At 47.7% G+C, this 67,204-nt stretch overlaps 1 protein-coding gene across 2 annotated transcripts; it reads right to left on the reverse strand.

Moving 5' to 3' along the window:
- Positions 1 to 16,201: 16,201 nt before the first annotated feature.
- On the reverse strand, positions 16,202 to 47,201 carry MEIS3 (Meis homeobox 3; the record flags this gene model as incomplete). 2 transcript variants are annotated; one of them, XM_083369443.1, is made up of 11 exons in its annotated part: positions 16,202 to 16,251; positions 16,510 to 16,599; positions 17,249 to 17,307; positions 18,608 to 18,684; positions 22,188 to 22,333; positions 25,573 to 25,684; positions 31,571 to 31,714; positions 33,947 to 33,997; positions 35,421 to 35,471; positions 39,553 to 39,700; positions 47,143 to 47,201. In XM_083369443.1, 11 exons carry the CDS (start codon positions 47,199 to 47,201, stop codon positions 16,202 to 16,204), a joined length of 987 nt encoding a protein of 328 aa, XP_083225569.1. The 2 variants fall into 2 exon arrangements, with proteins under 2 accessions (XP_083225569.1, XP_083225570.1); XM_083369444.1 differs by lacking the exon at positions 16,510 to 16,599.
- Positions 47,202 to 67,204: the final 20,003 nt, after the last annotated feature.

Below are 67,204 nucleotides of genomic sequence, written 5' to 3' on the forward strand. Positions count from 1 at the left end.
GGGAAATAGGAGGAGGAAAGAATATTAGGTTATGTTCACTGCCTTGAGTTACTTATAAAAGTGGGATAAAATAAAATCTAACCAATAAATAAATAATCCTGAACGAGAAAGGGGAGAATAAAAGGCTGGCAGCTTGCAGGGTTAATGTCCCTCTGGGCCGCTTAATTCAGCCTCTCTAAAAGGTGGCAAGCATATTAAGTGGCCTGCTTTCACTCCGCTGTCTCGAATGCTTGCTTCTTCTTGTTGTTGTTGTTGTTGTTGTTTTACAAAAAAAAAAAAGAGGGAATACCGAGAAAAGCCATGGACACCTCTCTTGTCTGCACTAGACAGAGAAGAGCCAGCCCATTGAATTCCCCAACGATACTTTGCAAAACAGCCACTTGGGAAATGGCTGGGTGAGTTCTTTCTGGTGTGTATTTGCTTGCTCTCTTGACCGTAGGCTGGTGTGGCCAATGTCAGCTTGGCCTCCAACCAACCAACATTTCTCTCCTCTTCCGTGTTCCAAGCGCAGGTTGGCCTGGCATCCAAGCACTTTCCAAGCCAGGACGTACAACGTTTTTGTTTAAGAATCAGGCGGACGTGGTTTTTTTTTCCCCCTTCCCAAAATCCCACCCACTTTTCTTCTCAACACAAATGATGGGAACAATTTTCTATAGCAGTGAGGAAGCTGAAGGCAGAGGGAAGCCGATGGAAAATGTTTCACAGCAAGGGACAAATACCATTGTGTCTGAAAAGGTATAGGGTTTCCTGCCTGAGCAGGGGGTTGGACTAGAAGACCTCCAAGGTCCCTTCCAACTCTTTGTTATTCTGTGCAGGGGTGGGTATCCAGGCAGCATTTTTAATACTGAGTTTTCTTAACACTTCTTCTGTTTTGGCACATGACAGAAAACACCTTATAATTGGTGAAACTTTGTAGAGTTTTCGGCTTAGCATCCCCAGGGGTAAAAAAAAAAGAGAAAAACACCTTTGCAGTTGTCTCTTTCTTTCCTTTTTTTAATTTTCTGGTTCTTTCTAACGTTTTTCATTTTTTTTAAAAAAAAATGGGTTTCCGCGTGCGTTATGTGTATGTGGGTGTACAGATTGCCATAAACCGCTGCATTCTCGCGCCTTTTGTTCTGCAAACAACTAAAAGAGTAAAAAAAAAACAAAAGTATGTTGCTTTTTAAAAGCTTGCATGATCTCCTTCATGGGTGGGGGGGAGGGGGAGAAATGAACGTCTTCATGAATATAATTAATTTTGAAGAAAGAACCGAACAGATGAGGTGTTCAATGAACGCGATGATTTTCAACATAAACTTCTGATTTTCTTTTTCTTTTACAATTAGTGCCTCTATGGGTAAAGTCCTCTGGCGTTCTCCGGTACTCCTTGACTTACGACTTACTTAAAATGGGACCAGAATTTTCATTGCTAGGCAAGGCAGTTGTTAAGTAAATCATGTTTGATTTTGTGATCTTTTTTGCCAGGGTTGTTGAGTCAATTTTGTGATTGTTAAGTGAATCTGGCTTCCTCCACTGACTTGTAGGAAGCCAGCTTGGAAGGCTTCAAGTGTTGATCACATGATTCCAAAGACAGCGAAACTGTCACAAGTACATGCCAGTTTCCAAGTGTCTGAATTTTGATCATGTGACTGTAGGGATGCTGCAATGGTCGTAAAAGCGAGGGTCAGTTGTAAGTCACTTTGAACAGTCACTAAGTGAATGGTTGTAAGTCAAGGACTGCCCATATACACAGATTAGATCGTATGCATTGGATTTTTTTTAAAATGGGAAATTCAGAATATAAAATTATGTGGACTTCAAAATTGTTTAAAATATAATTTGGGACAGAGCACCAGGATGAGGCCTGATCACAACTCTGAAATTTTTCGGATGGAGTCAATGGAACTTAAAAATAAATTTCAGCGCCTTGTTTTGCCTTGATGTTCCTTTGGCCTTTCATTCCCTAGCCCAGGGGTAGGCCACCTTGGCTCTTTTATGACTTCAATTCCCAGAATCCCTGAGCCAGCATGGCTCAGCATGGAAACCTCTCCCTATCCCCTCAGCATGGCTGGCTCAGGAATTCTGGGAGTTGAAGTCCACAAGTCATAAAAGCGGCCTAGGCCTAGGGTAGGCAACCTTGGCTGTTTTATGACTCGTGGACTTCAATTCCCAGAATCCCTGAGCCAGCCTGGCTCAGCATGGAAACCTCTCCCTTTCCTCTCAGCATGGCTGGCTCAGGAATTCTGGGAGTTGAAGTCCACGAGTCATAAAAGAGCCAAGGTTGCCTACCCCTGGCCTAGCCTAGACAGTTGCATCAGAGTGTTTTCAAAGGAATCAAAAACCCAGTGAAATCTCCGTAATAAGAGGGGTCACACAAGTGTTGCCAGTGTTATGAAATCCGGCAACCATGTTCCCTACATTAAGGCAGTTTCTCAAACTTAGGGACTTTAAGATGGGTGCACCTCAGCTCCCAGAATTCCCTAGCCAGCTTGGAGGCTGGGCAATTCTGGGAGTTGAAGTGTTGGAATGTGTTTCTATGCAACAGCTACAGTAGTATTCAGCCAGTAGATGGCAGTATTGCGATGTATATGTCATAAGCACAGCGTTGCCTTTGCTCCTTAGCTTCCAGGCCCCCATTCTAAGGCTTGCTGGGAATGAGAAATGGATGGTCCTTCTTCTCCTGTTCTGTTGTCCACCAGGCTCATCCATCAGCCAGGGTCATCCAGACTTCTGGGGATGGCGTCCAAGAAGAGCTAAAGAGCTCATTGTTGTTGAAGGAAAGTTGGGAACTGATGGCCTTCTGTACTGCTCTTTTGAACGACAAGGTTCTCAGCAGCTTCAGACCAAGGTGGAAACTGTTTCTAAATTGTCAATCACAAGTCAGGGTTGCCATCTGCACCATGTCATTTTGCCCCAGGTGAAGGTTTGGATACTCTCCAGGGGCTGCCCTGAGCAGAACGCTTCTCAGTAATCAATAAATGGCTGGTGAAGGCCAGATTCTTCTTCCCCAAGCAGGGACAGAGATGATGTTCTCTGCCAAGATCAACAATCCTGCTCCTATGTGGCTGCCCATCTCCCATCAGGCACTTGCATCTCCAATCCACCAAAGAGTGCTCCATCCCATCAAGATCCAGTTGATCAAGCAGATGCTCAGGAACAGCACCAGAAGAACATGCATGAAGACCTCGATTGTTGGGTGGATGATGGTGGATCTCCTGAACGTCCGAGAATCTGGGCAAGTGGAGCCCATCCAATAAAAAGGGCGTTGAAAATCCATCTGCCCCAAAGGTATCTGTAAGGTAAAGGTAAAGGTTCCCCCACACATGCGTGCTAGTTGTTTCCGACTCTAGGGGCCGGTGCTCATCTCCGTTTCAAAGCCAAAGAGCCAACGCTTGTCCGAGGACGTCTCCGTGGTCATGTGGCCGGCATGACTAGACGCCAGAGGCGCACGGAACGCTGTTACTTTCCCACCGTAGCGGTCCCTATTTTTCTACTTGCATTTTTACGTGCTTTCGAACTGCTAGGTTGGCAGAAGCTGGGACCAGTAACAGGCGCTCACTCTGTTACGCGGCACTCGGGATTCGACCCGCCAAACTGCCGACCTTCTGATTGACAAGCTCAGCGTCCTAATCCACTGAGCCACCGCGTCCCTTAAGGTATCTGTAAGTGGGGTCAAAAAAAGGCCAGGTTGGGAGTCACAACCATCAATGACTGAAGGGTTGAAGCTTTGATCACTGGTTACGGCCATCTTCCTAATTTTGTTGAGCTCCAGCCTTGTGGAGCCCCCCCCACCCAATCTAACTTCACTTTTGAGTCCTGTCTAGATCAGAGGTGGGGAACTATGATCCCTTTATGACTTGTGGACTTCAACACCCAAAATTCCTGAGCTGAGCATGGCTCTGGTAGGTGAAGTCCACAAGTCTATGAAGCAGGGATGGCTCAGGAATTCTGGGAGTTGAAGTCCACAAGTCATGAAGGGGCCAAGGTTGCCTGCCCCTGGTCTAGGTAGTATTTCACTGTGGAACCTTCACAAATCCTGCGTTTTATCCAACAGGATTCTTTTTCAACCCTTCTTTTATCCATGCTTTTTCCCATCTGCTTAGCTGCTCTCCACACGTTAGAACAGAAGCCTGTTTATCATCTTCTTCAAGAATATCCTTACTTGATTATTTCACTAAGTCCGGTTGAAAAACGTTCCACAATCAGCTTTGGCATTCATGCCCTAACAATTTTATGTCTCTTTCCAGCCCTGCCCCTCCCAAGATTCTTGATAAAAAATGGCTTCCGGATTTGATAGACGGGAGCAGAAAACAGCCACGACTTGCCCAGTGAGAAAATACGACTTTGAGAACACAAGACGTAATTGCACGGGCGATGGGATTTGCTTTGCCAGCCTCAAGGTAGCTGGCATGAGGAGGGCACTAAGAGGAGGCTGGCATCCTTGGAAGGGGGCACGCTTTTAGGGAGCTCCAAGGGTTTTAGTGTGTGTGTGTGTGTGTGTGTGTGTGTGACAGAGAGAGAGAGAGAGAGAGAGAGAGAGAGAGAGAGAGAGAGAGAGAGAGAGAGAGAGAGAGAGAGAGAGAGATGATTTAAGAACAGGAGGTAGCGAGTTCCAGTCCCACTTTAGGCATGAAAAGTCAGCTGGGGGAACTTTGGGCCAATCACTCTCTCTCAGCCAAACCCACCTCACAGGGGTGCTGTTGTTATGGGGGAAAGAGGAGGGGGAAGAAATATTACCTTGAATTATTTATCAAAATAAGAAAGGCAGGATATAAATAAGAGAGAGAGAGAGAGAGAGAGAGAAAGAGAAAGAGAAAGAAAAGAAAGGAAAGGAAAGGAAGGAAAGAAAGAAAGAAAAAGAAAGAAAGAAAGAAAGAAAGAAAGAAAGAAAGAAAGAAAGAAAGAAAGAAAGAAAGAAAGAAAGAAAGGAAAATCAATCAGCAGCCAAATTCAACATATCTTTTAAACGTAGCCAACTCCTTTATGGATCAAAAAAAACCAAGCTGGCACTCCACACATTAAAACAAAAGCCACAGGCTTTTTTTGTGCTTTCCCAACCACCATCTTGACTGTTTTGACCCAGTTCCCTATCCCGCCCAACTGCCATCTTACCAGCCCAGCATTTCAATATCATTTTGAATCTCTTTGATTCCTCTTTTCCTTCAACTGGTGTCCCTCCCCCCCCCCGATGTCTTGAGCTGATAAAGGCATTTGGAGGACACCCAAGCACAGTGAGCGGTAGGCAACTCCCAGAATTCCTGTGCTGGCTCAGGAATGCTGGGAGTTGAAGTCCACAGGTTGTAAAAGTGCCATAGTTGCTCACCCCTGATCCTGAGGAACAGGAGGAAGAGCTGTAAACAAGGCAGCTGTAATCAGATAAAAGAAACACCAGTCCAGGGAAAGAAAGGAAATGTGAGAAAGCCACAACAGTCAAGACCTTCCCTTGTTTTCTCAACGATAAAGGACGGGGAGGGGTGGGAACTCATTCAGACATGCAGGATTCTGCTGCCATCCCTTTATAATAAAGGTAATCTTGGCCTGCATAATTTTGATTCTTAGTCTGGCCTAATCTGGAAAGGCTGACAGCCATCTGCTTTTAGGACCGTTCCTCCTTTCCTGAGTCGTTCTTGAGCAGGCAGGTGAAAAGCCCACTCAGATGGCGACCCTGGTGTGCAAGAGCCGGTTGCCTGGTTCACCCCCCCCTCCCCAAGCTGAATCTCCCCTTCCCCCAGCCACCCTCCAAGCCCTGGGTTTGCCTTCTGCCTGCTCCCGGGGTCATCTCTGCTTTGTGTCCCATTGTCTCCCCTGGATTTGTTCTGCCGAGGGGCCCCTGCCAGCTCAGATGCCCCCAGCCCTTCCTCGGCTCACACCATTGTTCTCCTCCTGACAGGTGTATAATTGGATGATTAATGACACTTCATTAGCCTGCAATTGAACCAAAGAGGGCCACGGATTGCATTTCAGCTTTCCTGGAGACCCACAGAGGGGTTAGCGGGAGGAGGCAAGGGTGCCCTTCACCCATCTGTTCTGGGCTTTTGTGGTCTTCTACAATGCAGACCCTTCCCCAACTCTCCATTGGGGTCCTATGTGCCCAGCACCTTTCGGGACCCGATGTGAAATGGAAACAAGGTGGTTGGGAAGCTTCCTTGTTTTCAGCTGCAGGTAGCTCGCCTGTCACCAACACAGGTGAACATTTATGGTTCAACTAGAGCAGGGGTAGGCCACCTTGGCTCTTTTAGGACTCGTGGACTTCAACTCCCAGAATTCCTGAGCCAGCCACGGTGAGGGGGAAAGGGAGAGGTTTCCAAGCTGAGCCACGCTGGCTCAGGAATTCTGGGAGTTGAAGTCCAGGAGTCCTAAAAGAGCCAAGGTTGCCTACCCCTAGAGGGTTTGACCATTGATTCCATCACAATAAATGAATGAATGAATGAATGAATGAATGAATGAATGAATGAATGAATGAATGGGGTTGCTGACTCCTTGGGAAGAAGGAGCCCAAGTTATTCCTGGAAACTGCTTCGCTGTGCCCCCAGCAGTACTTTTTCCATCGCAGGGAGATCATGCCTTTCACCATTTTGTCTACGTATGGACTGAGCTCCGATAGGTGTGAGAATTGGCAGCCCCCAAAAGGAGTTGGCTGGCCAGTCTGTAAGTTAAAGCATTCCTTCGCCAGCTTTGACGGGCCATTTGCTGTAGGGCCATTTGCTATAGAAACCCACAAGGTTATGGCGGAACGAAGGGAGGGAAGGTGTATTTGCAAAGTCTGCATCACAAAGATAAAGAAAAAGGGGTTGTGGACAGGTGGAGCCCCTTTGAAAACAAGAACAGACCGTCAGGCACACCATACAAGACATATTACTAAGATAAGGAATGGGGCTAAGACGGAGCCAATTGAAGACTTGCTAAAAGTCCTCTAAAGAGCAGTCAGGGTTGATCTCCTCTAGGACTGACCGGTTTGATCGCCTTGCAGTCCAAGGGACTCGCAGGAGTCTTCTCCAGCACCAGAGTTCAAAGGCCTCCATTCTTTGGCGCTCAGCCTTTCTTATAGTCCAGCTTTCACTGCCATACATTGCAACTGGGAAGACCATAGCCTTGACTATACGCACTTTTGTTGACAGGGTGATGTCTCTGCTTTTTAGTGTGCTGTCTAGATTTGCCATGGCTTTCCTCCACAGGAGCAAGTGTCTTTTAATTTCTTGGCTTTCACCCAACCCCTAGGAACGTGCAGCCGCCATCTTGCCTGGCTTCAACACTTGATTTTTCTGCCTGTCAAGTCTTTACTGCAGAGGTCCAGGACCCGAGTTCCTTTAAGAAGAAACAAACAAGGGACAAACAAACATTGCTCAGCTTTTCCACCTGGGAAAATGCAAGTCTTGACGACAGAAGAAGGAAAGGGTTAGACTGAAGTTAGCCAGGGAATCGGCACCCCCACCCACCCTCCCAAAGTGCCCACCTGCGTGCACACACATACACACACACACCTACACACATTCCCCTACTAGATTTGGGAAGGGGGGGGTTTACAGACTTACAAGTTTCCAGGCCTTGTTTTGGGCACAGTCAAGGGAGGGGGCTGTAACCCAAGACCCTGCTTTGCTTACACTTCTTAATGGGGGTTGTAAATATTATCAAAGAGTCCTCTGATTTTTAAGCAAAATAAACAGGGCCAGTCCTGTTTATGCCACTTTAATTATTTATACAACGGCCTTGGAGCAAGGATCTGAAGCCGGCGCATTACGGTCCATGCATGTTAGCCTCCGTTAAAGGGAGACGATCAGCAGAAAGCGGCTGGTTCAGTTAAGCGGGGACAGAAAAGCTCAGGTTTTCTCCAACCCACGGACCTTTCAGATGAGCTGGATTGTGGAAGCGCAGAGGTTCGAACCCAGAACAGCGTTTTTCAACCTCGGGGAAGATGTAAAATGTGTGGACTTCAACGCCCAGAATTCCCCAGCCAGCATGCTAGAGGACAACAAGAACGTGTGGACTTCAACGCCCAGAATTCCCCAGCCAGCATGCTAGTGGACTTTAAGATGTATGGGAATGCTGGCTGGGGAATTCTGGGCGTTGAAGTCCAACACGTCTTAAAGGGGCCAGGATTGAGAAACACGCAGGGGTAGGCAACCTTGGCTCTTTTATGACTCGTGGACTTCAACTCCCAGAATTCCTGAGCCAGCATGGGGAAAAATATGGCCCCTTCGTGACTCGTGGACTTCAACTCCCAGAATTCCTGAGCCAGCATGGCTTAGCTTGGAAACCTCTCCCTTTCCCCTCAGCGTGGCTGGCTCAGGAATTCTGGGAGTTGAAGTCCAGGAGTCCTAAAAGAGCCACGGTTGCCTACCCCTGCCCTAGAGCAATAGGGCAGCCATGCTGCTTCTCCTCCCCCGTTCAGTTTTACCTTGGATAACATTCTTTAATCAGCTCTCTACAACAAAAGAATGATTCTCCCTCCCTCCCTCCCCCCCCCCGCCTGGCAACCCCCACAAGAATATTTCTTAAAAATCAGCAGCTTGGAAAACATGCCTGCAAACCCTCCCCTCTCCCTTCCCTGCTTTCTTCTTGCCTCCGCCGGGATTGCTGGCTTGACTGGTGAGCATAGCCGGGTGATAAATGACTTTATTATGATTCCTCCTTCCCCACCTCCCTACCCCTTCCTCTTTTTTCTTCTGGAAAGCTAGGGTCTTCGACACCTAATTCTACCTCTCTGGCATGGCCCATCCATCATTTCTCCCCCCCTTCCTCCTCCTCCCCCCCCACGCACACAGGCACACAGGCACCGCAACGTGGCCTGCTGGTACGAATCAGGCTGAGGACGAGGGGATCCAGATGCCCTGCAAATTAGGCAGCCTGAATTAGGACCCCCGGAATGGCTGGGCTGCCATTGGCCTCTGGCCCAGGGAGAGCGGAGCACGGGAAGGGATGGGAGACGGGCCAGGGGCCGGTGCAGGGGGGCCCACGGGAGAGGCCATGGGTGCCTGGGATGTTGGCAGGGAAAAGGAAAGGGGAAGAGGGAAGGGGAAGGGAAGGGAAAGAGGGAGGAAAGGATTAAAGAGGGAAAGGGAAAAAGGAAGGAAAAAGAAGGGAAGGAAGGAAGGAAGAAAGGAAAGGAGGGAAAAAAGGGAGGAGAGAATGGGAAAGAAAGGAGAGAACGAAAGGAGGGGAAAAAGGGAAGGGAAGGGAAAGAGGGAGGAAAGGATTAAAGAGAAAAAGGGAAAGGAAAAAAGGAAAGAAAAAGGAGGGAAGGAAGGAAGGAAGAAAGGAAAGGAGGGAAAAGAGGGAGGAGAGAATGGGAAAGGAAAGAACAAAAGGAGGAAAAGGAGGGAAGGAAAGAGGGAGGAAAGAAAACAAGGAAGGAAGGAAGGAAGGAAGGAAGGAAGGAAGGAAGGAAGGAAGGAAAAAAGAAGGAAAGGAAAGGAGGGAAGGAAAGAGAGAGGAAAGAATGAAAGGAATGGAAAACGTTCAAAGAAAGAAAGGCGGAGACCGTTGCAATTCACAGCAATTCGGGCGCTTCCACCGGAAACCATGTAATCTTGGGGGATCCGGTCATAAGAACCCAACAAGAGTCTTCCCAGCAAGATCTTCCTAGCACCTCAAATCCACAGGGACCCCGGGGGCAGCCAGCCCTCCCCTCCCCCCCTTGATGACGCTACAGTTCTCAGCTGGAGGATACCGAGTGGTCCTCGGCTTACGACCGTTTGCTTAGTGATTGTTCGAACTTACTTTTCACCCTTAGGGCTCTTGCGGTGCCCCTGTGGTCACGTGACCAAAATTTGGCAGCTAAGCGAGTCCGTTGTTAAGTGAGCTTTGAGCCCATTTCGCCAGCTTTCTTGCCACACGTGGGTCGATTCAGTCGCCGCGGTTGTTAAGTTAGTCGCGCCGTGGTGAGGTGAGTCTGCCTTCCCCGTGGACTCCGCCCGTCAGAAGGTCGCCAAAGGGGGATCGGCGAATATTCAGCCGGGTGTAAATAGACTTGGTATCCTCCAGCCAAGAACTCGGCCGTCCTTCCACGGCTGTAGGGAATCGTTCTGGTTAACAATAATTTTTAGAAAGCTCGCCCACTAACAGCCTGTCATGGCAACCAGATTTGTGGGCTGCCATTGGTGTTTTGGTTCCTCTTAAGTCACTGCTGCTGAGCGCCAGGCAGGCTTCTCGGGAGACAGCCAAGAAGGAGAAAAGGATACGAGAAGAACAATTTATTGCAGCATCGGTATGCAGTTGTGGCAAATCAGGGCTGGAAGACATTTGGAGCTTGGTTGCGGAGCAAAATTTGGGGTGGGTGGGGCAGCATGTTGTAGGCCCCTGCGCAATATAGGATCTAGAAAGAGCGCAGAGAAGAGCAACAAAGAGGATTAGGGGGCTGGAGGCTAAAACATAACAAGAACAGTTGCAGGAATTGGGCATGTCTAGTTTAATGAAGAGAAGGACCAGGGGTGACAGGGTAGCAGTCTTCCAATATTTGAGGGGCTGCCATAGAATAGAATAGAATAGAATAGAATAGAATAGAATGGAATGGAATGGAATGGAATGGAATGGAATGGAATGGAGCGGAGCGGAGCGGAATGGAACGGAATGGAACAGAACAGAATAGAATAGAATAGAAGCTGGCAGGGCCCTTGAAGATCTTCTAGTCCAGCCCCTTGCTCAAGCAGGAGAACCTATACCATCTCAGACAAGTGACTGTCCAGTCTCTTCTTTAAAACCTCCAGTGATGGAGCGCCCACAATTTCTGGAGGCAAGCTGTTCCACAGGTTGATTGTCCTCACTGTCAGGAAGTTTCTCCTTAATTCCAGGTTGCTTCTCTCCTTGAGTTTCCAACCATTGTTTCTTATCTTGCCCTCTGGTGTTTTGGAGAATAACGTGACCCCCCCCCCTCTTCTTTGTGGCAGCCCCTCATATACTGGAATGCTGCTATTATGTCTGCCCTATTTCTTCTTTTCTTTAGACTAGCCAAACCCAAACCCAAGAAGAGGGGGTCAACCTATTTTTGAAAGCCCCTGAAGGCAGGACAAGAACCAACGGATGGAAATTAATCAAGGAGAGAAGCAACCTGGAATTAAGGAGAAACTTCCTGACAGTGAGAAAACAATTAACCAGTGGAACAACCTGCCTCCAGAAGTTGTGAATGCTCCAACACTGGAAGTTTTTAAGAAGAGACTGGACAACCATTTGTCTGATATGATCTAGGACAGGGGTAGGCAACCTTGGCTCTTTGATGACTTGTAGACTTCAACTCCCAGAATTCCTGAGTCAGCATACCTGGTTCAGGAATTCTGGGTATTGAAGTCCACAAGTCATCAAAGAGCCAAGGTTGCCTACCCCTGGTCTAAGGCTTGCTGCCTGAGCAGGGGGATGGACTGGAAGACCTCCAAGGTCCCTTCCAACTCTGTTATTCTGTTACCGTATATTGCTGGGTTAGTGGGGATGGCCAACCCTTACCCAAAAGTGAACTCCTTTCACAGCAGGCCTCCGAAGACTGGAGTTTCCAGATTTGCCCTTTTAATTAAAAGATTTTTTTAAAGTCACAAGAGGTAGCAGCCCCATGGAGAGAGGTCTGTTTTTCATCCTTTTTTTAAAAAAGGTGGAGTCTTTCCCCCCCCCACTCCCCCAGGGGTTGTTCTGCCTTCTTTTCAGAGGAAAATGGCTACTCTGTTCTTGCCCTGTCAGTCTGCTTTATTTCTTTCCCTCCTTTATTATTTTAATGAATATCTCAAGGTGTTAATCGTACATACCTAACTCTCTTTTCTCTTCCTATTTTCCCCAACAGTAACTCTGTGAGGTGGGTTGGGCCGAGGCTGGCCCAAAATCACACGCCTGGATCTCATGCCTAAGGCAGAACTAGTGCTCCCAGTCGCCTGGTGATTGACAAAAGGCACCCAGCCGGTTTTCATGCCCAAGATAGGGACTGTAATTCAGAGTCTCCTGGTGAATGGCCCAAAGTTATCTAGCTGGTTTTCATGGCTAAAGCAGGACTAGGACTTCCTGTTGCCTGGTGATTGGCCCAAAGTCACCCAGCCAACTTTCGTAGCAAAGGCGGGACTGGAACTCACCGTCTCCTGGTGATTGGCCCCAACTCACCCAGCCGACTTTCATATCAACAAACCCTGTCTTAGTATGTAATGTTTGGTTAACTTAGTTTTAGAGTTTAGAGCTTTGTGTGAACCCAGAGTTGGAATTTCCAAGATATTTGGAATTTTGGAGTCTACCCCGTTATGAGTTAAGGAGATTAGGATGCTGGCGTATTTCTTTTTGATGTTTGCTTGTAGGCATGATGTTGGGAGATACTGTTGTTAAATTAAGTTGCTATTTCACATTTTCCTTCATTTTAAAGATGCGTTTCTCAACCTTGGGAACTTTTTAAGGTGGGTGGGACTCCCAGAATTCCCCAGCCAGCGTAAGGATAACGTAAGGGTCTCCAATGAAGCAAATGTTCTAACATCCCATTGAATAAGAACCAAAACTGTAAGGGGGGAAACGGGCAAGCACATTTCTCTCCAGGCTACTAAGGCCACAAGATCCAAGGTGGGCTTTGAGACCTAGATGAAAGTGTCACGGAGGAGTGGATTTATTCTCCAAAGTTCTCAAGAACCTTGGGCAGAAACTTTAGAGAGTGAGAGAGATCCAAATTTGAAATAAGGAGGACTACGAGATGTATGAAGCAGTCATTTGCGTGGGATAATCTGGGATGGTTTGAAGATACCTGCCCTGGGCAGGTGGTTGAAGTAGGACATCCCAAACCCCTTCCAATCTCATGATTGGTGATATTATGAGTTTGTGACCTTGACTTTTTGACCTCTCTTCCCCTGGTAGACCCTCTGGTGATTGGGTGACCTCCAAGAACTGGGAATGGACATCCTGTGCCTACCGAACGTCGTTGATCGCAGTTTCCAGGATCTCCTTCTAACTGAACCATAGATGATGCTTGTCTTGATCACCCAGGTGCAACTGCGTTCTTGACTTTTTGGAGCCCCATCCAAAGAACCCACTGATTTTTTTTGTGTTCCCATCAGTCCTCCACCATTTTATGGAGAACAATAAGTGAATAAAATGTTCCTAAGAACCTTAACATTAAGAAAGCATTGGAAACCCAAATGAACGCGGGGGGGGGGCAGGGGGGGAACATGCCAGACTAAGAAAGGAAGTAGGAGAGGAAGAGAGGGATAGAAGGAGAGGGAGGGGGGAGAGAGGGAGAAGGAGCTAGAGAGAGAGGGAGAGAGGGAGAGGGAGAGAAGGAGAGGGAGGGGGAGAGAGGGAGAAGGAGCTAGAGAGAGGGAGAGAGGGAGAGGGAGAGAAGGAGAGGGAGGGGGAGAGAGGGAGAAGGAGCTAGAGAGAGGGAGAGAGGGAGAGGGAGGGGGGAGGGAGGGGGAGGGAGGGAGAGGGAGGGGGGAGAGAGGGAGAAGGAGCTAGAGAGAGAGGGAGAGAAGGAGAGGGAGAGAAGGAGAGGGAGGGGGGAGAGAGGGAGAAGGAGCTAGAGAGAGGGAGAGAGGGAGAGGGAGAGAAGGAGAGGGAGGGGGAGAGAGGGAGAAGGAGCTAGAGAGGGAGAGAGGGAGAGGGAGGGGGGAGAGAGGGAGAAGGAGCTAGAGAGAGAGGGAGAGAAGGAGAGGGAGAGGAGAGGGAGGGGGGAGAGAGGGAGAAGGAGCTAGAGAGAGGGAGAGAGGGAGAGGGAGGGGGAGGGAGGGGGGAGAGAGGGAGAAGGAGTTAGAGAGAGGGAGAGAGGGAGAGGGAGGGGGGAGGGAGGGAGAGGGAGGGGGGAGAGAGGGAGAAGGAGCTAGAGAGAGAGGGAGAGAAGGAGAGGGAGAAGGAGAGGGAGGGGGGGAGAGAGAGAAGGAGCTAGAGAGAGGGAGAGAGGGAGAGGGAGAGAGGGAGGGAGAGGGAGGGGGGAGAGAGGGAGAAGGAGAGGGAGGGGGAGAGAGGGAGAAGGAGCTAGAGAGAGGGAGAGAGGGAGAGGGAGAGAGGGAGGGAGAGGGAGGGGGGAGAGAGGGAGAAGGAGAGGGAGGGGGAGAGAGGGAGAAGGAGCTAGAGAGAGGGAGAGAGGGAGAGGGAGGGAGGGAGGGAGGGAGGGGGGGAGAAAGCAAGAAAGCCCTTCCACCTTTCACAATAATACAACAGAAAAGTTTCCCACTTAATTTACTTCCCCTCTCTGATCATCCACATCGATTATTAGAAGAAAGGAAAAAAAGAAATAAAAAAGAATAACAGAAATTAAAAAAAACACAACCCCAAACGCAGCCTCTGGGAATTCTCATCTTGTTTGAAAAGAAGTTCACGATGGAGAGACCACCGTGGATGGACGTGACCAATGTGGCCAACAGCAGGTCTCCCAGGTGGGGGGAAGAGGGGGGGGCGTACAGACTCACGTATACTTTCTGTGTGGGGGGAGAGAAAAAGAGAGAGACCGACAACTTAACAATTAACCCCTTTGCTTCTCCCCCGCCCCGCAGTTCTCTTCCAGAGTTGACCAGTGCTGTCCATCTCTCCATTCTTCTGATGTTGGGACGAGTTGCCATCAAAGGTGGCTGGCTTGTCGCGCTTCACCATCTGGTGCCTCAACCTTGGCAGGCAAAAGGCCATTTTGGAACAAGTCGGAGGGACGTGTAGCCGGGAGGGTCCTCCTTTGGGGAAAAGAGTAAAGGAAAGAGGGGCCATAGAAGGAGAGACATGGGCCACGTTGTCCATGCGTGTTCCCTCCCGGAGGAGAGGGCGGTGTGGCAGTGCAGAGAACGGCCGTGTGCCGTGGGGAGGAAGGACATTCTTGTCAAGTGCAGGGAAGTCCAAAGGAAGGACACGCCAGGTCCTGATGCTCCTGAATCCTGTGCCCATAAGCCAGGAAGTGTCTTCTCCAGGTCACCAAGCCTAGAACTGGAGTCCTGCAAGAACCACAGAAGGAGAAGAAGGAGGCCATGAGGTTCTTCTGGAATGTTTCCAGGTTGAGGTAGAAGAGATTTCCTTGCTTGCTTGGTGGTAAAATGGGCCTGTGGAGTTGTCCTCTGGAGAGCTTTTTGCTACCTTGGTAGACCTCTTGGAGTAGGGCCTCCAGTCTCGAGCAGTGCTTCCCAACCTTGGCAACTTTAAGAAGTGTGGACTTCCACTCCCAGAATTCGTCAGCCAGCATGGGTTGAAGTCCACGCTTCTTCAAAAGTTCTCAAGGTTGAGAAATTGTGGGAGGCTCCAAGTGGGAAGACAATTGTGGAACAAAGCTTCTTTGGTTGACCGAGAAGAACAAGCCATACATTGAAGCTGGTTTCTGACTCAGATTCTTTTCTGGATTTGACAGCACACTAAATGATAAGCTCGTCAAACGTCCCAAATTGCCACAACACAGCCATAGGACGTCTCACCCCCAGCTTAGGACAGGCAACTGCTATGTTTTTAACGGAGATGATCAAATATGTTAAGTAGAGGAGAATTTGCCACTTTGGGTGAGGAATCGCAATCTGGACATGATGAAGGAAGAAAAGTAGGGAAAAGTGGTTGCCACATGCTATGGCATGGACTTCGTCTTCTCTATAAGTGGCTAGTTCTCATGGGTCATGCCCCACCAGGAGGCATGATTTTTCAAACATCTCATGCTCAATCTCAAGAGGAGCCCAGGATCTTCTTCTCCTGTGGGTCTATGACGATTCACCATGGCCAAGTCCCCACAGCCAACTCGCCACGGCCATCTTGCCGTGGGGCAACTTGCCGTGGGTTACAAGAGTTACGCTAATATCAAAGAAATGGTGGAATAGAATCATTAAAGAAAGGCTACAAAAGGAAGGACAGAAGGATAAGTGAAGGACAAAAATTGAAGTATTTTTAAAATTTATTTTAAATAATTAAATTGAATTGTTAAGTTGTCCCACGGTGAGTTGGCTGTGGTGAGTTGGTCGTGGTGAGTTGGCCGTGGTGAGTTGGCCGTGGTGAGTTGGCCGTGGTGAGTTGGCCGTAGTGAGTTGGCCATGGTGAGTTGGCCGTGGTGAGTTGGCCGTAGTGAGTTGGCCATGGTGAGTTGGCCGTGGTGAGTTGGCCGTGGTGAGTTGGCTGTGGTGAGTTGGCCGTGGTGAGTTGGCCGTGGTGAGTTGGCCATGGTGAGTTGGCCGTGGTGAGTTGGCTGTAGTGAGTTGTCCATGGTGAGTTGGCCGTGGTGAGTTGGCCCATTCCACCACCTGCCATTTCTTTAGAAGAGACCCCAAACTCTTGTGTCCATGATACTTACTTCCCCTCTGACGTCAGCAGAGAGTTCAGACTTTCACATATAATGCCACTGACCCTCCATACCCATAGCCATTCCCATTGGTCCTGGAAGAAGAGGAGAAAAGAGATGCTTAAAACCTTCCTGTGAATGATGACCCCCATCACCCTCCTAACATGCTTCAAGGTCAACCAGATTCTTGTGTATAGGCCTAAGCAACCCATCTTCTTAACTGCAACTTAAGTATGGTCCGGGTTCTTCAAGCCTGGTGGGTGGAGCCCCACTGCCCCCTCTTTTCACAAAGCCCCACACTAAGGATCTCCCCTCTCCTACCTCGGCTGCAAAGTCGCACAATTCAGGCTCACCTGGGGGGTGAATTGTCATGCGCTGTTGCCCATCCATAACATAACCTCCCATTTGCTGCCCATCGGGACTGTATGGTGTGCCTTGACCTGCTCGGAAGAGAGGAAAGTCACAGAGAGAAGAGAACAGGCAGACACATCCCCAATTTTCAGGGTATGCAATTTCTGCAGGCATTTAAAACAGAAAGTAGCCCTGGTTGGTTGGGGAATGGGGGACATCCTACTGCATCCTGGTTTAGAATCTGTTCCCCAAATCAGCCAGTTTGGTCTAGTCTAGTGGTTAAGGTGCTAGGCTAGAAACCAGGAGGCAGTGAGTTCTAGACCCACATTAGGCACAAAAGCCAGCTGGGTGAACTTTGGGCCAATCACCAGGAGACTGGGAGTTCTAGTCCTGCCTCAGGCTTGAAAGCCGGCTGGGTGAACTTTGGGCCAATCACCAGGAGACTGTGAGTTCTAGTCCTGCCTCAGGCATGAAAGCCGGCTGGGTGAACTTTGGGCCAATCACCAGGAGACTGGAAGTTCTAGTTCTACTTTAGGCATGAAAGCTGGCTGAGTGACTTTGGGTCAATCACTAGGAGGCAGTGAGTTCTAGACCCGCATTAGGCATGAAAGCCAAGTGTGCGACTTTGGGCCCATCCCTTTCTCTCAGTCCAATCCACTTTGCAGGATTGTTGTTGTGGAGGGAGGAGGGGGAAAGAAGGGAGAGAGAGAGAGACCCTTTGGAGAACGGAATCCCTCCTACCTGTGCGATTTGATTGGTCGATCATAGGTTGAACTATGCGCCTTCGGGCATTAATAAACCTGCGGGAGATATAATGAAAGGGATGACTGTGCGCCCCTGGGATCGCTTGTTGGTGTCATCTCCAGCCACGCCATTTCGTGATTCTGATCGCATTAACCGTAACAGTAACAGAGTGACAGAGTTGGAAGGGGCCTTGTAGGTCATCTAGCCCAATCCCCCGCCCACAGAGGAGATCCTACACCATTTCTGATGGAGGGAAGTCCAGTCCATTCCCATCTCTCCCTAAGCAGTGTCTATTTCTTTGCAGTACTTCTATACCAGGGGTAGGCAACCTCGGCTCTTTTATGACTCATGGACTTCAACTCCCAGAATTCCTGAGTCAGCTATGCTGACTCAGGAATTCTGGGAGTTGAAGTCCATGAGTCATAAAAGAGCCGAGGTTGCCTACCCATGTTCTATACCTACAACCTGTTACGCTCTGGGCATCCATAGTGATCACAAATAGCTCAACACAAGCTAATGAAAATCAACAGTTCCCTAAAATAAAAAGTGGAATCAAGTTCATGAGAACTTCAAGAGCTCCTTAGAATAGGAAGGCTTCCAGGTGCTGAGGGAGTCACGTCTTTGTTGAAGATGACAAGGATGAGGACTATCCAGATCTTGGAGAGAGGAACTTACTCCGTTTCTCAAGCTTGGCGGCTTGAAGACACGTCAGCTTCAACTCCAAGGGGAATTCTGGGAGTTGAAGTCTTCACATTTTCAAGCAACCGAGGTTGAGAGACACTGGCCTAGGATACGAAACCGGGAAGCCAGCTTAGTCTAGTACAGAGGTAGGCAACCTTGGCTCTTTTATGACCCGTGGACTTCAACTCCCAGAATTCCTGAGCCAGCCTGGCTCAGCTTGGAAACCTCTCCCTTTCCCCTCAGCATGGCTGGCTCAGGAATTCTGGGAGTTGAAGTCCACGAGTCATAAAACGGTCTAGGCCTAGGGTAGGCCACCTTGGCTCTTTTAGGACTCGAGGACTTCAACTCCCAGAATTCCTGAGCCAGCCTGGCTCAGCTTGGAAACCTCTCCCTTTCCCCTCAGCGTGGCTGGCTCAGGAATTCTGGGAGTTGAAGTCCCCGAGTCCTAAAACAGCCGAGGTGGCCTACCCCTGGTCTTGCACAGTGTTTCTCAACCTTGGCAATTTGAAGATCCGTGGACTTCAACTCCCAGAATTCCCCAGGATTCCACCGATACCTTTAGCAGGCCTTGTATCCACAAGAGTCGCAAGGGTCTCCTCCCCGTGCCAAAGGGAACTTTACAAGCGAGTAAGGCGGCAGAAGCCGTTTCTTCTCTGCTCACTTTCTGAGTCTTACCAGTTATTGACCTGCAGGATGGTCAGTCCCGTGTCCTGGGCTAACTGCTTCTTCTGCTCTTCTGAGGGATAAGGGTGCTGCACGGAGAAAAAGAGAGGAGAGGGTGGTCCCCAAAGCTTTGAGCCAGCTCTGTTTGCTCCCTGGGTTGTACTTTCAAACACTAATGTTTAAATGACTACGGCTTTTTTTTTAAAGCCACAGCAAAAAATAAAAATAAAAAATCCTTCCTTGGAGTGGGAAGCATCATTCCGCATCGTTGCCTTGTCTTCCAAGGAACTTGGGGTATCATGTATGGGGAAGACACAATAGCCCTGCAGGGTAGGTGTCCTGGAATGATGGCCCCCCAACTCTTCCGCTTCTTAAGAAAAAAGGGGGGAGGGGTGGGGAGGGGAGAGGAGAGGAGATGAGAGGAAGGAAGAGGAGGAGAGGGAGAGGGAGAAAGAGAAAGAGGAGAAGGAAAAGGAGGAAGAGGAAGAGAAGGAGAAAGAGAAGAAGGAGAAAGAGAAGGAGAAAGAGGAAGAAGAAGGGAAGGAGGCGGAGGAGGAGACAGGAAACGGTGCCTTGGACTTCCTTGTTGGCCAGAGATGGAAACCAACCTGGCTTCCTCTTCTTCCCTCCCCACCTGGGCCTTTTAGTTGCCAGTTCAGATGATGGATGAGCCCGTCTTGGCTCAGAGGTCACAGCCAGACCCCCACAAGCCCCCCCCCAATCTGACAACCAGGTGATGGATGAGCAAAAGCCCTCTGGGATGGGAGAGGTCATAAAGAGTGGTGGGGCACCAGCCGGGGGACAAATTCCAAGTCTTGGATCACCACCCACCTCAGGTTTTTGACACCTTGGCCCTCACCGCCCCCCCCCCTTGAGTTTCCCATCCAGCTGGGGCTTCTGTTGGAAATGGGGTGGTTCTCCCCACACTCCAGGAACTGGGGTGGGGGGTGGGGTGGGGAGTGTCTCAGTAAACTGTTGTCCACGTTTGGCCTGCTGCAAACATCTTGACTCCCGATGAAGAAGCGTAACATCAGTTGCTCTTATCCATTTTAGCCATCGGGAATTCTCTCCCCCCCCCCACACGAAAGCAATCGGGTTAATGTAAGAGTTCGGCCTTTGTTCCTCCTGCTCCGTTTGGATGCCAGCCCTCAGGCTCTGCCTGAGTGATTCGAGTCTGCCGGGGTGATGGCCCCGGGGCCCTGCTCTGGCCAGCTCCTTTCACCCTTGGCTGGATGACTTGCTCACCTCCGTTTGGGTCACAACTGTTTGGGGTGAGGGAGGCGGTGGGCTGGGGTCAGCCGGAGAGGAACCCAGACTGGAGAAGGATGAACGTTTTGGAGAGGAAGCCAAATTGGGGAGGATTAGGAGGAGGAAGGGATACTATAGATAGATGGTAGATGTGTGGGTAGTTAGGTAGAAAGATTAGCTAGAAGATAGATGATAGATAGATAGAGATAGATAGATAGAGATAGATAGATAGATAGAGAGAGAGAGAGAGAGAGAGAGAGAGAGAGAGAGAGAGAGAGAGAGATGATAGATAGATAGATAGATAGATAGAGATTAGATAGATAGATAGATAGATAGATAGATAGATAGATAGATAGATAGATAGATAGATAGATAGAAATATACATTAGATAGATAGATGATAGATAGATAGATAGATAGATAGATAGATAGATAGATAGATAGATAGATAGATAGATAGATAGATAGATAGAAATGGATAGATGATAGAATGGATGGAGAGAGAGAGAGAGAGGATAGATCGAATAGACAGACAGACAGACACGCAGGGCACCCATCTTTCCATCTTTTCCCAGCACAATCAGCCCAGCTTCCCAAGGCAATGAAAGATGCTTTTCAATCTCAGCCTGGGGAGATTGCCTGAACTCGTGGCCAAATGGTTAGAGCCACTTTGGAGAAACTGAGCTGCGGGAATACCGAAATACCGGCTTAGTGCCCAAACGAGACACAATTTAAGGAAGCCTCCTTAGTTCCCCCTATGGAAGAAGAGGTTTGAACATAAATAAATTGGGGGGAGGGGGGAATCCAGTCACTCCTGCCATCTAGCCGCTAATGTCTAGACTCTGAGAATAATGACGCAGAATGAGATCTTTCGGTGTATGTACAATATATTCTCCACCCCGCCCCGCCCCCGTTTAAGTGTGTTTGATTCTCAGGGACCGCCTGGACAAAACCCAGTAGGTTTTTTTTGCCAATTTTCTTGAACCATGGCCTCCTTCCAAGGACTGAGAGAAAGTGACCGGCCCAAGGTTACTCAGCTGGCTTTGTGCTTAAGGCAGGACTAGAACTCAGGATCTCCCCGTTTCTGGCCTATTGCCTTCACCGCCATCCCCAAACTGGCTGTCACCACAATATATTCCTTAAACTCAAACACACATGCCTCAAAGATTCCACCCACAGATCATTGGTCCATTACCTGGCCAATGGGAGAGGAGGGGGCCAGGCCTAATCCTCCCTCACAAGATCGTTGTGAAGATAACGCAATCTTGGAGAGAGAGAGAAGAGCTGAGCTGCTACTCACTCAACTTTCAAAGGGGGGGGGAGGGAGAGAGAGAAACTCATAGGTAGTTCTCAACTTACAACCACAATGGAGCCCAAAATTTATGTTGCTAACCGAGACATTTTTTAAGTAAGATGTGCCCCATTTTACAGCCTTTCTTGCCACAGATGTTAAGTGAAGCACTGCAGTTGCTAAGTTAGTAACATGGTTGTTAAGTGAATCTGGCTTCCCCATGGACTTTGCTTGTCAGAAGGTCGCAAAAGGGGATCACCGGATCACCCCGGGAACACTGCGACCGTCATAAATATGAACCGGTTGCCAAGGGGCCCAATTTCGATCAGCGTCGTAACTTTGAATGGTCCCTAAACCATCCCAAAGGTGCTTTCCCCCCCCCAAAAGGCAACCGGACTTCCTTGGGGCGGGGTGGTTTCCTGTGAAAACGTTTCACTTCTCAAGCAAGAAGCTTCTTCGGTTCTAGTGGACGTTAGTTAGAGCCGTCAGAACTGAAGAAGCTTCTTGGATGAGAAGCGAAACCTTTTCAAATTAAAAAAAAAAATCCCAAAGAAAGTCCAGCGCCTTTGGGACAACTGTTGACCCGGATGATTGGGCATCTCCATGGAGAGTTGGTCACTAAACAAATGGTTGTAAGTCGAGGACTATCTGTAACATAGCCATAATTTTAAAAAAATAAGTCATGAATGTCTCTGGCAGGGCGGTGGGAAGCCTGATCTGCCTCCCCTCCCTTCCCCGTAGGGGCTCCTTCACACGCCTCCCCTTCCCCTCTCTGCGTTCAGGGTAATTGGCCAGAATTGATTACCCTTCACCAGCCTCTAATAGCTTTATAGCTCCTTCAATTAGCCACTAATTGGCCAGCGCTCATTAACTCGCCTTTGTTTAACTAACCAGGGAGAGGCACTATCTAATTGCCTGGCAGACAGCAAAGCGGAAGGAAGCGGTTGGGTGGTGGGCACAGATGGATGTCTCCGGTTAGCCCTCCCACCCCCTCGATCCAGGGTTGCACCCACCGACTGGACTTCGGCCCACCACCAACTTTTGAGTTCTTACCGACAAGTGTTGAAAAAGCCACGCCCGCATGATATTCGTGGCCACCTTGGGGAAAATGCCACGTTTCTTGTTTCTTTTCTTGTCCCGGTCCAGGTCATCGTCTTCTCCCGTGCTGGGGGAGGCCACGCTGTTATCCAGGCAATCTCCTGCAAGGAGTGGGGGGGGGAGGTAAGAGAGGGGGGGAGAGGGAGAGATGGAGATAGAAGAGGGGAAGGGAAGGGAAGGGAAGGGAAGGGAAGGGAAGAGAAGAGAAGAGAAGAGAAGAGAAGAGAAGAGAAGAGAAGAGAAGAGAAGAGAAGAGAAGAGAAGAGAAGAGAAGAGAAGAGAAGAGAAGAGAAGAGAAGAGAAGAGAAGAGAAGAGAAAGGGGAAAGTGGAGAGAAGTGAAAAGGAAGAGAATCGGAAGGGAAGAGGATAAGAGAGGAGAAGAGAGAGCTTTAGCTAGAAGTCCAAAGCCAAGGGAACAGCAAAATCCGGATCTAATCAGCTCCGGACAGGATGGTCCTCTTAAAACAGGATGAGGCCCTCCAGCTGGGCTGGCACTTGATGGTCGTTGTGATCCGGTACATCTGGGATGGGGAGGGGGGGTGCCCATTTGGGGAAAGCCAAATTAATGGCAATTCTTGAAACTGTATCAGGTGTGATCAGAAGCGGCAGAGCCCTCTAGAGGCCAGTCAAAGAACGTCACCACTCACAGGAGGGCAATAAACCAACATCCTGTTCAATAACAAACTAGATTTGTCTTCCCTTTATCACCTGCCCCACGGAGGCTCACAGTTGGCCACGCAATGCAGATTCGCTGCTGCAGCGGGAGAAAAACTGGAAAATCAAATCACCCTTGCTTTTCAGGATTCACTTGGCTGGCTATGAAAGTAACCTTCATCCTGCGTTTGGCCAGGATTGGATAGTCAAAGGTCTCTGGCCTTCCAAGTTCCACTGAGCTGTTCTGGCAGAACCTCGCTGCAGAAAAATGGCCAATGTTTGGTAACTGAATCCTAGCCAAACAGGGGACCCACTCAGGCTGGAAAATCCCAAGGGTTGAAGTCCAGTTATCTGGAAATGTTTTGGGGGCTCCTGAGTACCTGGGGGTAAGTCAGCACTCCTGTTGACTGACAAGGGGGTGGGGGCTGTTTCCCAGGCTTCAATAATTTCCCTGGCTATTTTTGTCCCTACTCGGCCAACAATCTTAGTAGCTGTGAAATTGAACGACCTGGATAGGCGATGGTTTCTATTCCTCTCCCTTGCTGATTTGTTTTTTTTTTAAAAAAAATCGGTCAACCTGTGCCATTTCCACACTCAACAAAAAGAGAAAACGGTTGTGCATGGTTGGAACTTCTGCTGTGCAACAAACACTCTTCTTCACTTGCACTCGCACAAACCCCAAGATTTTCCCCCTTCTGACAATTCCAACCCCCTCGAACAGCTGCTCCGCTTTTATATCCTCTGGCTAAAAATGTGCTTAAAAGCCTTGCCTAGAGGGGATGTAAATTATGCATCCCGGAGTCCTCCTCGTCAGTCCCTACGTGATTGCTACCCCACCGTGCATCCCTCTCGCCCCCACCCGGGCCCAGGAGGATGTACAAAGCCACACAATTGGAGCCGGTGTGTGAGAGTCCCGGAAAAATGGCAGAACTCTGCAACAGAGTGCCCTTAACCCCTTAAAGAGGTATGGACTTTCAACTCCCAGCATTCCTCAGCCCTTAGCCCCTTTAGAGGTATGGACTTCAACTCCCAGCATTCCCCAGCCATTAGCCCCTTAAATAGGTATGGACTTCAACTCCCAGCATTCCTCAGCTATTAGCTGCTTCAAGAGATGTGGACTTCAACTCCCAGCATTCCCCAGCCATTAGCCCCTTAAGAGGGATGGACTTCAACTCCCAGAAGTTGAACTCACTGAACAAATATCTCACTTAACAATAAAAACTTTGGGCTTAACTGCAGTTGTAAGTCGAGGACCTCTTGTATAATCTCATGGTGGAGCCTATGCCGATAGCCATGGCTGCAGACTCCAATTCTTCTAAATTTGGGTCTCTCCCCCCCCCCCGTGGCAGCTGCCCTTCGAAGGAGAAACCCCCTTTCATGGGGCTTGCACAAAAGGGCCCTTTCATACAGGGAGGGTTTGGGAGCAGCATTGTTCCTCTCTTAAGAAGCCAGGATTTTGCAAACAGCTGACTGCCGGTGCTGGGCCCCTGTTCAGATGTCGCAAAGGTGCTTTTTCACGAGGCAACCGGAGGAACAGAACAAGAAAGTCTGGTTGCCTTGTGAAAAAGCATCTTCGGGAGAACGGCGACCTGGATGACGGAGCATCTCCCTAGAATCTCCCTGTTCAGATGCAACAACTTTTTGCTTCACTTCAGCCTCCTCCAGAGGCAGTTTGGAATGCCGGCATCCCCCAGCCTGCTGCTTTCTATAGGCCGCTGGGCGATCCCAATCTTTGCATCTTCATAACAAAAGCGAGACACGGAAGAGACAGGGAAGCCGGTAAAGGAGGATATTTGTAGCTCAGGGTTGACATGAGGGGTCCCTGGTGTTCTCTGAGCTCGGCGGTTTTCTTGCAGACGTTTCATGACCCAACTAGGGAACAGCATCAGTGCTAGAAGAGAGGAGGAGGAGGAGGAGGAGGAGGAGGAGGAGGAGGAGGAGGAGGAGGAGGAGGAGGAAGACTGTGGGGTCCTTGGTGTTCTCAGAGCTCGGCGGTTTTCTTGCAGACGTTTCATGACCCAACTAGGGAACAGCATCAGTGCTAGAAGAGAGGAGGAGGAGGAGGAGGAGGAGGAGGAGGAGGAGGAGGAGGAGGAGGAAGAAGACTGTGGGGTCCTTGGTGTTCTCAATTGGTGGTTTTCTTGCAGACGTTTCATTACCCAGCTAGGGAACATCAGCAGTGCTAGAGGAGGAGGAGGAGGAGGAGGAGGAGGAGGAGGAGGAGGAGGAGGAGGGGGGGGGGGACTATTGGCGTTTTCTGAGCTTGGTGTTTTTCCTGCAGACGTTTCATGACCCAACTAGGTATCATCGTCAGCGCTATGTTTATAGGGTTTACAGAGAGCAAAGCCTTCTAGCCATCACCAGGAGACAATGAGTTCTAGTTCTGCCCTAGCCACGGAAAAACTGAGTGACTTTTGGCCAGTCCTTCTCTCTCAGCCAAACAAGGTTGTTGTTGTGGGGAAAGTAGGAGGAGGAGAGCTTATTTAGTAGGTTGACTGGCTTGTTAGAAATCACAGCAAAGGGGGGATAAAAATCAAATAAATAAATAGTGAGGTTTTCCAATCCTGACCGCCTTTTGAACATTGCGTAAAAGGTCGCCTCCTCCTATGTGCAGTTTGCACCCTCCAGTTCCTCCCCTGGTGAAAAGGTAGGATCTCCACCGCCTCCCTTGCAACCTCCGAGTACCTTGCTCGCTGCAGTTGTCTCCACTTTGGGAGGCAATCCCACCGCTGGAGGGTCCCGGCGTCCCTGAAGGGGTGGATCCCGTCTCATCGTGGTCTCGGATCCAGGAGTTGCTCTGCACACAAAGAGAACGGTGCATCATTCACGGAGACCAAACACGGGGTGCGAGTCACCCCAATATAAAAAAATGTCGAGACTCTGGAAAGGGTGCAGAGAAGAGCAACAAAGATGATTAGGGGAACTGAAGGTTAAAAGATATGAAGAACGCTTGCGGGAACTGGTATGTCTAGTTTAATGAAAGGAAGGATAGGCCAAACAAACCAAGATTCTCTGGCTGTGTTCACCCTTCCTTTGCCCCTTAAAAAGTGTCCAGGTTCCACATTTGCACACCCTGAATTCCTAGGCTAATAAGCATGGAAGGGATCTTGGAGGTCATCCAGTCCAACCCCCTGCTCAGGCAGGAAACCCTATACCATCTCAGACAAGTGGCTGTCCAGTTTTTTCTTAACCCGCCCCCCCCAGTGATGGGGGACCCACAATTTCTGGAGGCAGGTTGTTCCCCTGGATAATTATCCTCACTGTCAGGAAATTCCTCCTTAGTTCTAGGTCGCTTCTCTCCTTGGTTAGTTTCCCTCCGTTGCTTCTTCTCCTGCCTTCTGGCGCTTTGGAGAATAGCTTGACTCCCTCTTCTTTGGGGCAGCCCCTGAGATATTGGAACACTGCTATCATGTCCCCCCCCCCCACGTCCTTCTCTTCATTAAAGCAGCCCTCCCCAATTCCTGCAACCGGCTTGCCTGCCTGAGGCCATAGCTCCACTCAGAACTAGAGCTTCACCTGTTGGATGGCTGCCTACCGCCAAGCAGCGCAAGGCGCAGGAAACTGCCCTGATTTATTAAAAAAAAAAAAAAGCAAAAGCAAAACCAACGGGCAACCCCTTCCTCCTCCTCCCCTTCTCCCCCCCCCCTTTCAAGAGCGCTGCTGCAGCTTCGCGGGGATTCCTCCCCCCACCCCGGTCTGTCATTATCCAGCCCCCCCCCCTTCAACCCATTGAACCGAGTTCAGAGGGGTACAAGCGGGGCCTCTCCAGGTCCTCTGGGGAGGAACCAGGCAGCTACCGAAGGGGCTCGGGTTGCAGCCCCCCCCAACTGGCCAGGCGGGCGGGAGGGGGGGTGGAGGACGCCCCCAGCCCCGCTGCCCTGCCTGATTAACCCGCCGCCGCTGATCACAGGAGTCCTGCCAAGACGGGGCGGTGGGTTCAACGGGTTAAGGAGCTGCGGCTTTAGAGGAGGGGGATTCGGCACTTGCAGCCCAGAGTCAACGGGGAGGGGGGGGTCAGGGGGTCGCTGTTAGGAGCTCTGGGAAGCGAAGGGAGCAACACTCCCAGTTAATGAGGACCAGACCCGACGACTTCGCCCGCAGCGCCTCGATCACAGAGCCGACCCCCTCCCCCTCCGCCACCCCCCCCCCGGGGAGGAGGCTGGACCCTGGGCAATCCGAGACCCCCGCCCCATGCCAAGACCCCACCGCCCCTTAAAAAAAGGGACGACGGACCCACACCGCGAGAGGGGTTTTGAGGTGGGAGGGGTTTTTTTTACTTTCGAGGCGGGGGAGGGGGGGTTCACCGCTGCACAGGCTTGGGATCTCTGGTGGGGAGGGGGCCTTGGGATCCCTTTTCCCGGAATTGCTCTCTCTGGCAATGGAGCAGCGGGGAAAGTCTTTGGATCAGGGATGGATGGATGACCGACAATGGAAAGGGGGGTGGGTGGCGGTGGGGGTGTGTGTGGAAAGTAAGCTGGGAGTGGAATTGTGGGTTTATTGGTACCCAGCCTTCATTATGTTTGCAAAGAAAGCGGAGAAGAGGTCCGACACACCTGCCTCCTCCTATTTCCCACACAACAAAAACCCGGTGAGGTGAATTGGGCTAGCCCCAAAGTCACCCATCTGGTTTTCGTGCCTCAAGGGGGGACTAGAACTCCCAGTCGCCTGGTCATTGGCCCAAAGTCCTCCGGTCAAATTTTACGCCTAAGCTCAGAGTAGAATTCGCCACTTCCTAGTGATTGGCGCAGAGACACCCAGCCGGTTCTCGTGCCTAAGACAGAACTAGAACTCCAAGTCTCCTGCTGAGTGACCCAAAGTCACCCAGCCAGATTTATATATATTTGTTTGTTTATTTGTTTGTTTATTTGTTATTTGTTTATTTGTTATTTTTATTTTAATTCCATTTATATCCCGCCCTTCTCCGAAGACTCAGGGCGGCTTACAAGCTTAGCAGTAGCCTTCATTCTATGTATATGCCTGCTTGTTAGGGCTTTCACACACACACCAAGCGGCATTATTACAAAGTCAGCTTAATTGCCCCCAACAATCTGGGTCCTCATTTTACCTACCTGGGAAGGATGGAAGGCTGAGTCAACCTTGAGCCTGGTGGGACTCGAACCTGCACTAATTGCAGGCAGCTGGGGTTACTTAAGGAGGCATTAGCCCACTGCTCCACCAAGGCTCATATATATATATATATTCCCATCCTACATAGGAAAAGACCTGAATACGCCAAGACCTACAGATAGATAGATAGATAGATAGATAGATAGATAGATAGATAGATAGATAGATATAGAGATATATAGATATAGATATAGATAGAAATATATAGACATAGACATATATATATATATATGTATATATACATATACATATATACAGTATATGTATATATATATATACATGTATACGTATATATATGTATATATATATATGTATATATATATATGTATATATATACTTCTATCTATATCTATATCTATATCTATATCTATCTATCTATCTATCTATCTATCTATCTATCTATCTATCTATCTATCTATCTATCAACTTACTCCTGGAATCTAGCTAAATGGAACCTCTCTGATCAGCAGAAGTATATCTTGGAAAGGGATGGGTGGGGATGGTGGCAAATATTAAATTAAATTAAATAACAAGCACAGGTTGTCCTTACGACCACAACGGAGCCCAAAATTTCGACCGCTAAGCGAAATGGGGGTGAAGTGAATTTTACCCTGTTTTGTGAGCCTTGTTGCCACCGTTGTTAAGAGAATCATCGCAGTAGGTAAGTTAGCCACCCGGTTGTTAAGTGAATCTGGCTTCTTCCCCATTGGCTTTGCTCGTCAGAAGGTCGCAAAAGGGGACTCTGCGACCGTCATAAATAAGAACGGGTTGCCAAGCGTCCGAATTTTGATTACGTAACCACGGGGATGCTGCGACGGTCGCAAGTGTGAAAAGCGGTCCTAAGTCACTTTTCCCAGTGCCGTTGTAACTTGGAACGGTCATTAAGTGAACTGTTGTAAATGGAGGACCATCTGCATTAGCAAGGCTGCCCGAAGAGGCTTTTAAGCAAGGCTTTATGTAGCCGGTTTGTCTCAGAGGTCAGCTGTTTGTTCCCATGTTGGGTGCCCATCTCGGAAATCAGCTGCCTGACCTCTCTAGGAAGGCCCTTTTCTTCCCCATGTTTCCCCTCCTCTCCTGTATTTCTCCCCCCCCCCCATAAAAAAAAGCCCCTCTGCCCCTCAAATCTTCCGACAACAAGCCCCATAGCCTGCGGGGGCATTAAAAATTCAGGCAAGTCGCTTGCAGCGAAGAAAACTGTGCTGCATTAGCGTGCTTGGAGGAGAGAGAGAGAAAGAGAGAGAGGGGTGGGAGGATTGAGGGGTGGGAGATAAGACACTGGGCAACCACGTCTCCTTCATCACCAGCTCACTGTCAGGGGTGATTAATTTCCAAGACCCTGACCCTTTTCTTTGCAACTTATGAATGTTGCATGGATGGAGGTGGTGGCTCTCTCTGTCTTTCTCTCTTTCATTCTTTCTCTCTTTAATTCTCTCTTTCTCATTCTCTCTCTCCTCTCTCTCTCTCTCATTCTCTCTACTCTCTCTCTCTCTTTCATTCTTTCTCTCTCTCTCTCTCATTCTCTCTCATTCTCTCTCTCTCTTTCATTCTTTCTCTCTCTCTCATTCTCTCTCTCTTATTCTCTCTCTTTCATTCTTTCTCTCTCTCTCTTTCTCTCTCTCATTCTCTCTCTCTTTCATTCTTTCACTCTCTCTCTCTCTCTCTCTCTCTCAAGAGGGGAAAAGATTTGGTTTCTGTTTAAGGATGAACTACTTTTCTTTTCCAATCAGGCTGGAAAAATCCAGAAATCGAAGCCGGAGCATCCAATAGATTGCATTGCTTTGTCCCTAACCCTTATTGCTACCGCCCTCTTAGACCCTGGAGGGGGAGGGTCGAGGGGCTGTGGCTTTTCAGCAGTGGAAGATCCCTGGATTTTTCTAAAAGTTTGGATACTCGGGAGCGTACATTTATGGGAAAGCACCCAGAATACGTAACTTGGCCAATGTTTCTCAGCCTTGGCCACTTCGAGATGGATGGACTTCAACTCCCAATTAATTCCCCAGCCAGGAAGGGAAGTTCTGGGCGTTGAAGTCCACCCGTCTTGAAGTGCCCAAGGCTGAGAAACCCTGTCCAGGCCGTCCCCCTCTGTCTCGCTTACAGCCTTGGCATGAAGGACCCTTCAGAGATTTCTGTCGGGGGTTTAAAAGGGGTCTTTCCCTCTGCTACCCACCCTCTGAAAGGCTGGGGAAGTCTGCCCAGCTTTGTCACAGGCTTATCGGAGGAAAACCTAATGCCTCCACGACTCGAAAGCCTCGGGGCAGCTGATGCTGGAGAGGGCTGGGTGCCAGTGTTAATGCCCATGTTGGAAGGGAAAGGGAAGGAAAAAAGGAAAGGGCAGGAAAAGAAAAGAGAAAAGCAAGGGAAAGGGGTAAGGAGTAAGGAAGAGTAAAGCAGAAAGCAGAAAGTAAAGTCAAGTGGAAGTGGAAGTGGAAGTGGAAGTGGAAATGGAAGGGGATGGGGAAGGGGAAGAAAAGGAAAGGGAGAAGGAGAAGAAAGGGAGAAGGGAAGGGAAGGAAGGGAGGGAGGGAGGAGAAAGGAAAGGAGGAAGAAAGGAAGGAAGAAAGGAAGAAAGAAAGAAGGGAAAGGAAAGGAAAGGAAAGGAAAGGAAAGGAAAGGAAAGGAAAGGAAAGGAAAGGAAAGGAAAGGAAAGGAAAGGAAAGGAAAGGAAAGGAAAGGAAAGGAAAGGAAAGGAAAGGAAAGGAAGAGACTGAGAGAGGAGAGAGGAAGGAACTATAGAAAGAAAAATGAGAGAGAAAGAGAAAGGGAGAGAAGAAAGAAAGAAAGAAAGAAAGAAAGAAAAGAAAGAAAGAAAGAAAGAAAGAAAGAAAGAAAGAAAAAGAAAGAAAGAAAGAAAGAAAAAGAAAGAAAGAAAGAAGCAAGGAAGCAAGGGAAAAAATAAATTACTGAATAATAAATAAGAATAAAGGGAAGGAATAAAGCTGGGACCTTTATTCCTTTTTCCGCTGTGCAGCAGCTGGCAGGCAGTGTGGAGAAAATGACCGCAACAGGCAACTAATCCAAGCCTGAGTTTCCACGGGGCAAAAAAAAAAAAAAAATTATAGTGGCAAACGTGACATTGCAAATAAGAGTCATTGTGCAGTTGCTGCCATGTCGCTTCCCTTTCAACGGCCCAACAATACGAGAACACACAAACTTCTTGGCCAAAAAAAAAAAAAAAAGCCTTTGTGAAAGAAATCCGATTCCTGCCAAAACCGGCACATCTGCACAGGCAGATAAAGGCTTCCACATGTGGCTGTCAGAAGAAAGAGACGGGGAAGCGTCTCCCACAGTCCATCCCCCTTCAGAGATGGGGGGGGAAGCTGCCATCCGACCCGGCCATTCGCACTTGGGGAGGGGGTCACGGCCCCCAAAGCGCCCCAGCCAAAAAGGGAGATTACTAGGGGTCTCTGACTTCTGCCTCGGGGGGGGTCTCTCCATGCCTGCCCCCCCCCCACTGTCTGCCCCCAGCCCTGGCCAGTTTGCTGGCCAAGGTCAAAGGGTGCCGTTGCCCACCTTGGCTGGCTGGCCGGGCCAAAAGGCTGCCCAACTTTGGACCAACCTGGTCAGAGAGACAGGCAGCCCCGAAGTCTTCTAGGTCGGACTTGGAACCCCCGTCTCGGTCGTCAATCACCAGGTCGATGGGCATCTTGCCTTTGAGGCAGGTGATGTAGCGGTGGCAGAAGTTGTCGCAGAGGTCGTGAACCTGGAAGGGGAGGGAAAGGGTTAGGTTGAAGGAAAAAAGTGAAAGAGAGAAAAAAGAGGAAAGAAAAAAGAGGAAAGGGAAGGAGGAGAAGGAGAAGGGGAAGGAGAAAGAAGAAGAAGGAGAAGGAGAAGGAGAAGAAGAAAAAGAAAAAGAAAGGAGAAGGAGAGAGAAAGAAGGAGAAGGAGAAAAAGAAAGAAAGAAGGAGAAGGAGAAAGAGAAAGAAGGAGAAGGAGAAAAAGAAAGAAGGAGAAAGAGAAAGAAGGAGAAGGAGAAAAAGAAAGGAGAAGGAGAGAGAAAGAAGAAGGGGAAGGAGAAGGAAAAAGAAGGAGAAGGAGAAAAAGAAAGAAAGAAGGAGAAAGAGAAAGAAGGAGAAGGAGAAGGAGAAAAAGAAGGAGAAGGAGAGAGAAAGAAGGAGAAGGGGAAGGAGAAGGAGAAAGAAGGAGAAGGAGAAAAAGAAAGGGAGAAGGAGAAAGAGAAAGAAGGAGAAAGAGAAAGAAAGAAGGAGAAAGAGAAAGAAGGGGGAGGGGGAGGGGCAGGGAAAGGAAAGAGGAAAGGGAAGGAAGGAGGAGGGAAGACAAGAGCAGCTTTTCCAGAACGGATGGGAATATACATCGCAGAAAGAAAGAAATGAAATAACGTCTCCTGAAAGTCTTCTTAAACCAGCCTTTTTCAACCTTGACCATTTCAAGAAGGGTGGATTTCAACTCCCAGAATTCCCCGGCCCTTAAAATTGCCAAGGTTGAAAAAAACAAAACGCTGCCTTAAAGCCTAAGCCGTAGAAAGTCTAAGCCTGCGTCTTCAGCAAAGCACAGAAGCATTTTTTGGGGGCGGGGGGAGGCAGCCTTCCACTGGGTACCCCCGGAGTCTAACGCCAGATCTCTTCCTCGAACCCTCTGGATTCAAAATCTACTTTTAAAGCTTCTCCCTGTGTCGCTTCCATAGCAGGAGAGTCTCCCAATTGGCGCCAGCTGCTGTTGGGAATGAGAAAAAGGGAAACTCTTTGCAAATTTTTGTTTGTTGCCAAAGGAGACTTTAGTTTTTTATTTGTTTTGTTTTAAATTCCATCGCTGGAGATAACAAAGTTTCTCCAGTCCTAGATGAAATCCCAAGGTTTGGTTTTGGGTTGTTTTTTTTTTTTGCTTCACTGTTCCAAGAGACATCCCCAAAACATTTTTTCCCCCAGAACAAAAGTGGTGGGGACCGTTTTAAGGAAACATGGAAATTTGAATTTGAATTTTGAATTTTATTGAATTTATATACTGCCCTTTCCCGAAGGACTCAGGGCGGTTTACAGGGTATATAAAACATCAATACAAAAATTAAGAGCAATTTAAAAAGATTAAATTAAGTCCCTGAAAAAATGTGTGGGGAAAAATGTGTGGAGATGAAGCATTGATAGATATCAGTGACACATCTGACGTCTGCTTGCTTAGGTTTTGTGGAAAGGAAAAAGCAAAGGTTCCAGTCCTCTTGAGGATCAAGGTAGACACATTTGAAGTTTTAAGGGATAGATACAGATGCTAAATAATATTTGCAGAGGTTTGGCTGTTGCTTGGATAGAAGAACTCTCTGCCAGCTCTTAGGCAACAGAATCAGACATATCTCTACCAACACTGCCAATGCATGAAAACTTAAAAATGCAAATGTGTTTCGGAACGAGGCAGTTTGCAGAACACGAACACCTGTGTGGGCTGAAAAATCCAGTTTTTCATATTTGTAAGAAACTTAAATGTATTTCCGCAGAGATAATTGTATGCGCTTGCAGCTCTGCTGCTTAATAGCAAACCTCATTTGTGGTATGTCTGCTGCTGCCTGGAGTTCTACGTGCAAATAATACCGGCCAGATATAAATAAAATAAAATGTAAAAGAAAAGAACAGAAGAACAGAACACAGACTGGGATGTTCTTTCTGCCTTGTACGCCCACCTTCAGGCACAAAGCCAGCTGGGTGACCTCAGGCCAGCCAGTCTCTCTCAGCCCTAGGAAACGAGCAATGGCAAAGCATTCCTGAAATCTTACCCCAAAAAGCTGCAGGGATTTGTTGAGGCCGTAGTCACCAGCCAAAAACTGACTCAATTTTTTTTAAAAAAAGCCGCATAAAACAGATTCCCTGCTTTCTTGGCAAAATTGCTGGTCTGGTGTTTGTTTTATTTTTCGGAGGTTAGTGGGGAGAAAAAGAAGTGGAGGGGAGGAGGGGGACACGAACCAAACTTTGGAAGAAGCACCCCTTACCTTTTCTAACTCCAGGAGGTGAAATCTCAGCACTTGGATAGCCTGAATCATCTACAATTAGAAAAGGGAGGGGGGAAAAATTGATTGGGCCTTACTGTGTAAAAATATGTTTGTTTATTGCAATGCATTTTGCGGGACATCATGGTGGTATGATGATGATGATGATGATGAACATGTAGGGTTAGGCCATATTTATTTATTTTATTTTAATTCCATTTATATCCCGCCCTTCTCCGAAGACTCAGGGCGGCTTACAAGCTTAGCAGTATGATAGGTCAGCTGGATTTTAAGGTTTTTAACCCGGACAAATTCACAACAAAAGTTGTCCATTGAGGAGAAATCTTGGTCCAAATCATGGATTGGACAGGGAGGCTTAAAATGTCTACAAAGGCAGAAATGATTCCTCTCGCTCGCCTAAATTCCCCAACACTTGATATATTAATTATTATTTTTTGTCACTTGTCAGAATAGAGCTGGAAGGGACCTTGGAGGTCTTCTAGTCCAACCCTCTGCTCAAGCAGGAGAGCCTATATCATTTCAGACAAATGGTTGTCCAGCCTCTTCTTGAAAACCTCCAGTGATGCAGCACCCACAACTTCTGAAGGCAAACTGTTCCACTGGTTAATTGTTCTCACTGTTAGGAAATTCCTTCTTAATTCCAGGTTGCTTCTCTCCTTGATTAGTTTCCATCCACTGTTTCTTGTCCTGCCTTCAGGGGCTTTGGAGAATAGGATTGCCCCCCCCTCTTCTTTGTGGCAGCCCCTCAAATAGTGGAATGCTGCTATCATGTCACCCCTGGTCCTTCTTTTGTCTAAATTGGCCATACCCAATTCCTGCAACTGTTCTTCATACTACTGCTAAGCTTGTAAGCCGCCCTGAGTCTTCGGAGAAGGGCGGGATATAAATGGAATTAAAATAAATAAAAATAAAATACAGTTTCTCTCTCTCCAGATCTTTAATCATCTTAGTTGTTCTTCTCTATAGGAAAGTCTAAAAAGTCTTCAAAGCCTGAAGTCTTCTCTAAATTGGAAAGTCTCAGAATAGTCAGCCAGCCAGCCTGCAAAGCATGAGGTTGGGTGGAGCAAAGAAACCCAGTTTCAAGGGGCACTATTCCAGAGCACAACCACCCAGCGAGGTAGGCTGCAATCTTCCTTGCCCCCCACCCCCACCCCCCAAAAGGACAGACTTCTGTAAGACCCGAAGGACTAAAAGGCAGAAACTGACTTAAATTTCTTTCCACTTGGCCGTTGCCAGCTACTGTACCCAAAGCGATAAATCCTGCTGGGGACGTGTATCTATAAAAAGGAGTGACCGATGCAGCAGACAGAGAAATGAAAGGGGGATCATTACAAGGGAAAGAGAAATGAAGCGAGAATGAAAACAAAGTTTGACACAGAACAACGCTTGAGGAGGTCCCCTCTTTTGTTTTGTGTGTGTGTGTGTGTTTTTTAAAGGAAACAAGTAGCGTCCTTACCAAATTATCCAGCTCAGGATTGGAAGAAAATAAAGGTTTTTCTGTCCTAACCTAAAAAAAGAGACATTGGGAAGACGGGGGGGGGGGGGGGAGGGAACGGAGAAACGGAAGAAAAAGAGAAGGAACAGCGTTAGTAAGGGTAAAACACAACAGAGGGAAATCTAAGCCGTGCATTGTTGGAAAGAAAAAGCAAAAAAAAACAACCCCTAAAGTAAAATCTGTTTCTCTCACTTCCTAGGGGAAAAAAAAAACCTGCAAAGCAACGGCAAACGAAGTGATTCCCCCCCCCATGGAGAATTCCAGCTGGCAAAGAATCTGTGCATTTTACTTTTCCAAAATTATCTCTTCCTCCTCTGCCTTTGCTAAAATTCCTACACACACACACACACACACACACACACACATCACAAGGTCAGTTTTCGCTCCATCTGTCTCCTTTCAGAAAGGAAACGAAATGAAATCCTTGCAGTGGCAAATTTTTCCAGAGGGCTCAGTAGCTTTACACCTCTCCAAAAATCTTGTGGGGAGGGGGCTACAGGTAGTCCTCAAGTTATGGCCACAATTGAGCCCAAATTTCTGTTGTTAAGTGAGACATTGGTTGAGTTTTGCCGCATTTTACAGCCTTTTTTTGCCTCCGTCCTTAAGTGAATCGCTGCAGTTGATAAGTCAGAAACTGGTTGTTAAGTGAATCCGGCATCCCCCACTGACTTTGCTTGTCTGAAGGTCGCAGAAGGGGATCACGTGCGCCCCCTCGGGGACGCTGCGACCGTTGTAAATGTGAGTCAGTCGCTAAGCATCTGAATTTTGATCACGTGATCACGGGGATGCTGCGAAGGCCGTGACTGTGAAACATGGTCCTCAGTCACATTTTTCAGTGCCGTTGTAACTTTGAACGGGCGCTAAATGAAGCGGACCACCTTCCCTTTTAAGAGACCCCAGCAGATCTAAGAATCAGGGACCCCCAAAAGCATCTCTCGTCCAGTTTTTCTTAAACTGGACCGCTTAAGATGGGTGGACTTCAACTCCCAGAATTCTCCAGCCACGTTGCTGAGAAGCACTCATCAATAACAGAAGTCTGCAACCTTTCCACCTTTGTGGACCGGCAGGGGCGGCGGGGGGGGGGGAAGAGGATGGTTCTGCACGAGTTGCAGGCGAGCATGCTCACACCTGTGCAACACCATTTGCATGAGTGCCGGGCACGTGCGCCTTCCACGGCCTGGTTCTAAATGGGCCACAGCCCCGTAGCGTGCTGTGGCCCCGGGGGTTGGGGACCCCTGATTGATAAAGGTTTATTTCTATATTTTTAAAAGCACTGCAGGAGGCCGAGAGGCTAAATCTCCGTCTTCGACTGCGCTTTTTCAGTTGCAAAAAAACCCGGAAACAAAACCCAAAGTCGTGTTTTCCTTCTCTGATAACGACAAAAGAAATGTCTGTGTAGCTTTAAGACCCTCTTTTTCTTTTTTAAGGATTTAGAGAGTTGACAAGCAAGGAGCGAGCTGGGATGTCGAGTGCTTCCATTCTTCGCTTTTTTTATAGGTCCTTTTGAAGGCATCTTGCAACACCGCTTTTGAACTTGGGTTTAAAATCCTGGCAGGGTGGGGCGTGGAGTTTGAAGCCCAGGCAACCCAGGGATGGAAGGAAACGCTTGAGCTATTTCTTCCGCCCTTTAGAAAGCTCTCCCACCCTTAAACCCCATTTTCCAACCCAAGAACATTAGGCTAATATTATCATTATTCTGTCTTCTAACATATGAATGTTCTTTGCTCGTTCCAGGCACAGAAACGGTTTTCCGATGAATCATCCTAGATGTAGATTTTTTTAAAAGAATAATAATAAAAAAGTCTCAGGTCAATGGGTGGGCTCACTATTTCACTGGAACCTCAAGAAGAAGTTGGTGGTGGTGGGGAGAGACAGAATTCCATTCTTTTGGCCTGGATAACAAGCAGAGAGAGAGAGAGAGAGAGAGAGAGAGGGGGGGGGGGGAGGGGAGAGGAAAAACTGTATGGAAGTATTTTTATTTTTATTTTCTTCCTTTTATGCAAGACCTCAAGTCGTCAAGATCAAATAACGTATAATTTGGGTTTGGATGATGGTTTCTCAACTAGAAATAACACAGGGTCTTTAGGAATGGTACTGTGTGAGAGAATGCAAAAAAAAAAAGAAAGAAATCCTATACAGGTGGTCCTCAACTTACAACAGTTCATTTAGCGGCTGTTTAAAGTTACAACGGCACTGAAAAATGTCACGTTCCTAATTTTTTCAATCGTCTTCTTCCCCATACATGCCCCTGCCTTGCCAGTTATGGACAATGGGAAAATATGGAAATATCTGGGTCATAGATGGTGAATTCACAATCTTTATTGGCTATTGGAGCATTGGAATTTATAGAATAAACACTCACACTAGAATCCCCCAGCCAGCATGCTTTAAGAGGGGTGGACTTCCATTCCCAGAATCCCCCAGCCAGCATGTTTTAAGAGGGGTGGACTTCCACTCCCAGAATTCAACGTTTGCCTCCTTGCTCCACTCATATCCTTCTTCCACACCCGTGACAGTATTCTTTATTAACATTATGTTGTTTACTTAACAGGATTTCTACACTGCTCTAAACTGTAAAGCACTGTTTCTCAAAATCGGCAATTTTAAGATGGGTGGACTTCAACTCCTATGGATGGACTTCAACACTGCTGGCTGGGGAATTCTGGGAGTTGAAGTCCATATGAGTTAAAAGTTGCCTAGTTTGAGAAACGCCCCTAGATGTTCCTGTTGCAATGCCATATCACACTTTAATACCAGGGTCTCAAACCATGGTCCAAAGTGGCAGCGAAAACAGCCCTAAGTAGGGGGTCTTCAACTTTCACGTTTGACTCTCAATTTCCACTATAGAAGCCTCAAAAGTCCAGGATGGGAGGGAGGTTTTCTGCCTCACAGCTACCTCCCCCAAAAGCTGAAGCTTCTCTTTAAGATAGTTCAGGAGACCTGACATGCTTTGGATCAGACCGCATCATGACCTTCTGGGATTGTAGATGCTTCAGCAGTCTCAGCAACCTGTCTCATGTGGAGTTAGCCTTCTACCGCACTTGCTGCTACTGTCTGAAACTGCTCGCCAAGCGTACGGCCCATATATTGAAAATGTTAATATTTGGTTAATGAGAACTTTCTAATAATTGCTTTTTAAGGGCATGGGGTGTCTACCTATCATTTTTGTCTCTTTCTATCTCAATCATCTATCTATCTATCTATCTATCTATCTATCTATCTATCTATCTATCTATCTATCTATCTATCTATCTATATATCTATCTATCTATCTATCTACTTTATCTGTTTGTCTATGTATCTATATCTATTCTATCTCTATTCTATCTTCCTATCATCTCTCTATATCTGTCATATCTATATCTGTCCGTCTGTCTGTCTGTCTGTCTGTCTGTCTGTCTGTCTGTCTATCTATCTATCTATCTATCTATCATCTATCTATCTATCTATCTATCCTGTCATATCTCTCTATCATCTATCTATATCTGTCATATCTATATCTGTCCGTCTATCTATCTATCTATCTATCTATCTATCTATCTATCTATCTATCTATCTATCTATTCTTTCTTTCTTTCTTTCTTTCTTTCTTTCTTTCTTTCTTTCTTTCTTTCTATCGTTCCATCAAAATTCCTCATCTGTGGCACTTCTTTGTACCACAGATCTTTATCAAAGAAAAAAAAAGTTTCCTTCAGATTTTATTCCAAGACCTTAATTGAACGCAGGCTTTTTAGGAGCCATTCACTTGGTCATCTGTGATGAGCTTAGAACTGAATCAATCAGAAGAGAGCTGGAAGGGACCTTGGAGGTCTTCTAGTCCAACCCCCAGCTCCAGCAGGAGACCCTGTGCCATTTCAGACAAGGGGCTGTCCAGTCCAGCCCATTGCTTCCAGGAGACCAGACTAAGAGCCATTAAAAGAAGCTGAGTGAGCCATAAATGACGTACAGCTCGCCAGTGGGCTAAGAAACATTCTTCTGGGCTATTAAATGAGAAAAGATATTTATACGTACATTTTATTATTATTATTGTTTTACTGCCAAGACCACCTCCTCTCTCCCTCTCCGTGTTGCCATCCCTTCTGCAGAAACCAACCTGTTTGGCGAAGACAGCGATGTCTTCGTTGAAGGAATCCGATGAGCAGACATCTCCTCCGGGGTAAGAACCGGACGTGTCTCTGGGAGAGCAGGTGGCCAACTCACATTTCTCAAAGACCAGGGCGAGCAGCGGGAACAAGGGGTGCCTGAAACGAAGGGAACAAACCAGTTGCACGCAGGTGCCAGCCAAGGCATGCTGGAAGAGGTGAAACCTTGGCTCCTCCTAGCTCTTGGTGGGAAGAAAATCAAATCTTTACCCACAGAAGAGGATATTTGTAGCTCAGGGTTGAACTGTGGGATCCCGGATGGTCTCTGAGTTGGGCGGTTTTCTTGCAGACGTTTCACGACCCTACTAGGGAACATTATCAGTGCTAGAAGGAAGCAGACTTTGTGGAGGAGGAGGAGGAGGAGAAGCAGGGGGAAGGGCAGGGGGAGGAGGAGGAGGAGGAGGAGGAGGAAGAGGAGGAGGACTATTGGCGTTTTCTGAGCTTGGTGGTTTTCCTGCAGACGTTTCATGACCCTACTAGGGAACATTATCAGTGCTAGAAGGAAGCAGACTTTGTGGAGGAGGAGGAGGAGGAGAAGCAGGGGGAGGAGGAGGAGGAGGAGGAGGAGGAGGAGGAGGAGGAGGACTGTGAGATCCTTGGTGCTCTCTGAGCTTGCTTGTTTTCTCACATTTCACCACCCAACTAGGCAACATCATCTAGAAAGGAGTGGGGTTTCTAATCAGAGAGCAAACACCACTCCCTTCTAGCACTGATGATCTTCTCTAGTTGGGTCACAAAGTTGTCTGCAAGAAAATCTTCAGTCTCAGAGAGCACCAAGATCCCCCACAGACAAATCTTGAACTTTTCAAGACCGTTCAAGAGAAGCGAGCAAGCACACTTTTTAACCCAGGAAACAGAAGGTCCCCCATCTTTGCCTTTCTCCACAAGTCTCCTATGGCTGCCCTTGAAAGGAAGTCCCGGGAATTCACTAAGACTTCAAAGGCCTCCTCTGCCTGCTTCTCTTTAAAAATCTCTTTTCCCCTCCTCCCCAATTTCAAAAGGGCATGCACCCAGAATGCTATAGGCAGGCTTTCTAAATTTAGTAGAAGATTTACAGGAAGTCAGAGGAACGAAAGACGTTTTTTTTTTAAAAAAATAAAAAATCACAAAATGTTTCTCCCAGCTCCGTCTCTTCTCCGTTCCTCCTTGGTCATCCCACTAACAGCTGAAAACTCCAAGTACAACAATCGCCACGTCCATCACGATGCAACGGTGCCTCCACCAAAGCAGCATCAATGTGCATCATGCTGAGTCACCGATGTGCAGCCTCATTGCAGGACTCCCATGTGCACATCAGGGAAGGGCTTCCCCCCCCCCAAAAAAGAAAAATAAGGAGGAAAAACAAAATCATGGGATCATTGAATCATAGGTCTGGAAGGGACCTGGATTGGAGGTCTTCTAGTCCAGCCCTCTGCCCAAGACAGGAAACATTAGTGATTCCTGGACAAATGGTTGTCCAATCTTTGAGAGCTGAATGCAATGAAATTTCATTTTAATGTATGCCAATTAGTGTACATTGAAAGTGACAATAAAGTTAACTATTCTATTCTATTCTATTCTATTCTATTCTATTCTATTCTATTCTATTCTATTCTATTCTATTCTATTCTATTCTATTCTATTCTATTCTAGTTCTTGTTCTATTCTATTCTATTCTATTCTTCTTTAATTTCTATTCTATTCTATTCTATTCCATTCCATTCCATAATTTCTATTCTATTCTATTCTATTCTATTCTATTCTATTCTATTCTATTCTATTCTATTCTATTCTATTCTATTCTATTCTTCTTTAATTTCTATTCTATTCTATTCTATTCTATTCCATTCCATAATTTCTATTCTATTCTATTCTATTCTATTCTATTCTATTCTATTCTATTCTATTCTATTCTATTCTATTCTATTCTATTCTATTCTATTCTATTCTATTCTATTCTATTCTATTCTATTCTATTCTTGAAAACCTCCAGTGATGGATCACTCCAGGAGGCAAGCTGTTTCATTGCTTAATAATTCTCACTGTCAGGAAATTCCTCCTTATTTCCAAAAAACTTATTTCAGCCTTTTCTCAGCCTTAGTGACCTTTTAAAAAAAATCACCATCCTTCCATTTTTCTCTACATCAGAAATTTAGCATTTCGACCAGCGAAGAGAGGAAAAGATCTGTACCTTTGCAAAGAAAGAATGAAGGCTGAAACAGCTTCAGGAAAAGATTCAAAGTCTGCATGCACTATTAGAAACTTTTGTGTCCGTGTGTCTAGGGTTAAAGTTAGTTTAAAAGATTGTGCTTGCTGGTGGGGCGCACTCCGGCTTTATCCTCACTCTGATTTATGTCATGGTGGGTGTCCAACTTCCAACCCATAAAGTCTACTCCTCCATTCCCTTCCTCCCCTCTTTTTTTTCCCAGCTGAGTTTGGATGGACAGCTAAGGCAGAGGCAACTTTTATACATTATACAAGTTCACGCACCATATGTTACACAAATATTTGTAACAGAGGCCCAGCACTGAATAACTGTTAAGTGTGTGGCTCTGTGGAGCATTTTGCTTTTGTAGGAAAAACAAAACAAGGAAGGATGGATGTGCGTGTGTTTCAATCTTGCAGTGATCCATTTTCCCTTCCCCTCTGATTTACGGAGAAGAAAATGGCAAAATTTAAGCCGCTGCTTGCCGCTTGGCTCGCTAAGATGGAAGTTAAAGGTGGAGAGAAGTCTGTGCATCCACTTTAAAGTCTTTCTGTTTGAGGAAATTGGTTTAAAGTTACAATGGCACCAAGAAAAACGACTTAGGACAGTTTTTCATGCTTACGGCCATTGCAGCATCCCCGTGGTCAGAGGATCAAAATTCAGACGCTGGACAACCGACTCATATTTATGACGGTCACAGTGTCCCGGGGTCATGCGATCCCCTTTTGCCACTTTCTGACAAGCAATGTCAATGGGGGAAGCCAAATTCACTTAACAACCACGTTACTCACTTAACAATTGCAGCGATTCACTTAACAACCAGTGGTCATAAGTTGAGAACTATCTGTACTAGGGAAAAGTTACCCCCCCCCCGATGTATCCTTTTAATGATTGTACTGGAAGATAGATATACGTGGCGGTCTTGATTTCAGTATTGCCAAAGCATCCACCCAAGGCTGGATTTGGCAAAGCCACGGAAGGAAGGCAGGACAGCAGTGATTGATACCAATAGAGAAGTAGAGCCTCCAGGTCCGGTAGCAGTATACCTGGGAAATTTTCAGGTTCTCTTTGTGGGCTTGCAATATGGTCGGGCCAGAAAGGAAAACACCTGATTGGGTAGATTCAGGCATCCCGTCTAGTGAATCCCCCCCAAGCCTTTTTCGCTTCCTTCCCTGTGCCACAAAACAAAACTATTCAAGTTTCCTTATCCGACTTCATCTTTAAATAGTATTAGAGGATGATAAATGGAATTCTTTTACTCGTATATTCAGTACAAAGGAAACTGCATCCAACTCCTTGAGGGTATGACCTTGGAAAAGCTAGATTCAGATCTATTCTTTGGTCTTACAAAAGTCTGCAAACCAACCTGCACAAACACACACACACACACACACACACACACACACACACACACGCTTCATTCCTGCCCCAGAAATTTAACATTTCCAAATTCATTCCCTCATTGGAAGTTTCCACCTCAAACAGCCCAGGAAGAATCAAATACTTGTTTGTGGAACCATCTAAATGCAAAACTCGGAATGATAAATCACATTAATTAAATGAAGGAGGGAGGGGGAAAAAACCCTCTGCTGAGCAGGGAGGGAGCAGTTTATCATTTCCCCCCCCCCTTACTCGGTTGAAGCACACAGCTCCTTTCTGCCTTCTTCTTAGAAATTCCTACCAATTGTGGCGGATGGATTAGGTCAGGAGAATCAACCGGTTTCGTTTCCCGAAACAACCCAGTCTGTCGCTTGGGATGTTCAGAAGCAGAGGGAAGGGCTCTCCTCTCCTGACCCTGTGGTGTAAGGTAGACTGCTCTTGAAATGGGAAGCTCCATCAAGCCCTAATCATACTGCCCTCTAAATCTGTTGTCCCAAAGTCATTTATCCTCCTGTATCTGCTGCTAAACCTTGACCAAATGCATGCTGTATTTATCTATTATCGATCTTATCTTATCTTATCTTATCTTATCTTATCTTATCTTATCTTATCTGATCTGATCTGATCTTATCTTATCTTCCTATCTATCTATCTATCTATCTATCTATCTATCTATCTATCTATCTATCCCTTTCTTTCTTTCTTTCTTTCTTTCTTTCTTTCTTTCTTTCTTTCTTTCTTTCTTTCTTTCTCTTTCTTTCTTTCTTTCTTTCTTTCTTTCTTTCTTTCTTTCTTTCTTTCTTTCTTTCTTTCTCTTTCTTTTTATCTAACTTTCCATTAAATTTCCTACATGGCCTTGGTCTGGGATATTTGAGGGAACACCTGCTGCCGGCATCAAACGCCCTTCGCCCAGTGCGCTCCCACAGGGAGGGTCTGCTCAGGGTCCCGCCGGTGAGAGACTGCCGGCGGGTGACACCCAGGGATAGGGCCTTCTCGGTGGGAGTGCCTGCCCTCTGGAACCAGCTGCCGGTGGAGCTGAGAACTGCCCCCGACCTCCGATCATTCCGCCGGGGCCTGAAGACCTGGCTCTTCGAGCTCTCGGGCCCAGACTGAGGAGAAATTTTAATTTGGGGTTCTTTTTAATTGAGTACAGGGTCAATTTAATATTTTTTAATTTGGTTCTTAATTTTTGTATTTTGGATTTTAATTCCCTGTAAACCGCCCTGAGTCCTCAGGGAATAGGGCGGTATATAAATATAACTAAAATAAAAAATAAAAATAAAAATAAAATAAATTTATTTGCCACACATCTCATTTTGAAGCAACTCTGGATGGCAAATATATAATACGTTAAGATCTTTGCTCCTTCTGAAATGCTACTCCAGTTGTACAGACTGGAACGTTGCAAGAATTTGGCCCTAGCCCAGAGGCAGCCTCTTCAATTTGGGCCATGCCCCCCCCTCTTTGGGGCATATGAGAAAGTGGCAAGGTTGGTTTTTTGTTTCGGTTTTTTGCAGGAGACCCCAAACACCCCATTTCAAAACCCTTTGTCTTCCCAACCATTGGCTAGGCTTCGAAGCATGAAGACACATTCTCCTGGTGGTTAAACCCAAACGGTTTGGCTAGAATGGCAGGGCCAAAGAGAGCCGCCGGCTGAGGTCTCAACTGGCCCCAATGAGACACAGGTTCAGGTCCTACCTCCCCCCAAATCCTTTACGTCACCAAGTTGTAGCCCGAAAGGTGCTTTTTCCAAAAAGGCGAGTAAACTTATTTGATTTTTTTGTTTTTGGGAAAAAAAGAGAGAAAGCTAACAACTTCAAGATGGTAACAACTAGATAACAGAATAACAGAGTTGGAAGGGACCTTGGAGGTCATCTAGTCCAACCCCCTGCTCAGGCAGGAAACCCTATCCCATTTCAGACAAATGGCTGTCCAGTCTCTTCTTAAAAACTTCCAGTGTTGGAGCCTTCACCGCTTCTGGAGGCAGGTTGTTCCACTGGTTAATTGTTCTCACTGTCAGGAAATTTTTCCTTAGCTCTAAGTTGCTTCTCTCCTCGATTAGTGCCTGCAAAGAAATAGATGACTGCAAAGAACAGAAATGCTTCCGGTCCCATCTAGTCAATTAGACCTGAAGAAGCTTCTTCAGAGAAGAGGTTTTTCAAAGGGAAAAAAAACACAAGAAAATCCAGTTGCCTTTCGGAAAAAGCACCTTTAGGATAACCACAGCCTGGTTGACTGAGAACCTCCATAGACCAGGCCGTTGTGTTGGGGGGAAAAATGAGCGCAGGGAACACTATGATAACTATGAACTCCTAAACAGTAGGTGGGAAGTACTGTAGCTCTAAGGAATAAATAAATAAAATACTAATGTCCCAGAGTCTGCCCTTTTTAAATTACCCACCCATAGAAGCATCTCTCTTCCTCAGCCAGGATAAAAAAAGGCCGCCATCTCATATCAACGCATCAGTCTTAACTTTGTTACTGGGGGGAAAAAAAGTTGGTTGAATACTCACAATGCTCTAAATCATTGTTTCTCAATCGTGGCAACTTGAAGATGAGCGGACTTCAACTCCCAGAATTCCCCAGCCAGCATAGCTGCCAAGATTGAGAAACACCACTCTAAATTATCAATTCATAGGACGGGCTGACCCAGCTCTCATTGTGTCCTGAGAACGCATCCAAGTCAAGTGAAGGGTGTCCAGGCCCACCGAGAGAAGGAAATCCACAGGGCTTCACTAGAAACGTGCTCATACTTGATTGCCCGGTAGATTTACACAATCCACCCACCCAAGGCAAGCAGGCCATCTTAAGAAGGAGATCCAGCAGAGATTAAAAAGAAACTCCGGAGAAAGAAGAGAAGAAGAAAAAATCCATTTCTGAGCAGTGGATAACTTCCTTCCTTCCTTCCTTCCTTCCTTCCTTCCTTCCTTCCTTCCTTCCTTCCTCTGATACCTTGCACCCAGTGAGGCAAAGATTTAGGGAAGAGGATTCTCAGACCCAAAAGCAGGCAGATCCCCCCACTAGGCAGTTTTCTTAGCAACAAGGCTACATATATATATATATATATATATATATATATATATATATATATATATATATATATATATATATATATATATATATATAGCTTCAGTTAGATTAAGGATCTTCAATTAGTTCAGGGACTTCAGTTACTTAAAAGAATATCTAGGAATTCAGGATAGAAAAGATCCCTGGGGAAGGGAGATCCAGTAGGCTGGGGAGAGCAATACCGCCCAGCTAAACCCCAATGATCTGGGATTAGGGAAGGGGAGCTAAAACAGGAGTTGATCTGCTGCTTTTCCCAGACGGCAGATCGAGGGAGGGGTGGGATCGAATCAGCCGCTTAAGGCAAAACACGAGACACCCTTGTTTCATCGCTCGAGGTTCATCACTGGACAGCCCTTGGTCTGAAATGGTATTATAGGATCTCCTGCTTGAGCAGGGGGCTGGACTAGAAGACCTCCAAGGTCCCTTCCAACTCTATTCTGATTCGTTTCTGGGCAAATAAGGGGGCGACCAGAGCTCTCTTGGGGAGAGAGGGGAAACCAGGAAGAAAACCCGCATTCGATCTACTGAGAGAGTAACCCAGCCGTCCAGCCGAATCGAATCTGTCCTTGGACTTCATTTGGGGCAAGCCCCAGCAAGCGGGGACACGGGTCTTCTCTTTACTCCGTCTACCTTCTTCACACCCCAGACACGATTTCTCGGGAGGCGACCCTTGGGTAAAGAACCGCTCCCTTGAACTCCCGTGTTAAGCCCGCTTCGCGCGGGCTGAGCCGGCGGAGAGGCGTTCCGACGTGCGGCGCGAACCAGCGAGTCGTCTGATCTTTTCGGGAGGGGGAAGGAAGGTCTGGTCCGGACGGCCCCCAAGGGGGGGTGAGGAATGGCCGGGGAAAGAGACCCCTTTGCGCGGGCCAAGAGCGCAGGAGAAAGGCGCTTCCCCCGCGAAACTCACCCGTAAATTTCATCTTTCTCTCTCTTCAAGGCGTCGTTGGCGCCCAGTCCCGGAGGCATGCCCGGCCGGTGGTTAACCCCCGCCGCTCCATAAGGGCCCCCCTGGTTCAAAGCGTGATGTTGCAGACCCCTGCCCGGGTGTGGGTCTCCGAAGGCCGGCAGAGAAACTCCCCCGTCCATTCCGGCGTAATGTACCAAATCATCGTACTGGATCAGGCGCCGAGAAGAAGGGAGAGAGAGAGAGAAAGGAAAGAAAAAGGAAAAAGAAAAAAAGTTTCAGAGTCCCGATTTAGGATGAACAGCCCCCTTGCGCCAGCCCCCCCCCCGTCCCTCCTGCCCTACAACTAGGAAATGCTCGCCCAAATCCAGGCTGACCTAACCAGGACATTTTCGCTAAACCCGCCCCCCCCAGGGGGGTGGGGTGGGGGCTTTCCAAGCAGGCGTCTCCAGAGGGTTGTTCCAAAGTGGGGGCGAAGAATTTGGGGAGGGGGCAGAAGGGGACAGGCGAGGCGAATGATGAAACCAAACCAGTCCTTGGTCCTCAAAGGTGCTTTTCAAAAGGCAACTGGACTCTCTCTCTCTCTGTGTGTGTGTGTGTGTGTGTGTGTGGATAGATAGATGATAGATAGATAGATAGATAGATAGATAGTCCAGTTGCCTTTTGAAAAGCACCTTTGAGGACCAAGGACTGGTTTGGTTTCATCATTCGCCTCGCCTGTCCCCTTCTGCCCCCTCCCCAAATTCTTCGCCCCCACACACACACGCCAAAAACTCAGCCCCTCTCCCCGTCCCAAATACCCCTTAAAGCCCAGTGGGTCCTTCTCACGCTCATTTCCAGGCAAGGTGCGAGTTATGTTTGTGCGTGTGTGGGTTACCCACAAACGAATTCCCAACGCCCCCCACCCCCACCCCCATCCCTCAGCCTCTGGTCAGGAATTTCCACCTTTTGCCCACTTAAGTCAATTTCACAGCGCGGCTGGTCAATTTCACACGACTGGGGGGGCCTGCTTGAGTTCAAGCACCACTTCAGCTCCCCCTCCCCCCCCCTCCAATGCAGCCTTCGATTTGGGGATCGAAGCAAAGAAACACACACACACACACACACACACACAAATACATCCACAGAGACCCGCTTTTCCAAAAGCACCCCAAACTCAGAGGCTTCACACGCTGTGTTTGCAGGCAGATCTGGCTGGGGGAATCTCCGCACCCTTCAGCTTGGGGTTCTTCAACCCCCCAATTCTCCATACCCACAAATATAGCGTGCGCGCGCACGCGCGCACACACACACACACACACTCTCATTTTGCCTTAGAAAGGAACTAAACGCACACATCCATACACAAAAATGCCTTATTCTCATGAATCACCCTCCCAGGCTGGCTCCTAGAACAGAAGTCAGTAGCACCTGGGTGGCTTTTGGGGAAACTTTTTAAAAAGAAAAGAAAAAAGAGGGGGACTTTCCCCCCCCTTCCTTGAAAGGAGCAGAACTTTTGAGACAGAAATCAGATTGGCCCACATGTTCCCCCTCTCAATCTTATTCTTTGTAGGTTTGTTTATTTATGGGATTTTGTCATAGAAAATGTGCAAATCTGCATTTCCACCTCTACAACTGGACATTGAAAAAGAAGGATAAAACCAAAGCTGATTTTTTTCATGGGCAATCAACTTTTGCCATTATTTTTCAGCCTCTTTTGGTCAACTTCTTCGCCAGCTGCTCTCCCCAAATGAAATCAGCCTACACTTATTTATTTTCCTTCCTTCCTTCCTTCCTTCCTTCCTTCCTTCCTTCCTTCTTCCCTCTATTTCTCCCCACTCTTTCTCCCTTCCTTCCTTCCTCCCTCCCTCCCTCCCTCCCTTCTTTCTTTCTTTCTTTCTTTCTTTCTTTCTTTCTTTCTTTCTTTCTCTTTCTTTCTTTCTTTTTCTTTTCTTTTCTTCTTTTCTTTTCTTCTTTTCTTTTCTTCCTTCCTTCCTTCCTCTCTTTCTCCCCACTCTTTCTCCCTTCCTCTTTCTTTCTTTCTTTCTTTCTTTCTTTCTTTCTTTCTTTCTTTCTTTCTTTCTTTCTTTCTTTCTTTCTTTGTCTTTATAAATGAATTGAAATCCAGCACTGCACTTTAAACTTTACAATTATTTTTTTAAATAAAGAAGCAAAAGAGAGCAAAACTTTCCTTCCCTTGGTAGGGGGAGAAGTGCGGATTTTTTCCACCCTGCCAAGCACCCATTCTTATTTAAATCACCTCTTACAGCTCAGCTAGGAGCAAAGAGGAGCCGATCCGTTTAACCTTTCCCTCCCTCTCTTTTCTTCTCTTTCACTCAGTCCTGCAAAGACTCCAGTGACTTTTCAGAATACACTTTAAAAAATAAAAACAAAATACTCGGAAGGGAAACGTTTTTGAAACCTGCATACAGAAATACACAGGCGAACACGCTTATATGTTCACCAAAATACATTAAGGGGAAATCATAGTTCAGATCTTGCTTTGAAAAGTATTGATCCTACAGATTTTTGGATTAATAAATTGTAACAAGGTTGGATGTTTCCCTTCCCTGCTCTCCCTTTTCTACAGAAATAATTGATTTCTACATCTTGGAAAGTTACATCAGAAAGAATTGGATATAATAATAAATACTGTTAATTGTTTTGGAGAGAGAACGAAAGAAAGAGAGGGGGGAAGGAAGGAAGGAAGGAAGGAAGGAAAGAAGAAAGAAAGAAAGAAAAAGGAAGGAAGAAAAACAAAGAGAAAGAAAGAGAGAGAGAGAGATAAAGAAAGAAAGAAAGAAAGAAAGAAAAGAAAGAAAGAGCATAAGAATAGAAAGAAGGAAGGACAAAGAGAAAGACAGGAGAAAAATAAGAAAGAAAGAAAGAAAGAAAGAAAGAAAGAAAGAAAGAAGGAGAATAAGAATAGAAAGAAGGAGGAAGGACAAAGAGAAAGACAGGAGAAAAATAAGAAAGAAAGAAAGAAAGAAAGAAAGAAAGAAAGAAAGAAAGAAAGAAGGAGAATAAGAATAGAAAGAAGGAGGAAGGACAAAGAGAAAGACAGGAGAAAAATAAGAAAGAAGAAAGAAAGAAAGAAAGAAAGAAAGAAAGAAAGAAAGAAAGAAAAAGAAAGAAAGAAAGAAAGAAAGAAAGAAAGAAAGAAAGAAAGAAAGAAAGATCATGTAAGCTACATTTTGCTTGAATTAAAGAACAGTCGATTAAATCATACCAAGGGAATAATAAGTAATACCGTAATACTTAGCAGAAAGTACCGGGTCTTTTTCTTCTACTATCCAGAACTGTACCTGCCCCCCCCCCCCAAATATAACCGTCTATCTTCTAGAGAGAGAGCCGAGATGCCAGACCTCGCCAGACCTCCGTCGGGGAGAAGCCGGGGCGGGGGCGGCGGGGGCTTCTGAATTGCTTCCAAGGGGCCAAAGTGCCAGACCTGAACCCGGGGCTTTCATGCCGGGTCGCTCTTTCCTGTCGCTTCCCGGAGGGGAGTCAGGGGAGGGGGGGAAAGGGGGGCTGCAAAAACTTTCCAAAGCCCCCCCCCCCCGAAGTGTCCCAACCCTGCCCCGCCGAAGCTCTCAAATGAGCAGCCGGACTTCAAAGGGAGGCAGAAGAAGAGAAAGTCGAGCCGGGGAAAAGTCAAGCCTTCCTCGCCGCCGCCTTTTCCAGCCGCCGCTGCCCTTCCTTCCGCGTTTCTCTCGCTCGTGAGAGTTTGCTATGGAGACGGCGAGGATTTGCTCTGGGCCGCTTTTCTTTCTTTCTTTCTTTTTCTTCTCCTGCCTTCCTCCCACCTCACCCCGCCGTCGCCGCCCCGCTTTTTTTTTTGGGGGGGGGGGGAAACCCCAAAAGAAAAGCCTCTCAACTCCCAAAGTTAAATGCAGAGGAGAAGGAGGTTGGGGCGCCCCGAGTTTGACCAAGAAGTGACAACTGCCAAGTTCATTTGAAAGAAAGAAAGAAAGACTTTTTAAAACGAGGTCTGTCTGTCTTTCCGTCTCTCCCTCCTTCCCTCCCATCTATATCTCTGTCTGTCTCTGTGTATCTATTTATATCTCTATATCTTTCTGTCTGTCTGTCTCTCTCCCTCTATATCTCTGTATTTCTCCGTACATCTGTCTCTCTGTATATCTATAATATCTGTCTGTCTCTGTCTGTACAACTCTATACCTTTCTATCTGTCCATATCTATCTATCTACCGGTATATCTCTGTCTATCTATAACTCAATATCTATCTGTCCATATCTCTCTCTCTCTCTCTCTCTCTCTCTCTCTCTCTCTCTCTCTCTCTCTCTCTCTCTCTCTCTCTCTCTCCCAAAAACCAACCAGCAAAACAATTGATGAAGTTAAGAAGTTGCGGCGGAAAACGACGAGGCAACCCGAAGAGGTCCCAACCACGAGCGATCTGCACAAACCGAGAAAGCCGTTTAAGCGCACCTTAGGTTTTTTTTTTTTAGATCACACCCAACCGTTCACACACACACACACACACACACTCTACCCCTAAAAAACAACACAACAAAACAAAAGCCCTAACCCTATCTGGAAGATCTGACTTTGAGATCTGACGTCTCAGTCAGGGCCTGTTCATTACGGTGAAGATGATGATGATGATGATGATGATGATGATGATGATGATGATCTTTTTTTTAAACCCGACCAGTGACGGGGAAGCGGCTGGTGGGGGGTGGGGGGGGGTGTCCCGACTTACCCTTTGGGCCATGAGACGCTCCCGAGCTTTTTCTCCAGGTTTTCTCTTCCTCCTGGCGTCTCCCCCCCGGGAGAAGGGGGGTTTCGGGGGGAGCCAGAGAGGCCGGTCAGTCTTCTCCCCAAAGCCGAAGCGCCATCTCGAGTCCGGGCTGCGACCCCATCAAATCCAAGGCGCCGGGGCGGAGAAGGAGAAGAAGCTGCAAACTCTGGTCCAGAGTTCGGGTTTCGCGTCGAGTCTCTCTCCACCCCCCACCCCCACCCCCGCCGCTTTTCAGAGAGGAGCGGTTTGCGGGGTCGTTTTACTCAAGCAAACAAAATTTAAAAAAATCCGAAGAAGACCCCCGCCGTCCTTTTTCAGAAGTCCCGCGGTTTGCTTTGGGTTTTTAAAGCGCGTTTAAGGAAACCTTCGCAGGAGACGAGCTGGGGGCTCGCTTAGAGGTTTGCGTGGAAGTGGGGAGTGTGTGTGTGTGTGTGTGTGTGTGTGTGTGTGGAGAGGCTGGGGCAAGGGGCGGAAGATCGAGGCGCCGAGAGCTAGAGAGCTAGCTGGCGGCGATCCCTGCTTTCTCCGAAGTAGATCTGGGCTTGTGTCGTTCGCCGCCGCGGCTGCCCATCCTGGGAAATGTCAGCCTGCCGTGATTGATGAGCCTCGTCCTCGGGGTGGGTTCTGTGTGTGTCTACACACACACACACACACACACGGGCAACCCGGGTGGTACTAATTGGAAAAGGGGAGGGGGCAGACACCAGGGAAAGAAGAGAAACAGCCCCCTCCCAAAAGAGCCGGAAAAGGCGCTTTTTCACGCCCGTTCCTTTCTAATCTTCCCGCCCTTCTCCTCGTTCTCGGCTTCAAAAGATGGACCTCAACTCCCAACCAGGCGCCCGCCTCGCCTCTCCCCTCCCCTCCCCTCCCCTCCCCTCCCCGGCGCGCCGTTCTTTCTGCCTTTCCCTTTTTAAATGCGCCTCCGGTCCTATCCGGGCAAGATGCAAAGGCGGAGAAATGGGGAGGGGGGCGCGGGAGTGTTGATAGAGAGAAACAGCTAGAGAAGGTGCCAGAGGAAGGAAGGAAGGAAGGAAGGAAGGAAGGAAGGGGAAGGAAGGAAGGAAGGAAGGAAGGAAGGAAGGAAGGAAGGAAGGAAGGAAGGAATGAATGAAGGAAGGAAGGAAGGGATGTGATGATTGGGGGGGGCCCTCAGAGGTTCCCTAAAACCCCCTTCCCCTACTCAACCTCTCACCACCGAGGAGAATTCAGCGCTCAGCCGCCCGCTGGAATCGGCGGAGGCCGGGTGGTGGTGGTGGATGGGGGGGGAGCTGGCAGAGAAAGAGAGAGAAAGAGAAATACACACACACACACACACACATTAGCCGGGGGTTGCCACTTCCCCCCCCCGCACTCCTCCTCTTAAAGCCGCAGCAGTGGATCTTGGTGGGGGGGGCAGTGGATGGGGGGCAGAAAAAGAGGGGGAGTGGATTAGGGGGACAGAGAGAGAGAGAGAGAGGGAGGGAGAGAGGAGGAAATGGACGAGGCAGCGCCGCGCCGCCCTCAAAACCCCCCCCCCGCCCGCTCTGGTGACTTGAGAGTTTGGCTTTTTGTGGGGAGGGGGCTCCTCGGAGGAAGATGCCAGGGAGGATCAAAGGGGCGGCTTGGCTTCCTCGCCCCCCCCCCGCTCCAAGCCGCCGTTCCCTGCTCTCCCTTCCCTCTCCCTCCCCTCCCCTCCCCTCCACCCCCCACCCCTCCCGCGTGGAAGGAGGAGGCGAGCGGAGAAAGATGCGCGTTTTCTCTCCGCACAGCCCTGGGCCTCGAACACATCCGGAAGTCGGCGGGCCTTTCGCTTTTAACTCGTTCTCTGCCCGTCTCTCGGCTCCGCAGGGCAGCCGCCCCGAAACCGGTCCAGGACTGCCGGCAGGAGAAGAAGGGGCTGCCTCGCCCCCCCCCCCACCCCGCTCCCCCTAGCCTTTTCCTCCTCATCTCCTCCAGGCACCTGTTTGGGATACGGGACTGGCAAGGAGATGTCCCTTTCCCAACACACTCAAGGCACCTGGTTGGGGTACCGAGTTGGGCCGTGAAACGTCTGCAAGAAAAGCGTCCAGCTCAGAGAGCACCTAAGACCCCACATTCTGCTCCTCCTCCTCCTCTTCCTCCTCCCCCTTCTCCTTCTCTTCCTTCTCTTCTTCTTCCTCCTCCCCCCCCCCACGCTTTCTCCTCTGCTTCCTCCACCCTTTTTTTTTCTCCATTCCGCAACCCACGCTCCCTTTGAGCGCTGATGATGTTCCCTAGCTGGGTCATGAAACATCTACAAGAAAACCACCAAGCTCAGAGAGCATCAAGGAGCCCACAGTCGTCTTCCTCCTCCTCCTCCTCCTCCTCCTCCCTCCTCCTCCTCCCTCCTCTCTGCAAACCCCTCCTCCCTTCTAGCACTGATGATGTTCCCTAGCTGGGTCATGAAAGGTCTGCAAGAGAATCACCCAACTCAGTGGCGCACCAAGGCTGAAGGATCCCTAGTTCAGCCCTGAGCTACACCTATTCTCCTCTATCAACGCTCAAGGTAGCTGAAGAAAAGGCGAAGGGGGGAGATGGGGACAGGGGTCATCTCAACAGGCTTTGGGGAACTCGCCTTCCTTTGGCTGGGGGCTTCTGCCTCGGGGGTCCAAGGGCAAGACCCAGCTCAAAAACAGTAACTGTGAGAGGGACCTCGGAGTCCGAGTGGACGATCACTTGACCATGAGCCAGCAATGTGCAGCCACCGCCCAAGAAAGCTAATACAATCCTGGCTTGTATAAACAGAGGCATAGAATCAAGATCACGCAAAGTATTAGTACCGCTTTATAAAACCCCAGTAAGACCACATCTGGAATCCTGCAGCCAATTTTGGTCACCATACTACAAAAAAGACCTTGGCAAAAGTTCAGAGAAGAGCAACTAAGATGATCCAAGTCCTGGAGATTAAAACATACGAAGAACGGCCGCAGGTCTTGGGTTTGGCTTGTCTAAAGAAAAGAAGAAGAAATAAGGGCAACATGATAGCAGTATTCCAGCATATGAGGGGTTGCCACAAAGATTAGATTTAGATTTATTAGATTTTATTAGATTTATATACCACCCTTTCCCGAAGGACTCAGGGCGGTTTACAGGGCATTTTAAAATCATACCAATACAAAATGCAAAGTTAAAAGACAAATAAAAGATTAAATTATCCCTGAAAATAAAACCCAGTTAAAATTCTCAGCCTGGGTCAGAGAGCTCAAAGAGCCAAGTCTTCAGGTCTCGGCAGAATGAACGTAGGTCAGGGGTAGTCCTCAGCTCCACAGGCAGCTGGTTCCAGAGGGCAGGCGCACCCACAGAAAAGGCCCTCCCCCTGGGTGTTATCCAGAAGAGGGGGTCACGTTGTTCTCCAAAGGACCAGAGGGCAAGGCAAGAAACAATGGTTGGAAATTGACCAAAGAGAGGAGCAACCTGGAATTAAGGAGAAACTTCCTGACAGTGAAGACAATTAACCAGTGGAGCAGTCTGCCTCCAGAAATCGTGGGCGCTCCATCACTGGAGGTTTTTAAGAAGAGACTGGACAATCACCTGTCTGAGATGCTATAGCTTCTCCTGCTTGAGCAGGGGGCTGGACTAGAAGACCTCCAAGGTCCCTTCCAGCTTCTATTCTATTCTAAATTTTATGCGCCCAGACATGTTTGCCTGTCCCATCCATTCCCAGGCCTTGGAGAGATTTAGGATGGGACTGCCAGGTTCAAAAGCAAAAGAATAACAAACCAAAACCAAAACTTGGTCCCCAGATGGGCAAAAAGCTTTTATTCAAATGATCAGCCATTCTTCTGCAGTTTTTGGATTTCTCCACCAAGAGGCTTGTATTCTGAGTGGGAAGGAAAGGCTGCGGGAATTATTGGGAGAGGACGGGACAGGATTTGCCTGATGGGAAGGCCCAGGTTTGATAAGCCAGCATGATGTGGGAAAACATTGCGGGAAGCCAATCACGTGCTGCTTTTAATTGGGGCAAAATGAAGTACGAAAATGCAGCCGTTGGTGGGCCATAAAACCATGTTCGGTGGCTTCATGGATGGCGTAAACCCAGCCCCAAACCATGTGACTAAAACAAGGTGGGCTGGGGGGGGGGGAGAAAGCCACCAATGGTGGTTATTAATAATCATGACTGTGTACTGGATTGTTTCAAAGAAAAATGAAAGAGTCCATATCGGGGCATAGCAACACCAGGAAGATATTAGCAAGACATGGTCTACAACAGGAGTCCCCAACACCCCTGGGCTGTAGTCCAGTGCCGGTCCAAGGCCTGTTAGGAATGGCGCTGCATCGCTGGAGGTGAATGATGGGCAAGCAAAACTGTGCGTGCAACGCTCCTCCTCTCCCGCCCCCAGTCTGTGTGAAAATGGCATTTCTTGAAACTGGTCCCTGGTGCCAAAACGGTTGGGGACCCTCGCTGGTCTGCAAAATCAAAATACAGATGCAACAGTGGCAAGACAGCCAGGCAAAGTTTCAATGAACTAATTGCAGGTACCATCTTGACTTTTTTTTTTTTTGACTACACCTTGCAGGCATTCATGGGCATCCTACGAACCTGGCCAGGTATGTCTCTAGGTGCCCTCATTTCTTAGGAAAAACTAAAGGTCAAAGGGGCAAATTCTGAAAGAGGTTCGTAACGTCTTTAAAAAAGATATTGCTTATAACTTTGCTTTACCGAGGAAAATTCAAGAGCCAGAATATATAATAATTATATTAAGAAATAATAACAACAATAACAATAATAAATGTTTTTTCGCATTTTAGCAGCAGGAAACCAGTACTTTTCTGTATCTGCTGAGCCAAATGAGGTTTTTCCCATGATAAATTTGGATATTAAAATCAAGAGAGAACTGGGGGGGCCTCTGAGCCCCAACTAAGCAACCCTCCTTATTCCCTTATTCTCTTCCATTTGAACTGTGCTGGCTTCTCGGCCAAGGATGATGGGAATTTCAGCCAAACCATCGGGCCTCCCACTTGCAAAGAGTTACCCCCGTGGGGTAGGGAGACCCTTCCTATTCCCTAGTGGTTAGAACCACCTGAGCTGCTCAGAAGCCCCAGGAAAACTTGGCTGAGGCATAAACCCGCGGGGGGGGGTGGGGTGAGGATCCTCTCGGCTGCTTCCCCTCCCCTCCCTCTTGAGTTTTTAATTGGCACTTTATTACACAAGGCTTCATTAAGGCAAAAGAGCCACTAAAGGTAATCTGTTGCTAATTGCTCGATTATCTTCCCTCAGAGGAAGCTTAAAGGGGAAAAAAAACACTGGGAGGATTTTTTTGCAAACTTCATGGCCAAAATACTGTTGCTTATGGGCTGAAGGGAGAGAAATCAGAGTTAAATGCCAATATCCCAAAAAGTCGACAGGGTGATGCGATCCAAGGCAGCTGCCATCTTGACACCTGCGGACACCCCTGGAGGCGGATGGAGAACAGAAGAGGTCGGCAGGGGAAAAACCCAAACTCTTTGCTGACATCTAGTGGCCACCTGGATTTGTGGGGCTTAGTTGGCCTTACTTTTTTTATAGTTTTTTTTTGTTTCCCATTCCCCAAGCTCTTTGGTCCAAGTAGGGACGCAGGGGTTTATATTGCACCGTTGCTAGGTTGGATCATCCAACGTGGCCCCCAGGGGGAGGGCCTTCTCTGTGGGCGCGCCGGATTTATGGAACCATCTTCCAGTCGAGCTCCGGATGGCGCCTGACCTCCGCTCCTTCTGGCGCGATCTAAAAATTTACCTCTTCGAACAAGCTGGCCTGGCCTGATGGGATGGGGTTGGGTTTTATTCATGTGTTTTAACCTACTTTGTTAATGTGTTTTAACTTATTCATGGGCATTTTGTTTAATCTTTTTAATTTTTGTATTTTGTCTTTTAACACGTACTGCCCTGTTCACCGCCCCTGAGCCCTTCGGGAGAAGGGCGGTATACAAATAAAATTAATAAGAAATATATAAATAAACTGTGTAGTAAGAGGATCGGAAGGAAAAGTAGAAAAGAGATTACTAAGACTATAGGGAAGGAAGGAAGGAAGGAAGGAAGGAAGGAAGGAAGGAAGGAGAAAAAAGAAAGGAGGGAGGGATGGAAAGAAAGAAAAAGAAAAGAAGAAAAAGAGAAAGAGAGAGAGAGAGAGGAGGGAGGGAGGGAAGGAAGGAAGGAGGGAGGGAGGAAGGAAGGAAGGGAGGGAGGGAGGAAGGAAGGAAGGAAGGAAGGGATGCAGTACAGAGAAGAAGGGAGGGAGGAAAGTAGAAGGGGAAGGGGAAGTGAAGGGGAAGGAAAGGAAAGAAGGAAAGGGGAAGGAGAAAGAGAAGAGGGAGGGGAAGGAGAAAGGAAGGGGAAGAGAGGGGAAGGAAAAGGGGAAGGAAAGGAAAGGAAAAAAGAAAAGAGGAAAGGGAAAGGGGAAATGAAAGAAGGAAAGAAAAAAGGAAAGGCGGCGAAAAGAAAGGAAAGGAGAAGGGAAGGAAATAAAGAAAAGAGGAAGGAAAGGAAGTTATTAGGCACCAGAGCGAAACTTTCCCCCTCTCTCTTCTTCTTAAGAGATCTTCTGCAGCCGAACTTGCAATGTGAGGACCAGGTGAGGAACATCTGGAATTCATTCCGTGGCCGAGCCATGAAAGGATCAGGACCGGACCTTGTCTGGTCCACCCATCCCGTGAACCGACTCCGAGAAGGGAGGAAATCAGGGCCCCAGTTGATATATTTGGAGATCTGATGGGCCAAGCTCCTTAGTTTTGAATCCACCCATGACACCCCCCGCCCGACCCACCCACCCACCCACCCACCCAACCCCTGGTCAAGGTCCAGCTGCTCGGGTTTTGGGGGTGAGCAGTAATGTTCTCCCCCAGGTTTTTCTGGAACCGCTCAAAGGACGGAGGGACCACGAAATAAACCGCCGGGGCAGGGGGACCGATTCGTGGAGGGGGGGGGAAGATGCCCAGGTTAGAACTGAACTCTCCCTTTGCACATCGACCCTCTTTCCCCCCCTCCCCTCCCCATCTCAGGTCACGTGACTGAAACCCATCTGGCCTGCTTTCCCTTCCCGTGGTGCCAGGCTGCGGCTTCTCCAGCAAAAATGACGGATGGTCTTTCCTTTGCCCCCTCACCCCTGTCCCTACGTGAGAGCATCTGAATTACCATCTTCCCCAGCTGCCTGCAGCGCTCTGGAAAGAAAATGTGGGATTCGGCTGGGTGGGGTGGGGGGAAGTAAAACAGGAAAAGGGACTACGGGAAAGGAGAAATCCCCCCCTCCTTCTTCCGGATGAAGCCCTGCCATTGTCTGAGCAAGGATTTCCCCCAAAGTGGTTGGCCATTGCTGCCTTACTAGGGCTGAGTGTGAGTGACTGGCCCGAGGTTCCCCAGCTGGCTTTTCTGCCTAAGGCAGGACTCGAACTCACCATCTCCTGGCTGGTAGCCTGAGGCCTTCGCCACGTGTTCCCCAGAGCAATGCTTTAAAGAAATGGCTTTCTTAACACCCCACTGTTTAGATTTTTTCCAAAAAATTATTTTTATAAATTAAAGAGACAAACATATCTAAATACTCCTTCCTCTTCCTCTTTTTTCCCCACAATGACGACCCTGCGAGGTGGGCTGGGCTGAGAGAGAGGGACTGGCCAAAGTCACCCGGTTGGTTTTTCTACCAAAGGCAGGACTGGAACTCACCATCTCCTTGTAATTTCCCAAAGTCGCCCAGCTGACTTCTGTGCCTAAGGTGGGACTAGAACTTCCAGTCCCCTGGTGATTGGCCTGAAGTCACCCAGCTGGCTTTCCGGCTTAAGGCAGGACTAGAATTCCCAGTCTCCTGAAGTTTGACCTGAAGTCGCTCAGCTGCCTTTTCTGCCTAAGGCAGGACTAGAACTCACAGCCTCCCAGTTCCTAGCTTGGTATGTTCACCACTAAACCATCTGAGTCTAGTATGGGATGGCTGACAAAGTGAGAACCCTACATTCCTCAGAAGAAGAGCAGTGACTCTTTATAAATCCGGTGCTGAATTTCCCCCCAGCCTGTTCTAACTTACCCCTTTGACATCTGCACCCAAGTAGGATCCTAACTCAATCTTATCCATATCCTTCCCCCCCTTTCCCCCCCACACCCAGAAATAAAGCTTTTCATGCCTTTCAAGCACTGAGCCCGCGTACATCTGCCCCCTTTTATCTCCTTTTCCTCTCTCCAGCCCACCCACCCACCCCTCCCCAAGTTGCTTGATGTTCAGATGCTGCTATCATAAATCAGGGCCTTTCCAGTCCATAAAATCAACAGGACCAGAGTGTTTAAGTTGCTGCATTAGACCAGCCCCTCCATTATAGACAAGAAAAACACGTCAGGAAAGGCCCACTTTTTTTTTTGTTTTTTTGCAATGCCCCACACGTAAAATATATTTACGGCCTGGCAGCTGTGAATTTAAAGGCACAGCGCTTACATTTATGACCTCTCGTTACCCACAATTTTCCCTTAAAAGAAATCTTTGCTCTCCCCCTCCAGCCTCCCTCCCCCCTCTCTCTCTCTTGTGGGGCCATCCAATCGCTCTTTCTCAGGCCGAAAGCTGGGGGCAAAGACACACGCCTCCCCCCCTCCAAGCTTCCTCCCCCTTCCTCCTTTTGCCTTATGAAACGTTTTTCTGTCCAGATAAAGTAACTTAACTAAAAGGAGAACACGTGGGGGGTGATGCCCGTTGTTGGGAAAGGAAAACATCACCCTGATAGGAAAATAAATAAATAAATAAATAAATAAATAAATAAGGGGAGTGAAACACTGTAGGCATTTGTTGGCCATCCCACGAGGGTTAGGCATGGAAAGGTCCTAAAAAGATATTTTTTAAAAAAATAAAAGTTCTAAATTGGGTAATTCGCAAAGGGAGGGAAGATTCTCTTTCGTGAGGATTGCAGCTACCAAACGATGTCCAAGCCACAGAATAACGGAATAACACGGAAAAACAGAATTACAGAATAACACGGAATAACAATATAACATGGAATAACAGAATAGCAGAATAACGGAATAACAGAATAACAACAGAATAACAACAGAATAACAGAATAACAGGGAACGGCAGAATAGCAGAATAACGCAGAATAACAGAATAACACCGAATAACACAGAATAATAGAATAACACAGAATAACAGAATAACAGATTTTGAAGGGACTTCAGCCCCGTGCTCAAGCAGAAGACCCTACATCATTTCAGACAAATGCTTGTCCAGTCTATTTTGAAAGCCCCCAGTGTTGGAGCACCCACAGCTTCTGGTGGCAAGCTGTTCCACTGGTTGATTATCCTCACTGTTTGGAAGTTTCTCCTTGATTTCAGGTTGCTTCTCTCCTTGATCAGCTTCCAACTCACAGCCATACCTGGGGCCAGAATTTCTGTTGCTCAGCAGGGAATCTCACTGAATTCTTTCCCAGGCTGACCCCCTTTGGCGCAGCAGCAAGTCAAGGGGATCTTCCTCTGTTTTTGGGCCCAGGCTGGGTCTCCAGTCACGTGCCCCAAAGTTGGCCCTACACTGCAATGTTAAAGCCACGGAAGGAGAAATGATTAAATACACGGTGAGTAATCAGATTAAGTGCGTCTAATTCATTTACACTTAGATTCAAGTGAAATCAAATCTAGGTTTTTGTCTTGACCCCAGCATGCCGTTCGGTGGCTTAAGGGCAGTGTTGGTCTAGCTTGGCAACTTTAAGATGCGTGGACTTCAACTCCCAGAATTCCCCACCAGCCAACCAAAGTTGCCCAGATTGAGATTGGTTAAGGAAAGGAAAGGAAAGGAAAGGAAAGGAAAGGAAAGGAAAGGAAAGGAAAGGAAAGGAAAGGAAAGGAAAGGAAAGGAAAGGAAAGGAAAGGAAAGGAAAGGAAAGAAAGAAATGTAACAAATGCCTCCCTTAGCAAGGGAAATTTGGGTCTCAGTTGTGGCGAAAGTCGAGGACCACCTGTACATCACAAAAAACACAAGATGGCAGCCATGATGTTGGTAGTGAATCCGTGCACATGCCAAAAGAGTGAAGCTTCAAACCCCACCCTCTTGACTTTTTTGACCTCCTCTTAGCAGACCCCCCCCCTGAAGCAGAGTGCAGTCCCAGCTCCCAAATTGGCTGAGCGCTTCCCTGCCGTCTCCACTATCAAGCCAACCTCCCTTGATAAGGGCCTCTGTAGGTTTTGACATACTCCTTGGCTTTGATTTAGTAGCCTCTTCCCTCCCCGCTCTATGCTGTAGGGCACTGGGTAGTTTTGTTGCAAAAGGCGTGACAATGGCATGTGAACAAAATGTAAAGGTAATGATTTAGAAGCTAACCAGCTTGTATAGTGTGAGATGTGTGATGTAATGGTGGGAATGACTCAGCAGGGTCTGTGTCCCTTGAAGAGCCTTTGTATAAAAGGGAAGGCTCCGCTGCTGTGTTCTCTCTCTTCTGTTTCCTGCTGTAACTGCTGTGCGTTGGATCCTGCTGTATTAGCACATTGTGTGCATTTTGTTCCTAGTGTACATTGTAGATAGTGTAAGATAAACTACCATTTAATACAAACCACAGTTTACTGTGTTCACTCCTGGGTTACCTCAGCGCAATAAGACTGTGCATGCTCTGACACAAAAGAGGGGAAAACTGAGTTTGCAAAAGGGAAGAACAAGGAATGGATCACATGGCCGTTAAGCGAATCTGGCTTCCCCCATTGACGTTGCTTGTCGGAAAGCAGCTGGGAAGGTCGCCAATGCCAGTCATGTGACCCTGGGGTCCTGCAACCATCATAAAGACATGACCACGAGGATGCTTAAATGGTCACAACTGCGAGGAACAACTGTGCGTCACTTGTTTTAGCGCTATTGCAACTTCAGTCACTAAACAAATGGTTGTAAGTCAAGGCAGACACTCAAGAGAGAAAATCCAGTCCATATTTTATAGGTTTTTATAACCTTGATGCTAATACTGGAACCCTAAAAGGCCTATATTTCTCTATTGTAATCATAAACCTCTTTTCAGGACTTGTGGGGGCAAAAAGGTCAAGACGGGGGCCATGTTGGTACAGCTCAAGCCCCACCCACCCCTTTTTTTACACGTAACATAATCAACTTAATAAAGTTATTAGCACACTCCATGTAGGATTATTGCCCATGGTGGAAAACCACCTCTATTTTGGGAGGATACTTAATCAGAATACAGAATAACAGAGTTTGATGGGACCTTGGAGGTCATCTAATCCAACCCTCTGCTCAGGCAGGAAACCCTATCCCATTTCAGACAAATGGCTGTCCAGCCTCTTCGTAAAAACTTCCAGTGTTGGAGCATTCACCACTTCTGGAGGCAGGTTGTTCCACTGGTTAATTGTTCTCACTGTCAGGAAATTCCTCCTAGGTTGCTTCTCTCCTTGATGAGTTTCCGTCCCTTGCTTCTGGATCTGACTCCAGGGGCTTCGGAGAATAGGTGGACCCTCCTCTTCCTTGTGGCAGCCCCTCCAACGTTGGACTGCTGCAACTATTGGAACAAAGGAAAAACGATCGCGCCGGCAATTAACACAAAAAGCAAGGAGATAAAATAATTTCTCCGCCCGTTTCATCCTTTCCTTCCCTTCCTTTCGACCTCTCTTTTCCGCATGGATCCCTCTGAAGCTGTACCTTTTCCACCGCCTTTGAAACTTCCAAGCCAAGGAAGGAAAGGAAATCGGAAGGAATCCCAGCTGTTTGGGGAAACAGACGGGTTAAATTATGCTCCTTTGCCAAACGGCTCCCAAACAGCTTTGTTCACACTTCCAAAACTCTTTGTTCACACCAGTAGCTCTTTCACAGCCCTGAACTAAAGAGTTTCTCTGCCACACGGAGCAGAAGATCCAGCTGCTTCTGTTTTGCAGAAGGATTCAGTTGTTCCCCCCCCCCCCCCAGGAATCTAGCCTCCTCCATTTGTATCGTAACCCCCACCCCACAAAAATCAGAAATCCAAATTTAACCAAAGGTATGAGCATTTTTTCTCACTCCGGATCTCATTTTGGGTTTTTACTTTATTGTATGCCACCAAACTAAACTTTTGTTTAGGTTTTATTTTTTTTTAAAAAAAATCTGCCTTTATCTCTTTTATTAATAGTTCAAGGGGGGGGGCATGCATAATATTCCTTTGTCCTCCCCCTTTCCCTGTAACAAGAGAGAGTGATCGGCCCAAAGCCACCCAGTCAGCTTTCATATCTAAGGCAGGTCTAGAACTCACCGTCTCCTGGTGATTGGCCCAAAATCTCCCAGCCAGCTTTCATGTCTAAAATGAGATTAGTACTCACCGTCTCCTGGTGATTGGCCCAAAGTCCTCGGCTGTCTTTCATTCCTAGGGCGACACTAGAATTCACCAAAGTCCTGGCGATTAGCCCAACCGGCTTTCATGTCTAAGGCAGGACTAGAACTCACCGTCTCCTGGTGATTGGCCCAAAATCTCCCAGCCAGCTTTCATGTCTAAAATGAGACTAGAACTCACCGTCTCCTGGTGATTGGCCCAAAGTCCTCGGCTGTCTTTCATTCCTAGGGCGACACTAGAATTCACCAAAGTCCTGGCGATTAGCCCAACCGGCTTTCATGTCTAAGGCAGGACTAGAACTCACCGTCTCCTGGTGATTGGCCTAAAAGTCATCCACCTGGCTTCCATGCCTAAAGTGGAACTAGAACTCACACAATCTCCTGGTTTCTAACCCAATACTTCAACCATTAGACCAAACTTGATTGTGAGACGGCTGGCTATAGAAACACAATCCGTGAATAAATAAATATGTTGACTTTCTATGTGAAAGACTTTCAAGCAGAAAAGACAGAAGCAGGCACCTCCCCGGTTCGGAGATGTTAATTTGCAGAATTTACATCTTCTTGATTTATTTTAGTATACCGCCTTCTCTATTATATGCATCACGGATGATGTATGTTGAAAAGGACGGATGGGGAACCTCAGCAAAGCGACCACCCATTTTTTTTTTGAGTAAGTGTGTAATGTTTGTCCGTGGACCCACGTATTAAAAAGAAAAATCATTTTCTGCCAAAGGATATTTAATGCTCTTTTCTTCTGCTGTTGCTTTGCCCCTCTTCAAAGGACGGGAAGTTTGGCTTGTTTCGTGCTTTAAGGTTTATCTTTGTAGCCATGAAAGATGGTTAGTTTTTCTTTGTGGATCCATCAAATGAATCAGACGGCAATCAGAGGAAGAGCAGAACTTTCTAGGGCAGGGAATAAACACAGACGGTCCTCGGCTTACGATCGCAGTTGAGCGCAGAATTTCTGTTGTCAAGCAAGGCAGTTGTGACATGAGTTGCGGCCCATTTTGTGACTTTTTCACCACGGAACCCTGGCAGCCGTTCAGTGAATTAAACAGTCAGTAAGCAAATCCCATTCCCATGCATTAGCTTTGCTCGCCGGAAGGGAAGATCGCAAAAGACAATTTACTTTTTTTTATTTTATTAAATGTATTACATTTATCTGACTCCCATCTCACCCCCAGGAGACTTGTGATCATGGGACTCCGGGACGCTGCAACTTTTAGAACTTTGGCCAAGTGGACAAATTTTAAATCAGGTGACCATGGACATGCTGCAACGGTTGTAAGTGCGAGGAATGGATGTCAGTTGGTTGTAAGTGTGAGGACTGGCCCAGTCACTTCTTTTTTCAGTGCCGTCGCAACTTTGAAAGGTCGCTACATGAATCGTTTTAAGCTGAGGACCAGCTGTAATAAAAGATTTCTTTTCGGGGGGGGGAAGTGAGCTTGTTGAGGAAATGACAGGGGGGACATGACAGCAGCGTTGCAGTATCTGAGGGGCTGCCCCAAAGAGGAGGGGGTCAAGCTATTCTCCAAAGCCCCTGAAGGCAGGGCAAGAAGCAACAGATGGAAGCTCATCAAGGAGAGAAGCAAACCGGAACTCAGGAGAAATTTCCTGATGGTGAGGACAATTAACCAGGGGAACAGCTTGCCACCAGAAGTTGTGGCTGCTCCAACACTGGAGGTTTTTAAGAAGAGACTGGACAGACACTTGTCTGAAATGGTATACGGTCTCCTGTTTGAGTGGGGGTGGGGGTGGGGTAGTGGTTGTGCTAGAACAGAGGTCCCCAACCTTTTGGGCACCAGGGATCACTGGTTCCGTGGAGAGAGGTTTTTCCATGGATCGGAGGGTGCGTGGTTTTGTGTGCTGCCTGCATCTCACAGGTGGGGCTTTGTTCGTTTGTGCGGTCCGATTACTGGCATGCCGTGGCCCGGTACTGGTCCACGGACCGGGGGTTGGGGACCCCTGGACTAGAAGAACGCCAAGGTCCCTTCCAGCTCTATTCTGACACAAATGAAGTTGGCTAAAAAATGCTCAGGGTTTCACTCAACCAACTTGGTTACAGAAGAAGGCAGGGCGAGGATCTGCAATTGGTTTTCAGATGTGGGTTTAGATTGCCTCACCCGGTGCTTCTCTCTCTCTCTCTTTCTCCCTCTCTCTCTCTCTTTTTCTCCCTCTCTCTCTCTCTCTCTCTTTTTCTCCCTCTCTCTCTTTTTCTCCCTCTCTCTCTCTCTTTTTCTCCCTCCCCCCCTCTCTCTCTCTTTTTTTTCTCCCTCTCTCTCTCTTTCTCCCTCCCTCTCTCTCTCTCTCTCTCTTTCTCTCTCTCTCTCTCTCTCTCTTTCTCTCTCTCTCTTTCTCTCTCTTTCAGTCTCTCTCTCTCTCTCTCTCTCTTTCTCCCCCCCCTCTCTCTCTTTTTCTCCCCCCCTCTCTCTCTCTCTCCCCTGCTGCTGCCCCCACCCCTCCTTGCTCTTCTCCAAGTCAGGGGAGAAATTTCCAGCTAATGTAGAGATAATTACCGCCTCTCAGCCAGGCCAAGGCAATTAAGTGCAGAGATTTGGGGGGCTGAGTTTGTTCAAAGATAAAATGCGTTAACACTCAATTAATTCCTTCAGATCCGGGGCTGATAAGTTACAGGGTGGCAATTAAACAAACAAGTCCATGTACTTTGATTTGGGGTGGGAGCTTTGAATCTGGAAGGATATGGGAATGGGGGAGGGAGGAGAGAATATGGTGGAGAATGTGTGTGTGCGTGCACACGCACATATGGACATGGGAAAGAGGGAAAGGGAAGGAAAGAAGAAAAAGGAAAGGAAAGGATGGAAGGAGAAAGTGGGAAAGAGAAGGGAAGGAGGATAAGGAAGAGGAAAGGAGGAATGGGGGGAAAAGGGAAAGAAAGAAAGGCAAGGATGAACCAAATTATTCTCTTATTCTTAAACAGGCCAGCCATTTACCTCAGGAAAATGGACACGGAGGGCTTGAGACGGATTGCCCTGCCCGTGGTTGGGAACCATGGGTCATCCTGCTCTTCACCTCCTCCGGACAAGCTCCTCTCCCAGTCAAAACCTGCCTCCAGGATGGGAAGATTGCGGGGCGCCCTGGG

The sequence above is a fragment of the Vipera ursinii genome (genome assembly GCF_947247035.1).
Source record: "Vipera ursinii genome assembly, chromosome: 9".
Classification (NCBI taxonomy): Eukaryota; Metazoa; Chordata; class Lepidosauria; order Squamata; family Viperidae; genus Vipera; species Vipera ursinii.